Source organism: Cibotium barometz, chromosome 58, assembly GCF_041138505.1.
Source record: "Cibotium barometz isolate CiBa-2024 chromosome 58, ASM4113850v1, whole genome shotgun sequence".
NCBI classification, from domain to species: domain Eukaryota; kingdom Viridiplantae; phylum Streptophyta; class Polypodiopsida; order Cyatheales; family Cibotiaceae; genus Cibotium; species Cibotium barometz.
The window spans coordinates 39,235,942-39,308,030 of NC_141103.1; the positions used below are offsets into that span (position 1 = coordinate 39,235,942).

The 72,089-nt window shown below is 44.5% G+C and overlaps 1 protein-coding gene across 1 annotated transcript; it reads left to right on the forward strand.

The window, feature by feature from the left end:
* The first annotated feature begins 9,257 nt into the window (after positions 1-9,257).
* LOC147606265 (DExH-box ATP-dependent RNA helicase DExH3-like) lies at positions 9,258-59,390 on the forward strand. Its single transcript, XM_086792364.1, has 20 exons — positions 9,258-9,471; positions 9,594-9,936; positions 31,908-32,059; positions 32,208-32,295; positions 32,415-32,627; positions 32,726-32,821; positions 32,894-33,082; positions 33,182-33,341; positions 33,452-33,582; positions 45,979-46,149; positions 46,295-46,567; positions 46,722-46,916; positions 49,302-49,505; positions 49,616-49,685; positions 49,782-49,930; positions 51,101-51,400; positions 51,515-51,574; positions 51,697-51,849; positions 56,022-56,132; positions 57,916-59,390. Exons 1-20 carry the CDS (start codon positions 9,428-9,430, stop codon positions 58,312-58,314), a joined length of 3,501 nt encoding a protein of 1,166 aa, XP_086648490.1. The 5' UTR covers positions 9,258-9,427; the 3' UTR covers positions 58,315-59,390.
* Positions 59,391-72,089: the final 12,699 nt, after the last annotated feature.

The window sequence follows — 72,089 nt, forward strand, 5'->3', positions numbered from 1 at the left end:
AATGGTGCTACCTTTGAGTTTCACCAGGCGAATGCGTACATAACGCTTGTAGGCTCCACCACAACAGAGCTTGTGGCTGCTGTCCATGAACCCCATGGGTGCCCCTCCCCCCTTGCTTGCTGCTTGTGCACAACGAGAAAGATGGCTTCTATGTTGTTGCTTTTCTTGCTTCTAAAGGCCTTCTGCTCGAACGAAATAGAGGGAGGAAAGTGCCCCCGCCCCTCCCCCTCTTGGTGCAGTGAATAATGAGCAAGAGGAAGGGAGGTGCGTCCCCCTTTTCCAGCTACACGGTTGCCAACGAGCGAAAGGGACGGATGGAGATGGCAGCTTCCCACACACGTAGCAATTGTCACCTCGCATCACTGTTGTGCTGATGTCAACGCCAGACTTTGTGCATACGAGCAAGAGTATGGTGTTGCTACTGTCAACGCAAGAGAGCTGTGCTTAGTTTTCCTCTCCTCGCCTATGCACACGTCTGCTGGTTGGTGTTCACGCAGAGAGAGAGAGAGAGAGAGAGAGAGAGAGAGAGAGAGAGAGAGAGAGAGAGAGAGAGAGAGAGAGAGAAAGAGGCAGCTCTCGTCTTCTTCTCCCCACACCCACACACAAACTGCTCTGCGGATGAAGATGGTGGCTTCCCTGCTCTACGCTGTTGAGAGATATACAAGGGAGAGCAAGAGAGCAAAAACTTGCTCTGCCTGCAAATGATTTTCTCTGCTTAGCTATGGCTGCCTCCCTCCACACAGTCAATTGTACCCTGTAGAGAGATAAGGAATAAGATTTTTATTGAATGGTTGAAAACCATTGAGGGGCTCCAGTCCGCGGTTAGGCACGGACCCTGATCAAATGGAACTAACGCTCTGATACCAATGTTAGATCACCGTAGCACCACTACGAGCGCTACCACTGGAGTGGCTCACCACCCAGCCACAAAGGAAGAATGAGGATTGCCCCTCATCCCCTAGGCTATATAGTGTGTGGCTTGTCGTCCACACTAGCTTGGCAGCCCATGACTCCTCATGGGTGTCCTCTCCCACTGAACCCCGGATGGCCACGTCCTCGCGCCATCCGGTCTACCGGCCGTCGGTCATAGGCGTTACAACCTACGTGACATTCCCCAAACCCAAAGTACCTCAACCCTTCTTCCATGGACTCTTCACTACTAGTTTCAATGATGGTCAGGTTCCTTAAGACACTCAAGTGAGTGCTTACTGAGTGACCTAAACCCACACTTTTTGGATGGGAAGATCCTCGATGATTAGATGCACTATCGTCAGGTGTAAGATCGTCTTCGGTGAGATTTCCAGATCTTAAGTGCATGTATGTATGATTTGATAAGCTACTTTGATGACCCAATTTATTTTTGATCAGATTTTGTCGATCTGTTTCAGCGGCGGTGAGATTGTAGATAATAGTTTACGGCATGAAGTGTGTGAAAACAGTTCATGTCGTGAACGTTTTTCTGCACTTTCACGTGTTCAAAAATTTTTGCTCTTGGGGTCAGAATCCCTCATCCTTGTTGTAGGCATCACTCCTTTCCAAACCTTCATAGCCTTAACTAGACTATACCACACTCGTGCGTTGGATTGGACTAAACCGTAGTTTGTAGGAAAAAGTTCACGTCGTGAACAAAAAAGGGTTCACGCCCACAAAGGTCTTCTAAAATGGCTCATGTCGTGAACAAATTGGTTCACGCCGTGAACCAATGAAGAGTTCTGAAAAAGTTCACGACGTGAATGAATCTCTTCACTTTCATGATTATTAATCTTGTTAGACCTCGTGGCGTCAGAGGTGTCAGGATAAGGTAACCTATTTTTGGTAAGGCAATCCTATGATTTGTGGCGTTAATCGCGGCGCTAATGTCGGGAGTGGTTCGCGGCGGCGTGAAGTTGCAGAAAATGGTTCATGACATCAACATTTTTCTACAGTTTCACATGGAAACTTCCCACATCGACTATTATGATTTTGGGTGCAAAATACTTATCCAACTGTTCCCAAAATGGTTGTGCCACGTCTAAGAAGTGGAATACAAGTTCAAGGCATAATCAATGGCTCCTTATTTTTTGGAATTTTTGAGAAAGAAGAAAACCAGAACACCAACCTACTCATTCACGTTGATGCTTCCAATGATGCAAATATTAAAATTAACTAGAAAAAACACTGAAGCTCTATTCTAAGACCACTCCACCACACATATACACAACAAACACAACCAATTTCACACGATTTTTTACTTCCACACAAATCTTATTCATTCATTTTCTACATAATGCACTACCAGAATGCAAGGGCAATCATGAATCTAATGCAATGGGAGCTGAAACTCCAAGAGGAAGGAAGAAACAAAGGTGTTTTCCCCAGCAACAATGCCAAAAATGTTATGGGATACCACACCTCCCAGAGGGAACTCAATGCATTCACCTAAAGGATGAGCAATAGATCACAACCGTCGTAGGGAAATTTACCAATGCTCCGTAGGAGCACGCGAAGCTTTGTCCAATGTGCTTTTCAATCAGTTGGTGATCACTCTACCACTTCTTAAGTGCATTAAAAAAGTGTGCCCGAACGAGTGTAAAACTCAAAAGGGCTTAGTCTAGTCAATTATTGGTCTTTTTCTCAAATTTACTAAAAATAGCAGTTAGACCAATGATGTCGGAGTTGAACTAAAATGGGCAAGTATCAAGTCCAAAGTGTAACTAGAGAATCGATAAAATCGGTTCCACTGGAAGATACCCAGTTGACTCACTGGAGTCAAACAAAGACTGTCTTACCCTTTGAAGAAGGGTTTTCAACCAGCTCTCGTATTCTCTTCTTGGCAGCAAAATGCTAACTCTGCTAAAGTATGGTTATAGGGCCAAGTAAGGACTACTACCACCCAAGTGCTTGCTCCAAACCAATACTTTATCCAGGAACAACAGTCAAGTGAATAAGGACTGAAAATGAGTCCAAAATAAACTAAAATTTCAACTGAGTCCACATGTAAAGTCCGTTTTTAGAGGACACTAAACTAAGGTCCTAAAGAGTCCAATCCACGCATGGCTTGGTATGCTTGTAGTGCAACCTATTGTCAATAAGCTTGGCACTTTGAACTCTTGTTTGGGGTTCTCACTTACTATTTATAGTAGCTCTCTTCTACCTAGTTGGCCCATAGAGCCCAAAACTGTAAATTTCTATATTTGGCATATTGGGACCAAACTTGGTAGGGTCCTAGTCCTTAAGGTTAGTAACACCAAGCAAAAGTCAAAATTAAATTTGGATGTTTGGTGTGACTATGAGAGCCAAACATGGAGGCTCTTAAAGCTTTCTGAAATTGCACCTTTTCAAACATGGTCAACTTGACCGGGCTGTAACTTTTGACTCCAAACTCTGATTGGGGTATTCAAGAAGTCAAAAGTTATCTAAAGAAAACAAGGAATACAAATCTGGAAAATTATACAGTTCTAGATTCTCTATCAAAAGTTATTGCAGCTCAGTGAACTGTAACTTTTTACAGTTTTCCTTTGTTTTCTTTGTGGGCTCCCTTGTACTCACAATAGAGGGTACTTCAAAAGAGGATAAGGGAGAGTAAACACACCCTTGGGTGGTCCCAACTATGGTCCAATCCTCTGAAAATCCTTGTCAAGGTTTGTTTAATCCCCTAACTAGAAAATCAAACTCAAGCTTCTCCCTAAGGAGATTTTTTGCGACACTCAAATGCAAAATTAGCTTGGAAGAGTTTTTGAGCCTATCACAACTAAAAGCACTTCTCCTAGGCTAGATGTGCTAGGCTAATAGCCCCTATAAAGTTCTTTCCACCTACCAACCCTTGGTGGAGTGAGTTAAGTAGCTTGGCTGGTAGATCCCAGCCAAAATCCCTCTTGAGAGGGTTTTTACACTCTTTAACTCTTAACCAACACCTCGCAAGAATTTGCACTTTTTGAGTTTCTGGTAAATGAATCAATAATAATCTAATCACTCCATGGCTTAGTATGGTCGTAGTACATTATGAGGTCTATGAGACTAGTACCCAAGGTTGAGATTTGAGAATCTCTATGGCTAAATATAGCTAGCTAAGATTTAAGAATCTCTATGGCTAATTATAGCCAGCCTCCTGAAAAACCAACTCGAACAGGGTACCTAAAATAGCAAATTCCTAAATTTGACCAATCCGGATGAGACTTGGTAGAAAGTTATTCCAAGTTATCCTTAGCCTAAGACAAAAGTCATAATTGATTTTCGATACCTAGTGTGAGTACAAAATCCAAACGTGGAGGCTCCTGGGCCCCTCTTGGACAGCTCCTTCTTAGACAAGGTAAACTTCGAGCAGCCCCATAACTTTTGACTCCGAACTCCAATTGGGGTGTTCAAGTAGTCAAAAGTTATCTACAAAAAACAAGGAATCTAAATTTGCACAAGTGTGCAATTTTGGATTCTCTATCAAAAGTTATTGCAGTTCGGGGAACTACAACTTTTTGACCCTATTCTTAATTGCTTTCCTTGACCCAAATGACTCCTTCGTTACTTGAGTTGATTGTTTTTCCCTAAAGTAAGCTTAGACATGATAAGTTGGGATGAAATCATGCATGGATTACGTCCCAAATGTCGAATGAATTGTTCCCTTAAAACTCCTTATCCATCAGCTTCTACCAAAACACCATCACAATCATAAACATAAACATGAGCATACTCGACTCAAGCACTGAACCACATCCATAAAAGAGCATTCCATAACCCCTTTCCTTAGCACATAAAGCCACCATATCATCCAAGACATCATCTAGGATCTCATCATCCTCATAATCACATGTAATATCCACTATATCTGGCACTACTTTAACATCTTTCAACTTATATTGGGTTTCCCTCCCCATAGAAGTAGACTCCACTTGAGACAATCCATGCATCATTGCCAACTCAAGAAGTAGACTCCACCTGAGATGATCCATGCATCATTGACAACTCAAGAACCTTCACAACTCACATCTTCCCCCCCTTGATCCTTTTTCTCCTTCATCTCTCTTGGGACCAACTGGCTTTACCTTGTCTCTTGACCAAGTTCCATAGCCCCAGACCCCTTGAAGAACAAAGTACCCAAGTCCATGGCAAGATCAAACATAGCCTCCTCACCACATCACCCACACATCTAATGTATACACAACACACTCGTCCATAATAGAAGTTTCACATTCTTGAAAATTCTCACTTCCAAAAGGCACAATGAACTCAACAACCTCACACAAGCACTTGGATTCAAGATAGATAAATCGTCATCATCAAGGAAATTATCTCCCACAAGATCCAACTCAAGAAAGAAGGTAGCACCTTCACATGCTCTCTTATAAATATCCTCTTCCTCTTCATAGATGTTCAAAAACTCTACATCTTGTTGGTCTTTGAGCACCTGCAAAAACTCTCTTTCCTTAAAGTCAGGAAACCAATGACGAACCCCCCTTTCTTCTCACACCTTCCTTCTACTTTTTCTTAGCACCCCAAGCAATCACATCCTCGTAATAACTCAACTGCTCCTTCTTAGCTATCCTCTTGCCTTTAATCCTCTTATAAAACAAAGCACCCCAATGCACTTCCTTTCTAATAGTACAAGTAATCACATCCTCTTAATAACTCAATTGCTCCCTATTAGCTATCCTCATGATTTTAATCCTCTTATAAAACAAAACATTTTCAAAGTACTGAAAGAACTGCTTAGAGCACAAGGCATACCTTCAAGAAAGAGCTCTTTCATGTGCACAAGGCATACCTTTACATAGTGATGAGCACATCAACTCATACTTTCACACGGTGGCCTTCATCTCACAGCTTCACACCTTACGTCCAACCTAAAAGGCCTCACATATCAATGCCTTCTCTCTTTGCTCCAATTCACACCATGTCACCATCTTATAATATTGGGTTGTGGTGAAGTTTCTTGTGGGTGAGCTCAATATTAAAGCCGTACTTATATCCTTGGAATATAAAAATTTAGCTTGGATTAGCACAAAAAAACCTAAACTTAGGTTCACTCTTGCTGAGTTTTAATAGCGTACGAGGAAACCAATGTTTTCATGTTTTTTTATAGGTGATGGTGGCTGGTGTCATTTGTTCAGTTAAATGCTCTAACTTATATGTTAGCTATAATGTTGTACTTGCATGTGCATGTTTAGAAAATGTAACAATTTCCTTCTTTTTGGAGGTTGTTTGGTGGGTTTCGCTCGGCTTTTCCCCTTGCTCGAAAAAATTTCTCTTGGAGAATGGTTTTCCCCTGTATTTAAAGTCTGGGCTACAATTGGGCAATGATTCAACTTGATCGCAAATGCATTAGCACTTGATCCAATGTCAAAATCACTTACGAAAGAAGAACACTAAACTTATAGAAGAAAAGAATAAAAATACAAGATACATATAAACAAATATAATTATGATATTTTTAATCTTTTCTTGTTTTTCTACCCTCTAGAAATCTAGTAAGATCGGCAATCAATTTTTTTTAAATTAATGATTTGGATATCTAATGGATGATGTGGGGATTACAACAGTAGTAGGTGATCTGAATATTTAACTATCTAGACTCACTTCTACAATATGAAAATTCAACGATATGAATTTGCTAATGATCCAAGGATTGGATTGACGATCTAAGAAATGGCATCTAAAGTGTAACGATCTAGAGGTAGGATTGTTAATTTGAAAAGAAAGGCAATCTACCGATCCTTGAATGATCTAAATCTTGGGACGATCTTAGAGTAGGATCGATGATCCGATTTCTTGAGCTCAGATCGGGATAAGATGCTGGTCATGTTGTTGGCAATCCAAATTTGGGATTGAAGGCCCAATTGTGTATTCGTGATGGTAGATGGTGCCTATTTCTATGTAATTTCTAGATATTGTAGGGGTATTTACTTAACTTTATACCCCTTACAAGATAGTATTTTATTGATACCTTGACAGACCCCTTTCTTAAAGCTTGAGCGTGGCAATGAAGACAATTTACCATAGACAATCCGTTATTAACCTCTTTTAAGCTCTGGACAATCCGGTTGTGGATTCAATGACTTTGACATGATAGGGGTGCTTAACAACACAATATTGTGATAGGGGTGCTTAGGAACACTCTTTTAAGCTCTGGACAATCCAGTTGTGGATTCAATGACTTTGACATGATAGGGGTGCTTAACAACACAATATTGTGATAGGGGTGCTTAGGAACACTCTAATGTTGTGATTTTGCACATCCTTCTTGTTTAGGTCCTGTTCAGGCCTTCCTCTACTCTCAATCTCCTAAGTAAAAGGCAATGGTTAAGCTAGAAATCTTGAATCACTCTCTTCTCTACTCATGCTCAATCACTCAAGCTAGCAAGCATACACATAGTGTTAGTGGCTAGTTTTATTGTCTTGGATCATGGAAGTCCCAATTGGAAAGGCAAAAAGAGGCCAAGAGGTGTGTCAATCCCTCTTGTTTGAGATCTTCCTCTACTCTCAATCTCCTAAGTAAAAGTCAGTGTTGGGTGAAGTTAGAAAGCTCGAATCACTCTCTTCTCTACTCATATCCTCTCCCTACTCTAACATTGTAGAGCATTGAGAAGGTTATTGTCCACTCCAATTGGTGAGATTCTCCATTGGTCACTCTTAATAAATGATATGCATGAACATGTTGTGACCCCATTGGTCACTCTTGATAAATGATCTACATGAACATGTTGTGAGCCCTTATGAAAATCAAACTCCATAAGAATCAACCACCACCATGTAATTCTTTTGGTTGCAAAGGTTTTGTTTACCAAATACAATAAAGCTTGATGATCTACAAAGAATACAAACTTGTTAGTAAAAAAAGAAATAATGACAAACATGACTAACCCTTCTCTTTTCATGGTGGTATGGTTTATCTCAACACCAGTCAATTTTCTACTAGTAAAGCACCATTGTTGTCTAAAGAATCTTTTTAGAAATGTGGAATATATAAGGGTCATGTAAGGTCAGCATACGCACACACATGTGCACACACACACACACACACACATAGAGATATATAACCACATATTTATGTGGCTAAAGAGTTGTCACACTTTCTCTCCAGAACAAAATTTCAAGACCAAGGAACATGACCTTCCTTCGAAAAAAACACGTCTTCTAGGTGATATGGATTTGAGAAGCTAGAACTTTGATTTTCTTGGTGATATAGATCGAAGAAACTAGAACTTTGGTTCTCTTGATGCTATGGATCTAAGAAACTAGAACTTTGGTTTTCTTGATGTTATAGAACTAAGAAACTAGAACTTTGGTTTAGCAACATGTGAAATTGGCTTTAGTACTCTAGCACTGTGTAACATGTGAAATTGCAGTTTGGTTTTAGTACTTCAGTACTATGTAGCATGTGAAATTGCACTTTGGTTTTAGTACTTCGGCACTGTGTAACATGTGAAATTGCGACTTGTTGAAGTTGATGCATCAGCTAAGGTGGAATGGACTTGATGATACGGATCTAAGAAACCATAACTTTGGGTTTAGTACTTCAACACTATGTAACATGTGAAAAGGATTGCGGCTTATTGAAGTTATAAGGTGGAACGGGTGGTGCCACCTCTTGGTCAAGCACAAAAGGCTACTATAGTTTGATGGAAGATAGCCAAGGAATCAGAAGTACTACTATCGCGGCAGACATAGTTGTCCGTTTATTTTCGTCTCATTTTGCAGGTTCTGTGAATGGCCGTTTTATAGAGACATGCTTGGCTTCCTTTATAATGTGAGGGTTATCTTAGTTATTCTTTTGTTTTCATCTTATTTTGCAGGTTCTATGAATGGCCGTTTTACAGAGACATGCTTGGCTTCCTTTATAATGTGAGGGCTATCTTATGCCACTGAGACGGCCTAGGACTCTCTAAGCTTTTTCGTCTCCTTAGTACTTCACGAACAGGATGTGTAGTCTATCACCACTACAGCATGAACATGCACTAAAAGAGACGAAGCCCAAAATCATGTGCAAGGAGAGATTTATAAAATTTCCTCCATGACTCAACTTTGCCTCCGCAACAAGAGTAAAAAATTTCTTTACTTATGCCACATGAACTGCTTGAGCTTGCACAACATTTCTTCATGAGCCCCTTTGCTACCTTCCCCACATAAAAAAGAAAAATACTTGGAAAAATAGATAAGAGGATCTGTCTTTCTCTCTCTCTCTCTCTCTTATGGGTAATAAGATTACAATTTATTAGAAAAAATAAACAATATCAAGGATTTTTAAAAAATTGATCAAGTTTTAGGCTAGGCCATTCCGCTTGTCCGCTACACACTATAGTACGCCACGTCCGCCCTGTAAGTCGACTGAGAAGAGGGGTTTTGACAAACACAAAAATCACAGCTCTTTGGTTAGCGTTTCTGTCCTGGTGCTGGAGCAGGGGGTGGCGGTGTCGTTGCTGCCCAGCGCGGTGACACGTGCGGCGGGACATAGCGTGCTATGGTGGTGATGGCAGCTGACACGTGCGGGAGGGCGCTAGTCGAGTGAGTGGCCACACTGCTTTTGTCATGTGGCCAAAATCGTGTGTTGTGTGAGAGAGAGAGATGTGTTGCAGAAGTTAGCTTATGTGTTCTCTATCCATGACTTATTCGGCTTCCATGTTCAGAGCCTTCTGTGGTCACTCTAAGGGGACCCTATCACAGTTCAACTATGGTCTGCGTCTCTGCAGCACCTTCCGGTCCCTGAGCCCCTTGGAGATTGCAGGTCCATCCAACGCACAGCTTCCTGCATCCTCCAAATCCACAATATTTGCAGCCCGCCCCACCTGTCCCCCCGTGGTGCCGACTTTACGGTTTACAGGGTTTCCTTCTCCCAAGGAAGCACTGTACACTAGCAGGAGGAGGCTTCTTTTGCGCCATGGAGTGCGGTTCCGGCACTCAGCCTCCTATGCTCAAGAGGAGGAAGAAGAATTGGGTGACGAGAGTTCTGATGAGGAGGGCAAAGGAAAAGTAAGTTCCCCACATTTTGCTTCCTTGCTTGCAGTGTTTGAGCTTTTTTTTGAAGAAACAGAACTGCTTAATTGAACGGCATTGTACTCATTTGCACGCTTTATTGTCTTTAAAAAGATTAAATTTTGCATCACTGCATGGCAATGTACTCTTACATTATGGAGAAAAGATCATCATTGGATGGCGTTTTACTCTTGGCTCATAACACATGAGCATGCTGTAGCCTTTCTTGAGTTTTATTGGGTAACATTATCATGTTAAGGTGGCTCAATGCTACCATCTAATTCTTACGAAGTGGCTCTATGGACTCATGGGGACAATTTCTTTTCTGTGAGGCTGATCGACTCGAGGATATAGCCTACTTGTAGGCAGGGTGTTCATGAGCTGCAAAGTAACCCTTGCAACTCTCTCTCTCTCTCTCGTTTCAAGCATGAGGTATGTGCTGGGTAAATCTTGAAGCGCTTAGCGTAACGGTTTTTCCCGATGCATTACCAAACGCAAGAAATGAGAGTTCTACGCTTGAAAAGAGGATGAATTATATACTCTTCCTAGGGCCTACTGCAAGGATGCTTGGAGAGAACTCTGTGAGCACTACCCAGATACTTGGTACTATATGCACACTCTCTCTATCACATCCCTGACCAACCACCTCTACACCCCCCCGCCCCTTGTGCACGCGCGGCACCTCCACTTTCTTCATAGCGGGCATGGTACTCATGGCCATTCGTAGACTATGTAATGGGTGAGCACCGGATCACGAGGGACTCATTGCCGAGTACATCTCCCATGTCGATGACACACTTGCGCCCTTATTAGCCTACAATGTCAATAGAGCCATGTGTGAGGAATTCCCACCTTTTGGTCAACTAACACCATCATCCCCATCCTCAAGGCTAGAGATCCACTTGACCCCAATAACTACAAGACGATCATGATTGGCCACACATTGGCCAAGCTATATGGATTGGTGCTAGAGACAGAGATCTGTTCCTTTGTAAAGAGAGAGGGATGTAGGGCCCTAGGATAGGTAGGCTTCTAGAGGAGCTACTATACCCTTGACCATATCTTCATCCTTTGAAGTATGATCGAGGAGGGCAGAGCACGCCATTAAAGGATCTATTGCTGCTCTGGGACTTCTGCAAAGCTTTTGATATTGTTCCTCGGCTTTGACTACTCCAGCACCTATAGGACATTGGGGCTCCATCCGACATGATTTGGAGCATTATTGCTCTTTATGGGTTAGTCAGAGGACGGGTGAGAGCCCCAAGAGGGATGTCAGAGGAGATTTGTAGTTCTATTGGGGTGAAATATGGTTGCCCTTTATCACCCACTCTCTTTGGCCTTTACATTGATTAGATCTCGAGCTTCATTGACAAATTAGGCAGGTTAAGTGCTCCACTTGCAGGAATATCAAATTCAGCAGAGGGGCTTTAGAGACACCTGGATGCTCTATAGGTTTTTTGTACATAGCAAGATCTCATTGTTAACCTTGGTAAAACTAAGGCCATGGTTCAACACCTCTCGCCCCTACACATTCAGATTGAGCTTCACGTATAGAGGAGACCCGGTGGAGATTGTCCCATCACATGTACCTCGAAGCTACTCTTAGTGGCCCCCGCTTTATCACGACCACATCGGTACATACTAGAGTGACACGAGGATAGGCAGCTTTGGTCCCAACAATGCTTCTAGGCTCATTTCCAATAGCCCAGGATGAAGGGTTAGCTCTTCGATACCCTTGTCACACTAGCCTTGATGTATGGAGCACCTTTCTGGGGACTAGATCTATCAGAGAAGGATTGGTAGCATGTGGAGAGGCCCACATGATGTTCTCTCGCATGATTCGCAGCAAACCATTGGTCCCACATGCAATCATTTAGACAGAGTCCATGTAGTCTCGATGGTGGTGGACACTTTTTCAAACAATTACATATCTCCACCGCATCAGCATGGTGAGCCCCCACAGATACCCGAGGCTTGCCGTGGAGTCCTCACGACAACTCGCACTAGAGGGTGGCATTGGAGCATGGTACGTCCAAGTTTCCACTTGGTTCTTAGGACACATGCTCCAGATGGACGATCTCCCACCTCTTCAGTGTAGCTTGGACTCCCTTTTTCTCCAGCTTTCCCATGAGGATATCAAGTGGACTATCCGGTTTGGCCCCACATACACAGCACATGGATTGCACCTTCAGAGCTCCCATTGAAGATGCACTCCTATAGAGAGCATTTCCTCAGGCTAAGAGAGGATGGCTTCATCTGGCAGCCAGGCTACATGGGTATTCACATGTCACATGACATGCGAATCATGATTGGCTACCTATGGGTATCCTCCCACCGCCTACGGATGGAGAGAGGGTGGGTAGAGCACATATTCAAAGATGGAGAGCTCATACGGAGACCTCGAGAGGAGATCTACAAATTACTACCATGAGGTTATAAATTGCACTTTCTTATAAGGTGAATTTGGGCATGCTCCTGGATTCATCTAGGTATATGAGATCTGCAGATTATTCCACATTGGGTTGGTGTAACATGCGGAAGCTTCGGGGGAGATCGGTAACTTCAATGCTCAGAAATCAGCACACTTATCGTGACGAAAATAACGCACAAAACTGAATGTAGATGTGCAGGAAAAAAAAATATAATAATAATAATAATAATAATAATAATAATAATAATAAATAAATAAATAAATAAATAAATAAATATATATATATATATATATATATATAGATAGAGATAGAGATAGAGATAGAGATAGAGATAGAGATAGAGAGTTGTATTAACGTCTACTAGAGGCCGAACTCGACATATGAGACAAATCAATGTACAACTGTCAATGTCTTCTGGATGTCCAGAAAAAAAAAAAGTTCAAAATGAACATGAAATAAACTATGAAAGTACTGAGCTAGTGGGGGGGGTGTGATGGATGGAGCACTACTGCTAGAGGCTCAGTATGCAACTTGTATGCGTAGGGTGTACAAGAATGCAATGCAGATATGTCTAGCTCCAACCAGTACTATAATGGGGGTGTAATATGTGATACATAGGCGATGGCGAGGCAAAAATACCTCGGAGCATGATCTCCGGGTGAGTGTAAGTGAGCTAGCCGCTCCTGGATATGGTGCTGATGTTGAGCCCGTATCTCTGTGATCTCCCTTTGAAGTAGTCTGGGAGTCTGGTAGCCTGGTGCTCTCGGTCTCTGTCTGGCTTGGAGGTCCGCAGCGCGCTGAAGTGTAACCCCCTCCTGTGTCAGGGTAGGAACTGGGATAGATCTCTGGAAGAAATCAGTGAGCTGGAGCTGTCGCCCACCTCTCCCTGTGGTATGAGTCCGTATCAGTGTCTCTCTGTGGCGCTGTGTCTCTAGCAAGAACTGGCCAAATTTATGCTGGTCTGCAGACTCCATGATCTGGCGGAGTGAGGGATGTCCACTGAAGATGGTGGTGTATCTCTCTCTAATGACACTATATGCTCTGCATGTGCATACATAATGTTCCTCACTCTCAACCTCCTCCTGGCATAGTCTGCATATCCTCTCTGCTCTGGGGATCCGTGCTGCCCTACCTGCCTCAATCTCAAGCTGGTGTGATGAGTCATGACACTCTGAGTTGGCCAATCGCCACTCCAGCACTGTGAGGCATGTACACATCCATGTATCCAGGTCTTTGTATGAATCCATCCGCTGAGATACGCATAAACTGATCTCTGTAGTATAGCATCTTCGGCGGTAGAGGCTGATTGGGTGTAAACCAAGTCTCTTGAGTGTATCGTTGCCATAAATCCTGCCGAAGGACTCTGTTCCTCTCACCGTGAGAGAGCTGGATGTGTGGTGCATGTATATCATACTGGAAAGGTGGTAGGTGATCTACGTCGAGACCATGCTGAGTGAGCCATTGCATCATCTGTGAATACCATGATCTCCTATCTCCACTCTCTGTGAGCTGCCTGGACGCCTCAAAAGCTCTATGTGAGAGTCGATCGGATGGCATATCTATGATCCTCTGTATGAAGCAGATCGTCTGGAAGAGGGCCTCTACTAGCATAGGAGGTGCAGCAAACTTTGTCCGGACAATGTCATGTGGGACGGAGGGTTTGCCGCGGATCGACCCTGAGAGCATGAGAATCTGAGGCCTCTCTATCTAAGACCATGTGGAGGTGGTGAGCCCAGGTTGCCTATACTGTTGCAGCATACATCAAAGCAGGGGTGACTAGTGTGTCAAACAACCACCCCTTCGTGCAGGGCTCTTGAAGTGTGCCTGGTGACAGTGTCTCTCTAGCATGGCCAGAGTTGCATACCCTCGTGTGAGTCTATCCCTGGCTGCCTGTGCCATAGTAAATCTTCCTGGTGGAGTCGTAAATGTAATCCCAGGTACACATATGAGTCTACCACCTCTACCTGTCCTCCTGCTAGTGTGAAGATGGCCTGTCGTCGAACCGGCCCTGAGGTGTGGAAAATCATGGCCTTGGTTTTCCCAAGGTTCACTGTAAGCCCCCTCTACGTGCAGAAGTCGTCGAGTGCATGGTGCTGTAGTCCCATCTGCGACTCAGACACCAGAAAAATATCATCTGCATATAGCATAATGTGGACTGTGGTACCTGAGATGTCTACCCCCATCCCCACACTGTGACCAATGAAGTCAGCCACCTCATCGATGTATAGCCCAAGTAGTGTAGGAGAGAGTGGGCATCCTTGCTTCACACCTATGGTGCTAGCATTAACATCAGATAGCCCCCCGGGGCATCGTATCGCCCGAGGACCTGCTCGTATAAAGCATAGATGCCCCAAACCATCTCTGATGGGATCCCCAATGACTGTAGGCGTTGGAAGAGTCTCTCTCGTGGCACTGTGTCAAATGCTTTGCGGAAATCCACAAAGCAGCAGTATAATCTCTTCTCCTGCGCCCTAGCCTGGTCAATCAGACATCCCAGAGTGAATATATGGTCAATAGTGGAGAAAGCTCGTCGGAATGCAGCCTACCCTGGTGCTCGCAGTCCCTCCTTCTCTGCATATGAGCTCAACTCAGCCTCGAGCACTGCGCCATAAAGTTTGGCCAATGTATGACCAATCATGATAGTCTTGTAGTTGCTGGGGTCTAGCATGTCTCCGCTTTGTGGAGAGGCACGATGGTGTGCATAGTCCACTCAGCTAGTAGGCCCTCCACTGAGAGAGAGAGAGAGAGAGAGAGAGAGAGAGAGAGAGAGAGAGAGAGAGAGAGAGAGAGAGAGAGAGAGAGAGAGAGAGAGAGAGAGAGAGAGAGATGAAATGATATATTAACGTCTTCAGAAGGCCAAAATGACCTATGAGACCAAAAAGGTTACAACAATTGGTGGATCTGATACAATGTCTGTGTAAGAAAAGCTAAAAACAACTAAACAACTATGAGGAAAAGTACGGTACTAGGAGCTCCTAATGGATAACATCTGGGAGGAAAACTCCAGCAACAAAGGTAAGCATCATACACATCACTATCCAAAGATGTCTCTCATCGGTCGATGGCGGATATCCTCAATGTCCTCCATGGTGAGTACTCTGACTTGACGTCTCCCATGCCGTGCTAGTATGGTCCTGATCCTCTGTTGTAGTCTCCGCTGATGTAGAGAGAGAGAGAGAGAGAGAGAGAGAGAGAGAGAGAGAGAGAGAGAGAGAGAGAGAGAGAGAGAGAGAGAGAGAGAGAGAGAGAGAGATGAAATGATATATTAACGTCTTCAAAAGGCCAAAGTGACCTATGAGACCAAAGTTACAACCATGTGACATCTGATACACTGTCTGGAAAAGAAAAGAAAGAACTGAAGGTAAGTATCTAGCCCTACAATACATCAGTAGGGAGCATCCGGAAGCAGCAACTAGGGAGAGTGAGAAGCTAATGCTACTAGTCAAAAATGGGGTACATGAGTACCTTGATACATGAATACATGAATACATGAATATCCAAAGATGTCTCTCATCGGTCGATGGCGGATATCCTCAATGTCCTCCATGGTGAGTACTCTGACTTGACGTCTCCCATGCCGTGCTAGTATGGTCCTGATCCTCTGTTGTAGTCTCCGCTGATGTAGAGAGAGAGAGAGAGAGAGAGAGAGAGAGAGAGAGAGAGAGAGAGAGAGAGAGAGAGAGAGAGAGAGAGAGAGAGAGAGAGAGAGAGAGAGAGAGAGAGAGAGAGAGAGAGAGAGAGAGAGATGAAATGATATATTAACGTCTTCAAAAGGCCAAAGTGACCTATGAGACCAAAGTTACAACCATGTGACATCTGATACACTGTCTGGAAAAGAAAAGAAAGAACTGAAGGTAAGTATCTAGCCCTACAATACATCAGTAGGGAGCATCCGGAAGCAGCAACTAGGGAGAGTGAGAAGCTAATGCTACTAGTCAAAAATGGGGTACATGAGTACCTTGATACATGAATACATGAATACATGAATATGGGTGAGTACAAAAGTGACAGTGAGTACAACAGTATATGGCTGGAGTCGTAATCATCCTAGGAGCTCTAGCATGGGTCTCTGCCGGATGGCGTGGATATCTGCCATAGTGAGATGCCTGGTCGGACGAGCCCGATGCATCGCAATGATGCTCTGCATCCTCCGGTGTAGTCACCGTCTCCGATGTGAGGATCCGCGAACCCTCGGGCGTCTGGATCTGCCCAACTGGGGCTGTCGGCTGTGTGTCCTCCCAGGCAGTCCTCTAAAGAAGTCAGTAATCTGTCTCTGTGTGGACTCCCTGCCAGTCGGGCGTCTGCTCTTGATAATGGACTCTCTGAGCCTGCGGATTCCTATGAGATAAAAACCCAAGCATCGCTGATCACAATAGTCCATGACTCTAGCCAGTGGTCCAAATCCCTCTCTGAAAAGGCAATGGTAGCGCCCTCGAATCTCATAATATGTTGTGCAGCGAGACAGATGTAGTGCTCCTCCGTCTCTGGCTCTATCCAACAAATCTGACAAATCCTGTCCTTGGAGGTATGCCTCTAAATCTGTCTGTCTCTATCTCTAACTGATGTGAAGAGGTGCGGATCTGCCCAATGGCGCACCTCAATCCATGAGACAGATGGGTATCCATGTAGCTCGGTCTAAGTATAAAGCTAGCCTCAGTGGTGCGGAGAAGATGGTCTCTATAGAAAGCCATCTTCGTCCCCAACTCCTGTGAGGGCTCTAGCCATGTCCTCCTAGTGTCCAACTGAATGAGGTCCTGTCTGATGACTCTACTAATCTCAGAATGTGTCAAGGTGAGGAGGGTGCCTCCAGAGAGTACTAGAAGGGTGGAAGTCTGTCTAAACTAAACCCGTGGAGCTCAAACCAGGATGCTATCTGTGCATACCAACATGAAGTGTCTCCCTCCATGGCTAGCTGATGAGAGGACTCTAAAGCAAGTCGTGCATACCGGTGTCAGGGAAGCTCCCAAGTGCTATGAATGAAGGACACTGATCTGGCAAGAGTCTCGACTACGATCGGTGGTGCTCCCATCTCGGCTTTGATAATCTCATGGGGTACCGAGGCCTTAGCCCAAATCATCCTGGAGATCATGGACACAAGTGGTCTCTCCATCGATCTCCATCCATTGTATGTGCGTCCTGATCGACTGTGACGATCTAGGCTAGGCCCCCAGATCTGTACTCCATTTAGCATAGCCGATGTGACCAGCGTGTCAAAAAGCCACAGCTTAGTGCGTGGCTCCTGAAACTGTACCTGTGAGCACATCCTCTCTAGACCTCCTAGTGCTGCATATCCTCTAGTCAATCTGGCCTGTGCTGCCCCCCTCATGGAAAATGTGGGCCCCAGTGAACACCACTCCAAGATATGTGTACGACTCAACATACCCCACTGTCTCCTGCCCACATGTGAAAATAGGCGTTGATCTCCAAACCCACTGAGTTGTAGTGTTAAACACCATAACCTTGGTCTTACCAAGGTTAACTGAGAGCCCACTGTCCTGTGCATAAGCATGTAAAGTATCCAAGTGCCTCTGCATACCCTCTTGTGAGTCTGTTATAAGCACAATATCATCAGCATATAAGAGCAGAGGTATCCAAGTGCCAGCCAACTGGGCTCCTCTGTCCCCTCGTGTCCCAATATAATCAGAGATCTCATCAATGTATAGTCCAAAGAGTCGGAGAGAGCGGGCAGCCCTGTTTCACCCCTATAGTGGAGTGTACTGGCTGGGAGAGACCCTCTGAAGTCCGCACCTGCCCAACTACTGTCTCGTAAAGTGCCATAATACCCCAAATGAGCTCACATGGAACCCCCAAGTCTTGCAACCTGCGCATCAGTCTAGCTCTGGGCATTGTGTCAAAGGCCTTGAAATCCACAAAGCCATAGTAGATCCTCCTCCCATGTGCTCTGCCCTCCTCAATGATAGCCCTGAGGGTAAAGATATGATCCAAAGTAGAGAATCTCCTCCTGAAACCGGCCTGTCCCTGAGCTCGAACCCCTTGTCTCTTTGCCCATTTGCCCAACTCCTGCTCGAGAATAGAGGCATATAGCTTGGCCAGCGAGTGACCAATCATAATGGTGCGGTAGTTAGTCGGCAGGCTCGGATCTCCAGACTTGAGTACCGGCACAATCGTGGAAGTACTCCAAGTCCCAGGAAACCCCTCACACATGGCTCTATTAAACATGAGAGCTAGCAAGTCTGCAATCATATCTCTAGCATGTATGAAATGGAGAGAGAGAGAGAGAGAGAGAGAGAGAGAGAGAGAGAGAGAGATTGATTTTATTAACGTCTTCCAAAAGATTGAACTCGGCCTATGAGACAAATCAGTGTACCTGTGTGGGGTATCCTCTGTCATCCCAACAAAATGAAAAAGTACTGAACTAAAAAGCTGAATCTGGGTGTGCAATAAGTACAATGAGTGGGGGAGGGGATGGAGCTCTACTACTAGGAGAATGCAAAGCTATATGCATGGAGTATACAATCATGATATGCAACCTAGCTAGCTCCATCCTGAACCATCCTTGGGGTATAAAATTGTCTACAGTTCCCTGAAGAACATGCCTGGGTCTTCTCTGAAGCGAGCCAGTCGCTCCGCACCCTCTGTGTGAAATTGAGCTTTGATCTCTGTCATCTCTCTCTGGTATAGGTGTGGTGTCACACTCTCCACCTCCTCTCTGCACAATCTGCATACCCTCTCCTCTGGGGAGATCCGTGCTGCTCTGCTAGTCTTGATCTCCAATCGATGTGATGAAACTCTAAGCTGACCAATAGCTACTCGAGAGCCGTGTGGTAAAAAGTCCTCCATGTATCTAGGCTTCTCTATAAATCCATCACTTCAGTGGAAGAGGCTGTGTAGGCGATATCCATGTCTCTAGGCTTCTCTATAAATCCATCACTTCATGAGTATCACTTCAGTGATACTCATGAAGTGATCTCTGTAGTACAGCATCTTCGGTGGAAGAGGCTGTGTAGGCGATATCCATGTCTCTCGTGTATAGAGCTGCCATAGGTCCTGTCTCAATACTCTGTTCCTCTCACTATGAGAGAGACGGGTATGTGGTGCATCCTTGTCATACTGGAATGGTGGTAGATGATCCATGTCTAGGCCATGCTGTGAGAACCAATGTGTGACCTGTGCATATCATGATCCTCTGTCTCCTGTCTCAGCCAGCTGTCTAGATGCCTCAAAAGCTCTGTATGACAATTTGTCCTGTGGCATCTCTCTGAATCTGTCTAGCAGGCATATAGTCTCGAATATGGCCTCTACCATCATAGGAGGCGCAGCAAACTCTGCTCGGATAATGTCATGAGGTACTGACGGTTTGCTGCGTATCATGCGTGCCATCATGAGGGCCTGTGGTCTCTCTATCTGTGGCGTAAAGACTGCTCGACTCCTACCATGTCAAGAGGACAGGGAAGTCAAGGACCCAGAGTGCAGCGACCAGCCCCTTCGTATCAGTCGTCTCGCCAAAATCAGGGAAATCCCAGGAGGACTCCAGCTCAACCATTTGCCTTTGTTCAGAGTAATCTCAAAACTCCCTCCTAGAACTGGGGTAACCAAAGAGAAAGAGTTCCGCCCCAATCTGCAGAGCAGCCAGAGCAATAGCAGAAGTAGTGGAAGAGGAAAGAGGTCTGATTTATACCGCGACTGAAAACCAAGGGCCAAATCGTCAATTCTCTGTCATCCATGCTCCAGCAAGTTAAGACTTAGTGGACTATCTTAAGTGTTTCCCCTATTTTAGAAGGGGGGAACCTTACAATTGGTATCAGAGCCAATCTTAGCTCATAGGATTTACCATTTAAGGATTGTTTTGCAATGAATGTTTTACCTAACATAATGCTAATTAATAAAAACATCTTACTAAAAAAACAAGTTGAATTGATGTTTGAATGATTGTAGGAAGAGGAAGATGCCTCCTCGAAGTTTCTAGTTTTCCAATGCATCTTCGAGACTGCTAGTCACTCCTCAAATTTCGAGTTCCGTGACACCATGGTGCAGATACTAGAGAAGATGTCCCTCCCTCATTTCTCTCGTATTGAAAGAGGATGGGGTAGAGATTTTTGGAGTCGTGGGCTGAGATATTTCTTCATCCGAGTAGATCGAATTGGGAACCTGGCCGACACCTCTGTGACTATAGATGGGATTCGCATACCTCAGGATCGCTGGGTGTATGACCAAGTGATGCAGGTCTTACCTGCTCTGACAGAGTAACTGTGTTGTAACCTACCCCAATCCAGAGTTTACCACCCTTACCATCAGTTTTTAGAGTCTTAGAAACTATAGCGGAACCCCCATATTTCACCTATGTGGACCGCTCTAACCCTTATGTCATAGTCAAGCTTAAGAATTTCCCTTGATTTCTCGCGAAGCACGAACAGAGAGGCGGAAGGGCTAGTGGGCGGCAGTAGTGAACAGAGAGGGCGGCTACGCACAGAGGCGCGAAGCGAACAGGGAACAGAAGCGGAAGAGAGAGAGAGAGAGAGAGAGAGAGAGAGAGAGAGAGAGAGAGAGAGAGAGAGATTTATTACTTGTGATTATAATGCAATACAACCCAAGTACATGCTTTAATAGGCATAGGGCCCTATCTTTTGTCCCTTAATAAGAGGTGGTTCACACCTAATGTGTTCACACCAAAAGACCTAAATGACCTTTCACACTACTGGACTCTGGAGTCTGACTATTCCAACAGAAACATGAGAGGAGCATCATCCCCCATTAGATGGTATATCACTCTCCAAAATATCAAGCATGGGGCTAATGAGTATGGCTGAGAGGTCTCCCTCAGCCACATCATGTGGAAAGGTAGCTCGATGGCGATGGAGCATATCCTAGGTTTGGAGCTGAGGGGATCGTGGCCGGCGTCGAGGGGGCCAAGGGCGTCGGGCATGCTAGAATGCGGAGGCCCGGTCTGAGATAACTCCTCTTGGGCGAGCTTTTCACTCAGCCATATCTCTTGTACTTGATTTCAGTTGTAACTCTCCTTTCTTGTACATAATAGAGATCAATAGTTTAGGATTCTTGTGTATGCTGCATGTGTGATTCGCCGCACTCTTTTCTCTCTCTCTCAAAATCCTAGCACATAGGCACAAATGTTATACATTAATGTAAATGTAAAGTGAAAATTAACAAGTCTGCCTAGTAGGTAGTGATGATCACCAAAGGTGCCGTATGTCATTATGGACATGTAGTTTAGCATATCAGCCATAGGTTGAGCATGAGTTCGAGGTAGAGCTTCATGCTTCTCTAGCTGAGCTTGAAAATGAGCATGTGGTTGGGTTGTTGCTGATTGGTCTGTATGTAGAGAGGATTAGAATATGGAGATGAGTGTTTGAAAAACAAAGGGCAAGAAGGCACTAGTAGGAGGTGGACACAGGCTGATAGAGGAGGCAGACGCATGCTAGGATGTAAAAATAAAATAAAATCTCAATGATTAAGTTGGTTTAAGGCAATTAGTAAGCATAGTATTAAACATGCATTGGACCACAGTGTGCTTGCAACACTTGTCTTTTATTTGGGGTGGCCAGATACTTGTAGCCCTTGTAGGGCTTCCCAAGTAAGTGCACATGAATGCACAGTGGGGATGATGGCCACCTGGTAAATAGCGCTGCCCATTGGCTTGCAATGCCTTGCATGTTGGCTTGCATCAAATTCACGTTTGCAAGGCTGACCACATTAAAGTGGTGGTCACAAAAGCTACACGCCCAATGTCAAGTATTTCTCTTATGCCTTTGACATAGCGCACATAGAGGGCATCGTTTGCGAGCGTCATTAGTCAACCTTCAGCTTTCAGATTTACTCTTCCTTTTATTGTGCACACTGCCTGTCACATGCACTCTGCACTGTAGTGCATGGTGACAAAATGGCTCATCATCAGTGCATCCTTATACAATAGTAGGACCCTTTAGGATATGATATTGTCGTATGCTGTTGCCCCATTGTAAGCCCGAGTCCGGGATATGTCAGGCACGAGCTATGTAGATTATTCCTCAGCCTTAGAGTGTTAGTCAGTCAGTCAGTCAGTCAGTCAAGTCCCTTAACCCACTTGAAGAGAATTATTCATGCATGTAGAAGTCAGTAGAAGCCTTAGGGTTTGCATTAGAAAGCATTATGCATTTGCATAGCATTCATCTCATTTGCATGTGAACCCTTGCATAAGCCTTGAATAAGGATTATACCACTTATCCATTGCTATCATCCAGTTGGCAGTATTTAATGCCAAGTCAACCAGCTTATTATTATTAAAATCAGCATTATCCTCATTATTACCATGAATAAAAGTGTAGCAACAGTCGGCCAGCTCTGTGGCCAGCCGACCAGCCACCTACCTCCATATAAATAGCATGCGATTGTTTCCATCATTCATTCATCATCGATTCAGTATTCAGCACATCAAGCATCATTGTTTTGCAGCATGCAAGCATCCAGCCTTCAGCAAAACACATCATCATCAGCATAAGGAAGAAGCGCTTCAGTCCATTTGCGTTTCTCAGCCCTATAGCAGATTTTAGTTTCATATACTTCATCGTTTTCTCCATCCTTCAGGGTGAAGGTAAACGCAGCATATTCAGTCATTCCCCTTGCATATTCACAGCCTAGAACAATCCCAATTCAGCCCCTTTCTCAGCCACAGTTTGTAGCCTTCCTAAGCGCCTTGGAAGAGTGCATTGGCTTCGAGATTGGACATCATTGGTGCTTCTACAGCAGTGCATAGTCAGCCCGACTCTTGGTCTTCCAAAGGTCTTGCGTTTGGCTTATCTACAGTCCAAAGTCAGTCATTCTCTTCAAAGTAACAAAGCAAATACTCCTAGCAATAGGAGGGTGTAATATGCGGAAGCTTCGGAGAAAGATCGGTGACTTCAAAACTCAGAATTCAGCACTCTTTTCGCGACGGAAATTAACGCACAAACTTGAAAGGAGAAGTGCAGAAAATAGAGAGAGATAGAGAGAGATGGAGAGGACACAGTATTGGGTCCCAGTTACCCTCTGTAGGGCCCCCACCATGGATGGTGTATTTGCTTTATTAGAATGATGAGAAAACTGAAAGAAAATACAGCAATCTTGGACCTTTTCTTGGCTGGGAATACCCTGCCCTTGACCTGAATCCTTCACCCCTTTGCGTTAGCAAGCCCTTGGTTGTCTTGGCCCCTTGGTTTGCTTGAGCACTTGGTGAAAAATGAGATGAATCATTGGGATTATGGCCTCCACTATTTATACTTCTCTTCAAGAGCAGTCGGCCAGCTGATAAATAGGCAGCCAGCACCAATGTCCCACGACTTGTGAAAATTCAGCAATAAATGCTGAATTAAATCCCAAAAAATGCTGCCTTTTTTCCCTAACAAGCTGAAAGTGATGCGCCTGCTTCTGATTGGCTGGACACAGCTTTTGTCCACAATCCCAGGGCTAGGCAGCCTGTATGGGCTGCCCCATACATGCCCTTCAGCCATATAAAGGCTGTAAACTCCTGGAATTTGCCTTATCTGTGCCCTAGGGTTGTCCTACAGCCCCTCCATGGCTGGTGGGTTCAGCCTGGGCCTTCCTGGCCCTCATGGGGGTGGTTCTACACCATTTCCATGCCCCCACTCAGACCCGGGGTAGCCCTATGGGCTGGCTCCTTGTCCTAACCACTATCTACTCAGTGATTTGGCATCCGGTACCATACTAGATACACAGAACCACTGTCATCATTCTAGAGGGAGACTCACAGCGCGGACTGGCAGTGTTTCATGTGCAGGACAGTACACATCTGACCTTGGACTCATGTGCAGGACAATGCACACCTGACCTCGGACGACTGAGATGGATCCCTGGCTAACTCGTCCCGGACTGGGCTCACATGGGACCAGTTCACCATCCCAGGTCTTGCACCTTCTATATAGAAATGTCTACGTGGCATCCAAGTGCGGGATGCACGTGACATCCCCTTCTGCTTAGCTTGACGAAAGCTGCATAGCCTCCAAATAATCCGTCAATAACGCCGGATAGTCTTCGAAGAACTCTTTGTCGAGCCATACCGCTTCATGGGTTTCCTCAGTCCTGAAACTTCGTGAGGAACTGTCGTAGTCTTCGGCCTGAGCCATGCTTGAAACGGTGCAGAAGGATCTGTTCTGGAACCATTACTTCTGCTTCATCCACAATGTCTGGTTCCACTTCGTCTTTGACCTCTGAAGGGGGTGGACCTGCATATGGCTTTAACCAACTGACATGAAATACATTGTGCATAGTCCAACTCGGAGGTAGCTTTAACTGCATAGACACCTCATTAATCTTTTTCCGGATGGGAAATGGTCCGAAGCTTCTGAAAGACAACTTTGGGCATCGCTTGTCCACCTGTTTCAGTCTTTGCTTCATAATCCGAAGATAAACCCAATCTCCTTCCGATAACTTCATATCCCTTCGGTCTTTATTGGCCTGTCGAGTGTAGGCCTCTTGCGCTTTAGCCAATCTGTCCTTTACTGACTCTAAAATCTCCTGGTAAGACTCCGTCACTCTGTTCGCCTCCGGTACTGAAGACGAAGTCCTGGTTAACGACGACTAGAAAGGTCTTCCAAACGTTGCCTCATATGGAGTCCTGCCAATAGCTGAAGAAAAAGAGTCATTCAAAACAGCTTGAACTAAAGACAAAAACGATTCCCACTTACCTTGCTGATCGTGGACATAACATTTCAGCACATCAAAGGCCAACTGGTTGTATATCTCTGTCTGGCCATCCGTCTGTGGGTGGAAAGCACTGGAAAAATTCAACTTAGTACCAAAATTATCAAACAATGCCCTCCAAAAATGAGTGGTAAACTTGGCATCTCGGTCTGACACTATGGTCCTAGGAATCCCGCCAATTGGGTACCAATGCCGAATGAACAACTGGGCAACATCCTCGGCGGTTACATTGGCCCTGCAAGAAATAAGCATAACAAATTTGCTAAACCTATCAACAATAGTTAAGCACTGCGTATTACGCTTACTCGAACTGGGAGGCAGATTTGTGACAAAGTCCATTGAAATGTCCCGGAAAGGACCCTCAGGAATTGGCAAGGGCTGTAACAACCCTATCTTCTTTCCACGAGGAGCTTTCACCTTTTGACAAATGTCACAGCGTTGTACATATGTAAACACATCACGCCTCATCTTTGGCCAATAGTATTGCCGTTCTAATTTCTCTAGAGTCGAATTCATGCCCCTATGACCACCTGTAATGGCGTCAAGGGCATCATGGAGAAGAGCTGCCCTGAATGACTTCATGACACATAGTCGGCCTTTGTAGAAAAGCCAACCATCGCGTATCAGAAAATGGCATGGTCCTGTGGCATCCAATGCATGTTCCCACTGAGTACCGAATTCCTTGGAATCCGCGTACGTGTGCTTCATGTCCTCGAGTCCTGTACCAACAAGGTTAAGTCTAGTGGTCTGAATCGTAGACACTTGTCCCTTCCTGCTCAAAGTATCGGCCACTGGATTGGCCTTTCCTGGAAGGTACTCAATCATACCACCGAACTGCTAGAATATCTGACTCCAGCGGTGTTGTCGATCACTCCACTGTGCACTTGGCATCGTCTGAATCCAGCGCAATGCCTGATGGTCAGTGCGAACCTCGAAGTCACGGCCATATAGGAAATGTTTCCAATGTTTCAAGGCCTGTATTACTGCTAGGAGTTCACGATCTTAGACTGAGTACTTCTTCTCAGCGGGCAGTAACTTACGAGACATGTAAGCTACTGGATGACCATTCTGTTGCAATACGTCTCCAATTGCGATGTTACTCGCATCGGTGATCACTTGAAATGGTTCGTCCCACGAGGCAAGTGCTAAACAAGGTGCTTCTGATAAAGCCACCTTGAGGTTCTGGAATGCCTCCAACACTCGTGGAGTCATTCGAATCTTTTGCCTTCTTGTTTTCACTCCCTTCAGCAGATCGGTGAGATCTGCCAAGAGGTCAAAAAACTTGTCGATGTGGGTGGAATATGCCTGGCATATACCCACAAATGATCTAATGTCATAGGCTGTCTGAACTTCCTAGTTGACAATCTCGGCCACTTTAGCCGGATCAAGTCGAATGCCTTCAGCACTAATTATATATCCCAAGTAATGCACTTGGAACAGATAAAATTCTGACTTCTTTTCATTGACGTAGAGCTCGTTTCTTTCTAGCAACTTAAGGACTTTCTCCACATCAATGTCATGCTGCTCAACTGTAGCTGAAAATATGAGTATGTCGTCCAGAAATATGAACACACACTTTCCAATCAAATCCCGGAAAATACGCATCATCATGCGGTTAAATGTAGCTGGGGCGTTCGTCAAACCAAATGGCATGACTACAAATTCATAGTGGGCCCGTTTTGTACGGAAGGCTGTCTTGGGGTTGTCCCCCTCCACAATCCGCACCTGGTGGTACGCACTCTTTAAATCCAATTTTGAGAACACCTTTCAGCCTCTCGAGAATATAATCAATTCGAGGCATCGGGAATCTGCTCTTGATAGTCAGCTTGTTGAGTGCACGATAATCGACACACAAACGGGAAGACCCATCCTTTTTCTTGACAAATAAGATCGGTGCTGCAAATGGCGACACGTTGGGGCGGATGAAGCCAGCTTGCAACAATTCTTGGAGTTGGCGGTCCAACTCCGATTCCATTGCCTTGGAAAGGCGATACGGAAACTTGCTCGAGGGTTCCGAGCCTAGGAGGAGGTCGATCTTGTGATCCTCCGGTCCGGACGGGGGGAGCTGGGGAGGGAGGCTATCCCGAAGAAAAATTTTCTAGAACTTTTCATGGAGAACCGAGTACTTCTCGGAAGCACTTGCCACCGTCTGGCCTGTCTGGATGTAAATCATCGCACACTGTGTGCCTTTCCGGGCTGCTCGCTTAGCCTGCAAGTGGCTTATGAGCGGAAAGTTCGGAATACCTGGCTCACACTTAATGGTCACCGGGGTCTTTGACACATTCCGATTGATCTGGAACGTGTGCGTGTCCCACTTGACGTCAGGAAGAAACTTGTGAAACCACTGGATACCCAAGATTATGTTTGCTCCTACAAGAGGGGCAACCATAAAGTCACGCACAAACTCTATGCCTTGAATCACTAACTTAGCACCTAGAGCTTCATACTTGACGCTCGTTGTCATACTTGTGCTAAAACCCTCAACCTGTTTGTCCACCGGGGTCAGCTCGAAACGGGCACGCCTAGCGGCCTGTTCCGTGACCACATCCTCCGTGCTGCCGTTGTCAAACAAGACAACGACCCTCTAGCCACCTATGTAGCCAGAGGACTTGAGCAATTTGTTGCGCTCATACTCCTGGTCATGGGTGCCCTTTTGCTTATCTTCGAGCTCCGGGCTAATAATTGCTCCAACTGAAGCACCGGGGTTTGAAGAACTAGGGTTAGCCGCTGGGGTCTGTGTGGGAGCTGAGCTCACCACGGAAGCTGTGGAGGTGGCGGCGGCCTTTGGAGGCTTCTTCGGACAATCCCGAGAAGTATGTCCTTTTGTATGACAAAAGAAACATCTACCCTCTTTCTTGTATTGAGAAAGCTCCTCAGCACTCAACCTGCCACCTGTCTTGCCTGCCTCCGCTTTTTGGTCTGTAGTAAGCTTAGACGCATTGTTCGAGTTCTTGGAGCCAGAGGCTCCCGGGCTCTGTCCTGGGGAAGACCCCGTCTGGTTCTGGCTTTTGCCCCCCGAGGTGTTAGCCCTGGGAGAAGCCGGCTAGGAAGTCTTGGGCTTGCCACCATTGTGTTTCATTTTTGCACTCTGCGCAAGCGAGAGTGCGTCTTCAAAGGTGGCTGGCCTAAACATACGCACCTCCCATTGGATTTGCGTGTCCAGGCCATACAAAAACTGCCCTTTCTTGTCCGTATTAGATAAGCCTAATTGCAGACATAAGGTCGAAATTTTATTGGCAAACTGAAGGACTGGTTGCGCGTTCTGACGCGCTCCCTTGAACTCGTCTTCGAGTCGCTCAAGGTAGTGGGGCGGTAGAAACCGCTGCTTAAGGTCGCGGACGAACTCGTCCCACACATAAGCTGCCATACCTGCGCTGGTGTGGGCATGAGCCCACTGAGTCCACCAAGGAATGGCCTCACCTTCCAAGTACCAACTGGCTAAGATCACTCTGTCAGTATCTGTTTTCCTCACTGTGGCAAAGTAAGCTTCAAATTGATGTAACCATGAATAAAGAGTTGTGGGATCGAGTTTACCATTATACTTACTGAAATTCATTTTCTCGGGAAAATGATTCGAGGGCGCCGCCGGTGTCAATTTGGCATCCAAAGCTCTGAGGTAACGCTCATTTTCCACATGTTGCATGGCGTCGTCTTCTTGTTGTCGGATCTCCAATGCACGCATCTGCAACTCAAGCAAGGAGCTTGGCTGCGGTTGTGACCCCGCGAGAGGGTCCTTGTGACGAGGATTTGGTATCTGGGATACGGAAGGAGAGGGAGGAGGAGATGGAAAACGCAATGTTGGAGAGCGGGTATGCTCCTCCAGAGCCATGATCCGCGCCTTCTGCTCATCCAACTTGGCTGTCTGTTCTACGAGTGCTCGCATCATCTACTGGAACGTGTCTGTGACACTAGCAGGAAAATGCAATTCCTTTCGGGAACGCAATCTGACCATCCACTATCTGTGTGGGAGACTTCCGGAGGCTTCTGGAGGCTAAAAACCAACCGTCCTTCGAGGGACAAGAGTCACTCCGAAAGGGGTAGTCCACGGGCGTCTAAAAACCAACCACACGAGTGACAAATTTTTTCTGGTTTTCTTTGCTGAATCTTTGTCCTTGAAGTAGGCTCTGATACCACTGTAATATGCGGAAGCTTCGGAGAAAGATCGGTGACTTCAAAACTCAGAATTCAACACTCTTTTCGCGACGGAAATTAACGCACAAACTTGAAAGGAGAAGTGCAGAAAATAGAGAGAGAGAGAGAGAGAGAGAGAGAGAGAGAGAGAGAGGACACAGTATTGGGTCCCAATTACCCTCTGTAGGGCCCCCACCACGGATGGTGTATTTGCTTTATTAGAATGATGAGAAAACTGAAAGAAAATACAGCAATCTTGGACCTTTTCTTGGTTGGGAATACCCTGCCCTTGACCTGAATCCTTCACCCCTTTGCGTTAGCCAAGCCCTTGGCTGTCTTGGCCCCTTGATTTGCTTGAGCACTTGGTGAAAAATGAGATGAATCATTGGGATTATGGCCTCCACTATTTATACTTCTCTTCAGGAGTAGTCGGCCAGCTGATAAACAGGCAGCCAGCACCAATGTCCCACGACTGGTGAAAATTCAGCAATAAATGCTGAATTAAATCCCATAAAATGCTGCCTTTTTTCCCTAACAGGCTGAAAGTGATGCGCCTGCTTCTGATTGGCTGGACACAGCTTTTGTCCACAATCCCAGGGCTAGGCAGCCTGTATGGGCTGCCCCATACATGCCCTTCAGCCATATAAAGGCTGTAAACTCCTGGAATTTGCCTTATCTGTGCCCTAGGGTTGTCCTACAGCCCCTCCATGGCTGGTGGGTTCAGCTTGGGCCTTCCTGGCCCTCATGGGGGTGGTTCTACACCATTCCCATGCCCCCACTCAGACCCGGGGTAGTCCTATGGGCTGGCCCCTTGTCCTAACCACTATCTACTCAGTGATCTGGCATCCGGTACCATACCAGATACACAGAACCACTGTCATCATTCTAGAGGGAGACTCACAGCGCGGACTGGCAGTGTTTCATGTGCAGGACAGTACACATCTGACCTTGGACTCATGTGCAGGACAATGCACACCTGACCTCGGACGACTGAGATGGATCCCTGGCTGACTCGTCCCGGATTGGGCTCACATGGGACCAGTTCACCATCCCAGGTCCTGCACCTTCTGTACAGAAATGTCTACGTGGCATCCAAGTGCGGGATGCACGTGACAGAGGGGGCCCTTTAGTGGGTAATTTGGGACCCTTAAGGTGAGCCTCTAGCAGTAGTGCTCCATCCATCACCCCCCCCTCCCCCCCCCCCCCCCCCTACTAGCTTAGTGCTTTCATACTTTATTTCATGTTCATTTTGTCCTTTTTTTTGTGGACATCCAGAGGACATTGAGAGTTGTACATTGATTTTGTCTCATAGGTCGAGTTCGGCCTCTAGTAGACGTTAATACAGCTTTGTTTCTTTCTTTCATTCTCATATCTCTTAAGTGTGAAGTGATAAAGTGGATTGCTAAAGACTCACGAAACTCAGGATACAGAAGGCGGTGTGAGACTGTGTGACAAGATTCTAAATCTACACATAATTCCGTTGCATGTTACATTGGTATCAGATTCAGCTTGTCCACACAGAATGCATCCTAGCGTGAGAGCATCCTTGGATGGTCAAACTTCGCTCTGGCATGACCACCGACTTCAGAAAAATGTTTACAGAGGAGAGTACACATCAGTAGGAAGACGTCTCCCTCGAAGGAGACCATGCGATAAAGATTTGGTGGGGCAAGGAAGTACAATGCACCCCAAATAACCAAGGTGCAATGAAGAGAACCCAAATATTCACTTTTCCCTAACCCGAACTTGTGCACTCTTGGAATCTAGGTGCTCTACCCTGTCCAAGTAGTCAACGTACACGGGTTCCAAAAAAGTTTTTTTCCTTTTTTTGCAAGTTTCGAAGGCTTTAATGTCAACTGTAGAACACTTGCGCCTATGTGCCAGGGTTTTCCAAAGATAGAAAGAAGAGTCTGGAGGAATCACACATATAGCACACACGAGAGTCCAAACTACTGCCTTGATTATGTACAAGAAACAAGTAATAACAACTGAACTTCAAGTACAAGATGTGGCTTAGAATGAAGACGTCAAATCATAGCCATGTGACCAACTATACACTCTTGGCTAGCATTCCGCCTACATAGAAACGTTTTGTGAAGTCCAACACTCAGGAAAGCAGATGAATATGACGATTTGGCTACCCATGTATATATATTTATGCACCGATGCTCCTAGTCGGGAGTAGTATTGCTGTTAGCTAGCGGTACGCGACTGCCATGCTATCAAATGCCACGTCCTCAGTGCCACATCCTCAGTGCCATATGTCACCTGCGCTGTCCAACTATGCCCATTGATTGCTATTTGATGTCTGGCTCTCCTTGCATACTCGTAGGTGTGTCCCAATATCACCGTTTTTGTAAGTATCGCACATCAAGCTGCGAACATCAGTTGTCACAATGGTGCAGAGCTCATGAAGTATATGCATGTATTGAGTGGGTGGCTAATGCTGTAAAACAATCTTGTTTGTCCTAGTATAAGGAATTTTGGTGTTTTTGATTCCTTGACAGGAACTCTAGCCCATGTTTTCAGTCAGCATGGGTCTTTTTGGAATTGATCCCTTATCTTAGAGTGTATGTGTGTGTCTGTGTTCGTGCTTTGTTGGGAGGTTATAGCCTTGCATAGGTTTTGTAGCTCCTATGAAAAATCTCTCCCAAATTTTTGTCTAACTTATGCAGTCAACAGCCTCTTTTGGGTCTCAAGTGAGGTGTTTAGCTGCATGGTGTTTGATGGTTACGAGTGTACTCTTTTTTGCAGTTGTCTTCGGCAGCAAATGTGGATGAGTGGAGAACAAGGCTGAGCGCATTCATTCGGAATTCCAAGAAACAAGAGATAGTATCCATGGACAGGAAAGATAGGCGGGACTACCGGAGTCTGTCTGTTTTGGCTAAACAACTTGGCCTCCATAGGTAGCACAGAGAGGGCACCTGGACCCGAAGATGCTTTTAATTTTTGGTGCTTTAAAAGAAAACACAAGAAGCATGGGAACAACTTTGTCTGTTGAAAAAGATCTCTGCTGCTAGCTGTGAAATTAATTTTGAAGATTTATTTTTGCAGCCAAATGTATGGCAAAGTTGTAGTCTTCAGTAAGGTGCCATTGGCAAACTACAGAGCCGATTTGGATCAAAAACGGCCTGTGCGAAAGGTAGTTGCTTGTTAGTAGCATTTAAAGTTGGGGTCTGTCTTGCTTTTCACAGTGTTGTGTGGGATCTTTGTTTGGTATCTTTATAACCATCACTTGACCCTCATAGATGCCACTTTCAGGTCTCTATATCACCTGCGATCCACAGGGATGTGGACAGGCTTCTTGGACAACATCTTGATGAAAAGCGTACATCTGTAGACAATGTAACAAAGACCCCTCTATGTGCAGCTGGGGGTTCTGTCCCTAATTTCTCACCAGAGAGGTTTCCTGTATCTGAGCATGTTATGCAGATAAGAAGCAGGAATCTTCAAGAGAAGCAGCATGCTTGGCAGGTTGGTAGAATGCTCTTAATCTTCTATCAACACAAGGTAATTCAAAGTGAGAAGTCTCGTGGCAATAACTGTGGCTTTTGGTTGGATCACCTCAACAGGATTCTCCAGAGGGGCAGAAGATGATGGCATTGCGATCCTCTCTGCCAGCATACAAGCAACGGGAGGCTTTACTCTCAGCGATTTCAAATAATCAGGTATGATGTGTACTGAACATTGTGCTCTATGAAATCAATTTGCGAGTGCACTGACAGCTGTTTACCTTTTAGGTCCTTGTTGTCTCTGGAGAGACGGGGTGTGGTAAGACTACACAGCTGCCACAGTACATCTTGGAATCGGAAATTGAAGCTGGTCGGGGAGGATCCTGCAGTATCATCTGCACACAACCAAGACGGATATCTGCAATGTCAGTTGCAGAGAGAGTAGCTGCAGAGAGAGGAGAGCCATTGGGTGATTCTGTAAGTCAGGATTAGGGAATCTGCAAGTGTGTATTGCAGACATTAAGATTGCTTTTTATAATCTGACATGGATTGGCTTGTCACGGCGTCTTGTTTCAGGTTGGTTACAAAGTGAGGTTGGAGGGCACTAGAGGAAGGGACACCCGTTTACTCTTTTGCACAACAGGGATCTTGCTGAGGAGGTTGTTGGTGGACCCTTCGCTCACAGGAGTGAGCCATGTGATAGTGGATGAGATTCACGAAAGAGGCATGAATGAAGGTGCCTGAAAAGCTCCATCGCTACTTTGTGCTACACGTGGTGACTTGCCTTTCTACATTTGAGTTCCTAGCAATAACAAACAACTCAATTTTGCAGTTTTTTTTCTGCAGATTTTCTACTAATTGTCCTCAAAGATATACTACCTCGCCGTCCAGATCTCAGGCTTGTGTTAATGAGTGCAACTCTGAATGCCGAGTTGTTTTCCAAGTACTTCAATTTGGCTCCTACCTGTCATATACCGGTATGTAAATTTCAAAGCAGTTTTATCTAGGAAGTCTTGGTTTGAATGTTTTTTAATGGTTTGATGCATGTAATGCTATCTACCGACAAAGCTATTTTGAGAACAATTGGCATGGTCTTGGTAAGGTGAGGACAAAGCTCAGAGGATTGAAGCTTAACTTCAATCCCTGCAATTTAACTGGACTTGTGCCTTTACTCGCGATGTGTGTGTGTTTTTAAAACACAGGGCTATTCCCTTTGAAGAAACATACACATTGGGCCTTACGGTTTCTGACCTGTACCTAATGTGCATAACGTGGATCTCACAACCAGTTGTAACCTGCTCAAACGCTGTCAAACATATCTATCAATGAGCTGAGCGGAGGCGGGCTAGACTCCTCGGGGGTGTTGGAATGGTTGTTCGCCAAGGTGATATATTGCCCGGGCCAAGAGATGCCCTTGGGAGCGAGGAAGGTGCCCTTAAGTGGGTCGTTATACGAATCGTATGTGCGCGGAGACGCAAGGGACAGAACCGGTATCTTATTGCTCTTTTGGGGATGCATTTGAGGACTCTGTAAGGTCCCAGGGGTACCAGGACATAGTGACGAAGAGGTGATTAGGTAGCTCACCACCCAGCCATAGCTCCACTCAAGAGCTCCCCTAAGCCCGAGTCTAGACCAACTACTAGCCGTGGTCCGTGTCTCCTCTCCCCAAGTTTCGGTGTCCCATACTATTAGAGCATAACCTTTGCTTCAACTATATTTGTGTTTGGAGTGGAAATAGGGTATACCGTAAATGATGAGCTCACCGTTGAGCTTGACCATTTTTCTTTTCTGACAAGGATGGGTTTGGGGAAAGTTTTATTTGGGTTTTGTGATTGGATCTGTGGTTCCTAGCTATTATCATTATCATGTGCAAGACATGTGCAGGCTAATTCCTGGTAGAATCTGTCACGGCATGCCCCATTGGGCTTACAATGGTATCAGAGCATGATTTTCTTTTGAAGAAACTTTCATGGGGTGACAGAGCCATGTTGAGAAAAGAGGAAAACCGAGGGAAACCAAGGGCCTAAGGAAGGGAACAACTATGAGGTTGATCCAGGACTTCAGGGTGGGAACTAGGGCCGTCCGGCGTCGATCTATTACTCATGAGACCGCGGTCATGTCAACAGTAGAGTACCAATACTTTCAACAGTTCAGACGATTTCTCAGAGATGAAGAATTCCTTCCTTGCTTGGAGAGCCAAGAAGGAACAGGACCATAGAAGGGCTCAAATGTTTGAAGATTTCATCAAGGATCGAGCCACCGAAGCTGAAGAAGTTCAAGTTGGTAAAGCATATCTTTGTACAAAAAGAGTAACCATTGCAAAAGGATCTAGAGCTATCCGGGCTATTTTTAGTGGAGGAAATAGAGAGGCTACTCCTAGGTCTGCTTTCTTAGATACAACTTCGAGACAGGCAAGGGAAAGGAAGGCAAAAGAGTCTACATCAATCGGCAAGATGGACTTCAAGCCAGGAGATAAGAGCGTCAAGTTTGATCCTTTTCATGGAAAGTGGGATACACAAAAAGCATCATCTTTTGTTAAGCAGTTCGTTGCCGCTTTTGGAGGAGATGACTACTCCGAAAAGTCAATGTTTCGCATGGTTAGCATGCATTTGAAGGATGTTGCCTTGAATTGGTGGCTAAAAGCAGTACAAGAAGGGACCGAGCCGAAGACATGGACCGACTTCAAGACTATGTTTAACGAGAAGTTTTTATCCGCAAATTTTGAAGCAAATGTGCAGAAAGAGTGGGATGAGGTAAAACAGAAAGTTGGTGAGAATGTGGCATCTTACCTTTAACAACTTTTCAACAATTTCTTTGAAGTTTACTTCATGTACTCCTATTACACCACTCATGGAAATGTGTAAGTTTGTGAATGGGCTACAAACCAAGCTTATTCAAGGAGTTCATATGGCCGGACCAAAAACTTTGGAGGAAGCTCAAGACAAAGCTTTGCAAGGTGAGGCCTTGTACATGCCTTGGATGGACGTTAAGACAAAGTACGACGATTGGGATCCACCCAACGGAAGAAGTTTAGAGACCGATCCCCATCAAGAGACGAGTATCAAGAGAAGAAGTTGGAACTTGGATATTGGACTTGGTACTAGCCCGGTGAGAGATTCTTGTGGGTCAACCCCATGGTGTGCTCGGCATCAAAGATCTCGTGCCTTGACATCGACTTCGACCTGAATTTCTACATCGACATATTTGTTTGCTTTGTATTCATTGTTGTATTGATCGTGGCCAGTGTGCCGGTGGATTGTTCCTGAGTAAATTCCTGCAAGGGGGCGGGGCTTGTTCCTTGCTTATCCCTTCTCTCTACCTCTCTATATCTTCTCTCTTTATTTATATCACTTGGATACGTGGTAGAATCTGTCACGGCACGCCCCGTTGGGCTTACACCTTTTCCCCTTATGCTTTTTAGGGTTTGCATTTTTTAGGGTTACTGCGTTTTCAGCCTTCCATGAGCATCTGTGCGTACTTCCCCCTTGCGTTTTTTTCTATAGCCCCACCATCTCTGCGCTTTTCTTCTCATGCACGAATTTGTGTTTTCTGATTAGTTGTTCGCCTTCACAAGAGCTGCAGGCTTGTCACCTCCCATATTGCATGCGTTTTTAACCCTCATATCCACACTCATGTGCTGGGTTTTTCACCCCTTGTAGTCGCCTGTTCATGATCTTGCCACGACCATGATCTGTAGGACTGCCATCTCATGCAGCTCATCCAAGATGCAGCCCCTATAGTCACCCTTATAGCTGCGTTTCAAACCTGCTTGTCAGCTCTGCATATGGTGCATTTTTCATATGCTGTGACCACTCCATAATCAACGTTTTGTCTCATGAGGATTACCACATGCAATAACAGCCCATACTGTGAGTGTTTTTTCATGAAAAATCCTATGCTCTAACCAACATACATTCAACATTTTCTCCGTCAAGAGGACCCTCTCCTATGTTCCACAAGATGACCTGAACCTGCAGCTTTATCAGTCCATTCATCAAAGGTCTTGTACAAGAGTTTTGAAGCATGGAGGCATACTTCATCAACATCATCTACAGCATGAGCGCGGTAACTTTCTGAGGGTTCTCTAATAAGAAGTATAATGGATCATAAGCTTTTTGATTGGTTTGCTTCCTTCAAGGAGGCACACATGCAGCACAAATAGGTGCTTCAACTTATGATGCTGAGACCACCACAAGGTTTACCTCCTCTGCTTCTTTTATGAAGCCATGAGATCTTCTGGATTCAGCATTGATGCTAGTCTCAAGGCATATGTGTTCGGCATCGACACTCACTTCTTTGACGAACACATCTAATTCTGGGTACTCAGCCCTGGCCCATGAGCCTAAAAGGATGACCCAAGCATCCATTGCTTGGAAACGTAGCCGAAAAGGGATTCACCGACATATGTTCGAGGGGGGATTCTTCCTCAACTTCTAGATCTTATCTATGTATGAGTCAAGGGTTCTTTGCCTGGCTTGTCTCCCAAAATCTGAGAATTTTGGATGGTTTTTGGAGTTGTTGTAATGCCTTTATGCTATAAAAGGTAAAGGTTTATTCTTATCCCAGTTAGGAGTCGGGAGGGGTGACTAAGCAATAATCTCAGCTTCAGTCATTAGATTGAGGGATAGCATGGTACGGGAGGTGCGCATGGCTAGGTCGCCTCTCTGCAATGATGTCATATGCACTCTGCACTGTAGTGCATGTTTATGTAGTCTCACTCATTTCTTTGGAACATGGATTCTTCCATTATATTGGATTTTTGAGACTGTCTCGTCTCGCCCACTTGATGGGACATGATTATATCTTGAATATATGGCTTGAAGCTTAAAGTTGCAGACAACTTTTAAGAAGTTGGGGAGGATGTCACCAGCCTGGACATTTCCCAGTATGAAAGGAGTCTGGTGGACTCCAGGATGTCTAAATATTTGGAAAGTAAAAGCTTTGGGAATGGGGGATTATCCTAGAATACAAAGGACCACACTCCTAAAATTTAGGAGAGTTGCTATTTTTGGCCCGACTCCGATGGAAATTCTGTACGCGTCATTACATCTGGAATTGAGCAGATACCGAGAGTTGGCAAAGTGCCTATGATAGAATGTCTACCGGTTGGGATATTTTTAGAGATAAAGTTTATGGAAGGACCCATCTCTTAGATTGGGACATGTGGCAAGAAAGTGGACCAAAGTGAGACAAGTGGCCTGACACTTGTTAGAAAGTGGATCAAAGTGAGACAAGTGGCCTCACACTTGTCACTTCAGCTATTGTGTGGCTCTCCACTTGTCATTGTAGCCTTCTCTTGCCATTTTAGCTCATGGGAGACCCAAATCTATAAATTGGAGCCCTCTCTCTTCATTAATGGAGGCTCTCTTGCTGCACATTAGCCTCTACCACCGTTACAGGCTGCCCTTATGATGGCTACTCTCTTTCTCTCTCTCTTGAAGGCCGCCCATGAATAATACCGGCTGTTGGGGACTGTTTTGGAGGCTTCCATCGCGAAGAAATACTGAATGCAAGGGTATTTAATCATTTATTATGATTTCTAGCCATTGCACTTGTTGTACCAGCCTTTGTACTTGCTGTACCAACCATTGTACTGGTTGTACCAGTCCTTGTACTTATTGTACTTGCTGTACTAACCATCGTACCGACTGTACCAGCCACTATACATGCTGTACCAGCTTTTGTACTTGCTGTACCAGCCAATGTACATGCTGTACTAGTCACTGTATATGCTGTACCAGTATCTGTACTTGCTGTACCAACCATTGTACTTGTTGTATCAGCCATTGTACCTGTTGTACCGGATGAATGGAGAGTTGTACTTGCTGTACCAGCTCTATTGCAAGAAGACCCGTGGTTTTTTGGGAAGAATCAGTACCCACACGGAGGTATATGGATTATATTGTTGGCTCGACATTTCTACAGCCTATGTTTCGGCTTGGTAGCTTCGTGTTGGGTTGTGTTATGGCATTTGTATATGGATAATCCGGCATCTCTCGTGGGGAGAGTAAGGCCCTCAAAGCTTGTACATGATATTATTCTCCTTGGGTAATAAAATACTCCAAGGCATTCCGGCCTCTATGCGGTGTCACACGTGCAAGCTCCATTTTCAGCATTTGTGGATGTTTTGTCCAGCTTTATGTTTTATGCAAAGTGATGATGGATATGTGTTAAGGCTGTGGCCATGTTTAAATGTTTTAATATGCGTTGATGGTATCAACAAGTGTGTCAAAGGCCCTAGTCCCCCGGGCACCCGATGCGAGTTATAGTGCATAGGCTCGAGATTGGACATCATTGGTGCTTCTACAGTCGTGTACAGTTCAGCCCAACTCTCGGTCTTCAGAGGTCTTGCGTTTGGCTTATCGTCAGTCACACCGTTAGTCTCTTCAAAGATAATAAAGCATGGTGTGAGTATTATCATTCATAATACTCACACCATGTGCAATGTATCATGTGCAATGTATTTATCGGCACATTTTGATTTGTCCATACGAGAGACTGTTTGATGAGTCATGAGTCATGACTTTGTTAGCAATCATCTCCTGTCTGAACCATATTACTCAGTAGGGAGTGAGGGCCTTTGTTGTGGGTGTGCCTGCCCGGTTAGGAGTATTCTCCATTTTTCCTCATTGTCCATGTTTTTTTCCTTGTTTTGTCTAGTCGTGGGGGTCTGCTTTGTGTTTGCTGACTTATCTTGTCACTAGTCGACTGATGTGCTATGTACACTTTGCTGTCTCATCTTACACCTTGGTATTTAGCTTTCTATTCTTCTTTGATCAATAGTAGGAGGCTCCGCACCATTACATGGGAGGAGCTTGTGCCGATGGTTTTGGACGAGAAAGAGCGGCTTACGAACCCTCTACATGGCGGAGGTTTTGAGGCCTTGACTGGCCAGCGGTCGAAAGGCCGCAACAACAACAACAACAACAAGGGAAAAGGGAAGTCTTCACCGGCGAAGTCTTCTGAGAAGAAGCCTGACTCAGAGCGCGATGCTTTGAAGGCCGAGTGGACCTATTAACCATTGTGGCTCGAAGGGTCACTATTGGAGGAAGTGCTCTTAGCGGAGCACGGAGAAAGGTGTTGATTCCCTAGCTGCAGCTGCAAGGACTCTAGCTTTTGTGCACTTGGAGATTATGGATGTTGGAGCTTCATCTTCTTCGAGTAGGGAGGCTGTTGATGATTGATCTCACCGCTAAGGATACTCGGGAGTGGATTCTTGTCAGTGGTGCTTCTAGGCACATGACTCCTTCCCGAGAGTTATTATAGGATCTTCAACGGCAAATAGGTCACATCTTTATTGGTGACAATTCACTATCCTGATTCACAGTGAGGGTAGGTTGGAGATTATTCCTGATGGCAAAATGGGGAAGCATTCCTCTCGGGTTCTTTATGTCCTATCCCTTGGTTTTCAATTTTTGTCATCGTATGAGATTTGCAAGACTGGCATGCGGGTGGAGTTGGATGAGCATTTTGTTGCTCTTCAGGACAAAGCAATTGGCTAGGTTGTTTGGGAAGGCGGAGTGGAGAATGGGATCTACAAACTCTTAGCACTCTCTTTTCTGATAGGTACTCAGCTCGATGATTTGTGGCATTTCCGTTTTAGCCACTTGAATGTGGATGCGTTGCAGCGGGCTTTTCGAGACTACATGATGTATGACTTGCCAGATGTTGGGAGCAGGCAGGGACACTGTAGTTCCTGCATTCATGGTAAGCAGCACATGGAGTCTTTTCCAAAGCAGGCTACTAGGTGGGCTTCGAAATCCTTGGAGTTGGTACACACTGACTTGTGTGGACCTATGCAGACCCCATCCTTGAGAGGTTCCTTGTATTTCATGCTGCTTGTGGATGATTGTAGTAGGTTCACATGGGTTTATTTTCTTTCTGAGAAGAACCAAGCCTTTGCTTGGTTCAAGGAGTGGCATGTTATGGTAGAAAAGGAGTCTGGATTGCTAGTGCAGACTATTCGGGCTGACAAAGGAGGGGAGTTTTCTTCTAATGCTTTTGTGCGATTTTGTGCGGAACATGGCATCAAGTAGGAGCTGCCCAATACAGGGTCGCCTTCAGAGAATTGAGTAGTTGAGCGTAAGAACCGGATTGTGGTGTAGATGGTGAGGACGATGCTGGAGCATCGTGATCTTCCTCGTCCACTTTGGGGAGAGGCTGTGGCTACGGTTGTCCATAATCCTCAACCGAACTCCGACGACTTCAGTACCAAAGATTACTCCATATGAGGCTTATTTTGGCAGGAAACTAGATGTCTTCCATGCCTATGTTCACATTCCAAAGAAGCAGAGGGGGAAGCTTGACTCAAAGTTGCAGAAGCTTGTATTTGTGGGATATAACTCTCTTTCCAAAGGCTACAGGTTATAATACCCAGAGTGGAACGAGGTTGTTGTCAGCAGAGATGTTGTCTTTGATGAGCATGTTCCAGCTTCCACTGTTGAGGAGCCACCACTTCTTGGAGAACTAGATGAGTATGAGGACGATTCCCAGTCTATTGTTCCAGTTAGCTAGCCTCAGTCAGTTGTAGAGGTTGAGCCCGAGGTTGGAGATGAGCGCCAGCAGCAACAGGAGGCTCCTTGTTCTGTTCCAGTACCAAAGTGGTTGTTGGACACCATTCGGGAGTGAGGAATTAAAGAGTATCCCTCTGAGTGGACCACAGAGGATGGACCTCAAAGATCGCACCGAGTTCGTAATAAAAGTCAATCAGAGGAGCTGTTTTACAGGTGAACTATGCATTGATGTCTCGTATCATTCGGGACAAAGAGCCTACTTCAGTTAAGGAAGCTCTTTTCCAGGAGACTTGGAAGAAAGCCATGCAAGTGGAACTTGAAGCCACAGAGAAGAATAACATTTGGGAGTTGGTTCTGAGGCCGTCAAAACGGTTAATCATTGGTATCAAGTGGGTCTACAAGACCAAGTATACGTCTGATGGGTCGGTGGACAAGCGCAAGGCCAGACTTGTGGCTAAGGGCTATGTTCAGCGGCCTGGCATCGACTATGAGGATACTTTTGCTCCGACAGCTAGGATGATCGCGATTCAGACAGTTCTCGCCCTTGCCTCTTCTCGACGGTGGCCAGTGGATGTAAAATTTGCGTTTGTGAATGGTGACTTGTAGGAGGAGGTGTAAGATGTACATTAGGCTTCGTGAAACCGATCCCGTCAAGTGGGAATAGACTCCCTTGGACACCCACGCGCGTAATAGCACAACTTAATATTACAATTTGAAATAAACAACTTAACAACAACTGAAATTTGAAATGAAATGAAATGAAATAGATGGACACCAGCACTGGGGCCGGAACGGGCCGACCCCCCCCTCAATATATGATATATTATTGGGGGAGTATTTAACAAATACAATGCTCCATGGGTTCAATGAACCAGATGATGTCCATGTACAAAATGAATACAGTACCAAACAAGAGGCTCGAAGTAGATGTTCGAAGGAGAGGGACCACTTGAGTGGTCCAGTCTCTACGGTCCTGTGCCTTCACTGGACTCCGCGAAGAGCGCCCCACTGGTGTTCCAAGACCACGCACAAACAGGCGCTCTTGTACTAATGCCTGGCTCTCCCGATCTCAGCACCTTTGGACCGTGGTTCTCCAAAAGCTTGGACTACCCGGCACTGAACGGGTGTTAGCCGTAGAGAGAATCCTTTATTAGATTTACAACAAAGTTCTTTACTTTAAATCTGAATTCACTTACTTGTAGCTCGCAGATGGAAGACCAATACCCGGAAGTGTGTGTGTGCAGCTACTAGTGGTAGACACCAAGACACAGCAGCCTGTCGAGGAGGATGAGGGGTAGCTACTTGTGGAAAAGGTGTAGCCTATCTGAAGAAGGAAGATGTGGCCTATGTAAAGGAGAACAACCACCTGCTGTGTAGGACACAGCCGCCTTTTGTGGAGGAGGAGGAGGAGGAGGAGGAGTAGTAGCTTATCTGAAGAGGAGCCGCCTGGTTGCAGAGCACAGCTTGCTGGAGAGAACACACAACCGCGTGCAAGAGGTGATGTGCAGCCTGTTGGAGATGGAGCGCACAGCCGCCACCAAGTGGTGATGCGTAGCCTTGCTGGAGATGGAGCGCACAGCTGCTATGCTGAGTAGGCAGCAGCTTGCTGGAGGAGCCGGCAGGAGTGAGCAGCTGGCTGGAGAACAGGCGCAGCCACCTGTAGAGGGCACAGCCGCTTGAGGAGATGGATAAGCAGCCGCCTGGATGTAGGAGAAGCAGCCGTCAGCCTGTGGTGTAGCCGCCTGATGGATAGGAGACGCCTGGCTGCAGCCTGTGCCGCCTGTAGTGCAGAGAGCAGCCACCCGCTAGAGGTGAGCACACAGCCGCCTGCAGGAGGTAGCGCAGCCTGCTAGTGATGACACACACAGCCGCATGGAGAAAGCAGCGCAGCCTGCTGGAGGAGGGGCATGCGCAGCCTGAGAGGAGCAGAAGCGCAGCTTGCTGGAGAACAGGCGCATGCTGGGGTGGTCGTGGTGCTTCCTTTTGTAGAGGTTGGAGAGAAGTAAACAACCACAGCTGGCCGGCTCCCCAAGATTGCATGGGGGCGGCCAGTTTTCATGGTGTGGTGTGGGTAGGTGGCCATGCACCCACCCCCACACACACAAAGGGTTAAGTGTGGTCCACCTTGGCCCATATGTGGGTGCCCACTTTTAAGTGAATGTGAACTTCCAACCTTATAAACTAAAAGGTTAGAATTAAAACTATTACACCAACAAGTGCAATACACTTACCACCTGTATGACCTGGATAGAACACAGTCCAGGTCATACACGGGTGGCACCAGTCTGGCTCCCGTCCATACGACACCATCCTGCTAACACACGGGTGGTACCAGTTTGGCTTCCGTCCATGTTAAGCAAAAATACTGGCCTCTTCACATGAGACACCGGCCTGGCCTCAAGTGAACGGGACACAAATCTGGAGATGGACCAAATGGTCGGCCAATTGGTGACACTTCGGATTTACCCTTGGCTAAGGAGCTATTTCTTGGAGCAGCAAGAGACAGCCAACTATTGCCTTGTCTTCTACTGAGGTAGAGTATTGGGTTGCTTGTGGTGTGGCTGCGGAGGTTACTTGGCGAGATTGGATTTCCACAAAAGGAACCCACGGTCATCCAGACTTCCAGCCGATAACCAGAGCTGTATAGCTATTGCTCAGAATCCAGTCCTCCATGCCCGGACCAAACATATAGAGATACGATATCACTTTGTTTGTGAGAAGATTTTGGCTGGTGACATCTTGCTTCACTATTGTTCGACGGATGACAATGCGGCAGACCTCTTCACGAAGCCTCTACCTCAACAAATGCTCCGACAGCACTCCAGCTCACTGGGGTTGGTTCCACATCCAGGAGTCGAGAGAGGGTGTTAGCAGTCGTCATCTCCTGTCTGTACCATATTATTCAGTAGGGAGTGAGGGCCTCTGTTGTGGGTGTGCCCGCCTAGTTAGGAGTATTCTCCATTTTTCTTCATTGTCCATGTTTTTTCCTTGTTTTGTTTGGTCGTGGGGGACTCCTCTGTGTTGGCCGACTGCCATTTTATGTTGGCCGACTGGTATTTTCCAGTTGTGGAGATGTCTTGCTGTTGTCGGCCTGTCTTGCTGTGGCCGACAACAGCAAGACGGTGGTATAAATACCACCCTTGCCCCCCACGCCATTCTTGTACCGGATCTTCTGTATATAGTAGAGTTTATACAACTTCTTTCTCTCTCTCCTATAGTTCTGTGTTTTCTTTTTCAAAAAAGTTTGTCTTATTTCCGCTACCCATTCTGACAGACTCATCCTTGAGAGTTAAGGATTGAGGCTTGGACCTCATCCAGATTCCTCATCCTGATCATCCTTCACATGAGAAGGAGATGAAGCAATCTCATCATCATCTTCTTCAACTTGCTCTTGAGTAGCAATTTCCACTTGTGCATTTGTGGTTGCCTTGTTCTCCTCAGGCTCTTGAAGTTCTTGCATAGAAATTAACCTTTCATCATCTTTCTCTTTGTTGAGCATCTCCAAAGTAGCCCATCTTCTCATTCCCTCTAGCCTTGGTTTTTGAAACGAGTTGAAGGTTTATGTGTACATAAACCAACTTTTGTGTGTTCGAGGGCTTCCTTCTTTTGGTATGTATGAGAGAGAAAGTGCTCCAATTTCTCTCACATGGAGAGTACTCAATTGAGAAAGCACACGAATTGCCAATGCCTGCAGTTTAAGTACCTGCGCCAAATGCCTTCCACCACTTCACTACATGATGCATTCTTTTCTCCTCTTCTGCAAGTGCATGAGAGAAGGAACCCCCCTGCTATATGCATACATCCAAATCATCTGTCAAGATTACATATTCTTCCACATTGTACCTCCTATAGCGCTCTGTGAGTTGTCATCCACCCATTTTTCACCTCTCCATTTGCCTCTTGCCCTTTTCCTCTCCAAATAGGATGCAACACGAAACCTGCAGCATGGACAAGGGTTGGTTAGTCCCTATCTAGAAGGAAAGAAAGATGTATGAACCCCTATGAAAGACCTAAAGAGTCTATGAGATCAAAAAAGTGTTATGATAAATCCATGAAATGACTAGCTCATGGAAAGAATACAAACTAGCTAAATGATCACATGACTAGAGTTTGGATTGATGGTGAAGAAGGATTATATTTGATAAACTATTAGTTGTGAGATGGTCATAGGGTATTAGAAACAGGAAAAAAGGGTTACTATGAAGCAAAGTGCTCCTTTTTAAAATAAGGTGGGAAAGAGTAACAGAGAAAGATTTGTACTAAAAGTTTTGGGTGTTTTTCTCCCCCACACAATCTTGGCTATGCTTAGTTCAGATTATTCTGTTATGTTTGAAAATATTTATCATCACATTGCTTTTCAACTGCCTAGATTGATCTGCCATGCTCTGTTTGTCAGCTTCTGGCAGTGCTCAGCTTCAGTCCTGCCAGTTGTCCTGCCATCTGTCCAGGCAATGACCCAATCTAGTTCTTCTGCAAGTGTGAATGCTCCCCACAGCTGCTTTGCCCTTCACTATGGTGGGAGTGGACTCAACCTAGTGTCCATGACACATATGAATGACAATGAAATGATGTGAATGCTGCCCACAGCTTTTGTGCCCTGCAGTAAGTGGGAATTGGCCGAACCTTTGAGATTTGCCACAGTTTGTTTGTATTCACTATTTTCATATTCGTCTTGATTGCCAAAGAACATTGGCACAGATGTAATACCAAGGCCATGCTTAGCTTGCATATCTAGTAGGGTGCACAGAAGAATGAAAAAGAGCTTTCTAGAATGTTCCCAAACTTGAGTTTTTATGTCCATCTGCTCTTTACCTAATACGGATGTTTTCTATGTGCTGTGTTTTCTTGTGTTGCATGTAGGGTTTTACTCATCCAGTAAAAGCCCACTTTTTGGAGGATATTCTTGAAATAACGGGCCACAGGTTGACTGAGTTCAATCAGATTGATGACTATGGGCAAGGCAAATCCTGGAAAATGCAAAAGCAGATGCATAACAGAAAACGGAAAACCTCTGTAAATAGTTTGGTTGAGGTTAGCGCTGTTGTACCACCAGAACCCCCCCCCCCCCCCCCCCGCCCCCCTCTCCCCCCCGCCCCTTCCTTCTCTGCATTCCTTCTGGCTATTTGTGGAGACGTGAAATTAAGGTTACATTCTCATTCCATGGGCTATCTGGCAGGATGCACTTGTGGGTGCAGAATTTCAGCAATGCAGTTATTCAACCCGATTTTCTCTATCACAATGGGATCCAGAAGGCCTAGGTTTCAACCTCATCCAGGCTCTGCTTTGCCATATTTGTAGAAGGGAAAGGCCTGGTGCAGTACTTGTGTTCATGACAGGGTGGGAAGATATCACTGCGTTAAAGGACAAACTCCATACACACCCTGTATTAGGTGATGAAAGCAAGGTTTTGGTCCTGCCATGCCATGGTGGTATGGCCAGTGCAGAACAGGTATGCTCTTTTTCCCCTGAAAGATGTTACCCTGTTTTAGGAAAGCCCTGCACCACTAATTGCAAGTGTAAAAGTGCATGGTTTCTTGTAGTGTTGTCTGAGTGCTTTTTATCCATCTAGGGCACTAACCATATTGTCTTTCTCAAAACTGCAGAGATTGATTTTTGACCATCCTCCTCCAAATGTCCGCAAGATAGTGCTGGCAACAAATATGGCTGAAACAAGCATTACGATCAATGATGTTGTCTTTGTTGTGGATTGTGGAAAGGCGAAGGAAACCTCTTATGATGCTTTGAATAACACACCTTGTCTGCTCCCTGCCTGGATATCAAAGGCTTCTGCTCGACAAGTGAGTACTGTTTGACCATGAAGCTACCTCAGTGCCGTATGTTGAGTTGGTTTACTGGACACAGTCACAGGAAAAGCCAGAAATTCATCTCTTGGCCGAAGCATTGGTTTCAGGTGGTCTTGGGGCCCAAAACATGTTTCAGCTGCTTCCCATTTCCGAAAGGGCATCGTTTCAGCTGCTTCAACTCTTTTTCCTCTGCCATTTCGGCTGTTTCCCTGACAACAGCTGGCATTTCCCATCTACACCCTTTACTTCAGACTTGATACGGGTCAAATGACTTGCATTCTTCTACCTTTCTTTGTTCTCCCCTCCCTTCTTTCTCTCTTCCATTTTCTCTCAAAACTCTCTCCCTCCTCTCTCTGTTCTCCACCTTCTTTCTCCTTAGCTTGTACCTTCCTCTTGTACCTTCCTTGCTGAACAGATGGATTTCACCCCTTACTTCAGGCTTGGTAAGGGTCAAATGACTTGCATTTTTTGAGTTCTCTGTCTGCTCCCTGCGTGGATATCAAAGGCTTCTGCTCGACAGGTGAGTACCGTTTGACCAAGAAGCTGCCTCAGTTGACAGTGCCGTATGTTGAGTTGGTTTACTGGACACTGTCACAGGAAAAGCCAGAAATTCATCTCTTGGCCGAAGCATTGGTTTCAGGTGGTCTTGGGGTGGCCCAAAACATGTTTCAGCTACTTCCCATTTCCGAGAGGGTTCGTTTCAGCTGCTTCAACTCTTTTTTCTCTGCCATTTCGGCTGTTTCCCTGACAACAGCTGGCATTTCCCATCTACACCCTTTACTTCAGACTTGATACGGGTCAAATGACTTGCATTCTACTACCTTTCTTTGTTCTCCCCTCCCTTCTTTCTCTCTTCCATTTTCTCTCAAAACTCTCTCTCCCTCCTCTCTCTGTTCTCTACCTTTTTTCTCCTTAGCTTGTACCTTCCTTGCTGAACAGATGGATTTCACCCCTTACTTCAGGCTTGGTAAGGGTCAAATGACTTGCGTTTTTTGAGTTCTCTGTCTGCTCCCTGCGTGGATATCAAAGGCTTCTGCTCGACAAGTGAGTACTGTTTGACCAAGAAGCTGCCTCAGTTGACAGTGCCGTATGTTGAGTTGGTTTACTGGACACAGTCACAGGAAGAGGCAGAAACTCATCTCTAGGCCGAAGCATTGGTTTCAGGTGGTCGTGGGGCCCAAAACATGTTTCAGCTGCTTCCCATTTCCGAAAGAGCTTCGTTTCAGCTGCTTCAACTCTTTTTTCTCTGCCATTTCGGCTGTTTTCCTGACAACAGCTGGCATTTCCCATCTACACCCTTTACTTCAGGCTTGATACGGGTCAAATGACTTGCATTTTTCGACCTTTCTTTGTTCTCCCCTCCCTTCTTTCTCTCTTCCATTTTCTCTCAACTCTCTCTCTCTCTCCCTCCTCTCTCTGTTCTTCACCTTACTTCTCCTTAGCTTGTACCTTCCTTGCTGAACAGATGGATTTCACCCCTTACTTCAGGCTTGGTAAGGGTCAAATGACTTGCATTTTTTGAGTTCTCTATCTGCTACCTGCGTGGATATCAAAGGCTTCTGCTCGACAAGTGAGTACTGTTTGACCAAGAAGCTCCCTCAGTGCGGTATGTTGAGTTGGTTTACTGGACACACAGGAAAAGGCAGAAATTCATTTCTAGGCCGAAGCATTGGTTTCAGGTGGTCTTGGGGCCCAAAACATGTTTCAGCTGCTTCCCATTTCCAAAAGGGCTTCGTTTCAGCTGCTTCAACTTTTTTCTCTGCCATTTCGGCTGTTTCCTTGACAACAGCTGGCATTGCCCATCTACACCCTTTACTTCAGGCTTGATACAGGTCAAATGACTTGCATGTTTTGACCTTTCTTTGTTCTCCCCTCCCTCCTTTCTCTCTTCCATTTTCTCTCAACTCTCTCTCTCCCTCCTCTCTATGTTCTCCACCTTTCTTCTCCTTAGCTTGTACCTTCCTTGCTGAACAGATGGATTTCACCCCTTGCTTCAGGCTTGGTAAGGGTCAAATGAGTTGCATTTTTTGAGTTCTCCTTTTTTTGTTTCCCTTGTCTCTCTTCCATTTTTCTTTTCTCTCTTCCATTTTCTCTCAACACCCTCTCTTCCTCCTCTGTCTGTTCTTCACCTTTCTTCTGCCTAACTTGTTCCTCACTTGCTATCTCGGCATTTCCGGTTTTAGCTCCTTCAGAATTCCATTTCATTATTTTTGAGAACTATGTTACTGGATAAGTTGTAAATTTCTAGCAAGCTTATATTTTCTTTGGATGTAACATTAACCCTTGATTAAAATTCTCTCATCAGAGTCAATCAATAGGTTTCAACAGCTGATATTCCTATGCTCATAGTATCTAACACCTGATGGTTTTTACCTGTAGAGGCGAGGAAGGGCTGGACGAGTTCAACCTGGAATGGCCTATCATATTTATCCAAAAGCTGTGTATGATGCTTTTGCTGATTATCAATTGCCGGAGCTCCATAGAGTCCCTTTGCATTCTCTTTGTCTGCAAATAAAAAGCCTAAGATTAGGGAGCATTGAAGCCTTTCTATCGAAAGCCATGCAACCTCCTGAACCTTTATCAGTGAGTATTCACAACTTTGATCTCTCTCAACTGCTGTGGCTTTGACAGAATTTGTGCTTTTCTTATTTTCTTCTTCTTTTTTTCGAGATACTCAATTCAAATTACTGCAGGTGAAAAACTCTGTTCACTTGCTTAAGACGATTGGGGCTTTAGATGATAATGAAGAGCTCACTCATCTGGGTATCATCTTGCTTTTATCTGCTGTGTGGGGTTTTTTTTTTCCTTCCGGAAAGAAACCTGTTTGTAGGCTAATCTGATGGTTTTTTTCTTTTCAAGGGCGTCATCTTTCAATGCTTCCTGTGGAGCCAACTATTGGAAAGATGTTGGTCATGGGTTCTATTTTCCAGTGCTTGGAACCAGCTCTAACAATTGCTGCGGGTCTCAGTCTCAGAGATCCTTTTGTATCTCCTTTCGATAAGAGGGACGTAAGTTTCGGCACATTAGGCCTGGCTCAATAATTTGTCAAAATAAACTCTTGAAGCTACCCCTTTTTACTGTCATGGTGACTCTGAGCTTGCTTTGCCTGGTTGATGCTGTATCCATATTGTCAACAAAGGGAGGGAGGGCAATGCCACTGGGTCAAAATATAAACAAATTAACTGTTAGGCAACTGTATACGTCATGCATAAAAATCTTGTGCACTAAGCTACAACTTATAGCACATGCTCTTGTATAATTTTCTTGTATAGGTTACTAGCGATGAACTTGCTAATGTCACCAGTCTGTCCTTGTGGAGTGAGACGTCTTAGAAGTAATAGCATCTGTATAATATGTGTGGTGTTCAAACTTCTAAGTTCCAATATTACCAGACTTGGCCAATAATCTCTTCATGTTCTTGGGTGAGAAATGATGTAAGTCCTTCAGTGAAAGGAGCTTTTAACATCCATGGCCCATTTTCTGGAACATATTTTTGGTGTGCTTTTGGGGGCTTCAGAGGATCCTATCCAGCTAGTGTAGGAAGTTTGTATCATCCCATGTCCCGAGTTCTGGTTATGTACCTCTGAATGCCAGGATCGCTTCTAATGCCAGGATTGAAGGGTAGGCTTTATGTCTAAGCAGTTGCATTTCAATGTTTGATAATGGGTCTTATCTTGATGTTGAGGTTTGATCTCAGAGTTCCTCTATATTCTGTAATGTCCCTGGCGGTATCTGCGAATATATTGTCGGCATTGCTCCTTGTGAAGAACTACACATTGCTTTTGAGTGTTGAGTAATGTGGTGCTAGTAATTATTTTGGTCTTGTTCTGCTACTATGCAGAAGTTGGGAGTTCCAAGTACTTCTGAGCACTTAGCTTACTGTCCTTGGGAAAAATTCTTGTAGTTTTAATCGCAATCCACCTTCAAAATCATTCCCTTATAATAAGGGCCTACAATTTATGCTTTTATAAGACATGTGTGCGTATCTAAATCCAATGTAACTTTTTTTAATTATTGGGGACTCAACTTTCTAACTGTATTGTTGAAGCAGAAAAGAACTGCCTCGCTTTATGTCCGTGACACTCTGTATCACTTAACTTCTATGTTTCTGAAAAATGTTGGAGGAAGGTTTGTGCTGCTTTCTTTTAATGATCTTCTCTATGATTTTGGTGGCACAGATGGCGGATCGAAAGCGATTTGAATTCGGGGTCAGTGACTGCAGTGATCATGTAGCATATGTGCGTGCTTATGATGGTTGGCAGAATGCAAAAAGGGTGGGCACTGCAATGGACTACTGCTGGGACAACTTTCTCTCTTCACAAACCTTAGAGGCGATGCATTCCCTTCGTAGGCAGTTCAAGGATCTTATCAGGGAGTCTGGATTCCTAGATGGGGAGGATTATGAATGTAATAATACTTCTCAGCTTCTGGGTGGAGTTATATGTTCTGGCCTTTTTCCAAGGGTTGCAGCAGTTCTGGTAGGCAGTTTTGGAAACTCCTCCATTGCTCCCAACTTCAATTGTGTATTCATGTGAAGCTGGGTCTCCGTCATTAATGCACAATGTGTAACTTTCATGTGTATGCTTTGGCAGCCAAAGAACAACATTACACATTTCAAGACAGTTGAAGATGGTGAAGTGTTATTGAATCAAGTAAGCTCAGATCATTCTATTTTTCGTTATGATGGACAAGAGATCCTTGCATGTGGTGGTCCTTTGATATCTTTTGGTGTACTTGAGATGCTCTAGCTGTAACGGCACTTCTTGCTATGCAGAATTCTGTACTTTCCAAGATGAGGAGTATTCCTCATCCTTGGCTGGTGTTCAATGAGAAAGTGAAGACAGGCACTGTGATAATCCGAGATTCGACAGGCATTTCTGACACGATGCTCCTTTTGTTTGGGGGAAAACTCGATCCTGGACATAAGGTCAGTGTGCTGAATGATTTGCTCTATGCAAGGTTTGATTGTGCACCAAAACTTTTGAGTACATGTAATGGATAGCACTCTCATGTAAGCAACATTTTTTTCCTGTAAAGGGTGCATTGCTTTCCTTTCTTCTTATTGGTGTCACCCTATGACGAGTCCACTTTGCCTTTGTCCCTAGAGAACCAGGCTTGGTCTCCTCTGCTTGCATTACCCCGGGAATTGTTCTTCCTTGTGTGCTCCTCATGGAGAAGTAATCCAACGAGCTCCTCAAAGGATATATAGGATTGCCTCCTCTCATAGAGAGATTCAGAGAAGTATGGAAACTTTGATAGGACTCAAGCAAGGAGTTAAGAATGGTGGTGACCAACTTTCTGTTATCAACTATCTCATCTATAATCAGCAGCTGTTCTTTTAGATGTGTTACTTTGGTAAGACGATTTGTGATGGAATCACCCTTGCTCATGGTCAAGTTGTCCAGTTCCCGCATTAGGTACATGACTCGTGCTTTATTACAGGACAAGAATGTGATCTCGAGGACCACTAGGCAGCCCTTGCAGAGCTACAGGATCAGATGTGAGGTACAATTGATCGCTTGACTGAAAGAGCAATCATGGCCATTGCTTGAGCATCATGGGCATCCCACCGTCTTTGATCTTCAGCGGATCCAAGAGACGGTGCTAAAATGCATCACACAACTTGTGCCACAGTTTGAGCCCCTCTTGATGCTGCAGAGGAGGGGCTAGGAGTTGGTGCTGCAGGCGAGGCTCTTGCCTCCCCCCCCCCCCCCCCCCCCCCCCCCCCCAAGCCCCTTAGCAATTAGCAGACTCTTTACCCTGAAGCTCCATAATGAGTAGTTGGGACCATGAAGCCAATCTTTAGTTGGCATGAATGCACCAAACCCGGAAAGTTGAGTGGAAGCAACTCTTTGTGACATCCTCACAGTAGTATGGGATTTCCCAAAGCTGGAGAGAGAACTGGGAACATGAAGCCTCTTGATGTGAGCTCTTGGAAAAATAAGAGAAAGAGAAGAGTTACGGGAGTGTGCACACAAGGCACTGGGATATGATGGGATTGAAGGTGCGATCACCGAAGTATACCAAAAACAGGGTGTATACTTGAATGAATTAACACAAGACTGCGGGAGTGTTGCACAAGAACATGCAAAGGTAGAAGAGTGCCTATGGATGCTTCCACTGTACAAACTTGCCCTTACAAACAAAAATTCCCAAATATGCAGCACAGAGGCTTTGAATTTAACAAAAGAAGTGTGAAAAAGAAAGCCCCAAAATGCGTGTATCTCTGTAAACAAGATGCTGGTGTGAGTTGATCCTCTTCTTCCCTCTTTCCCTCAAACGCACAAGGCATAGCAAGGCTAAGTTGGAACTGAGGTGTGAGCTGAGTATAGGGCTGGAGCTGGAGGTGGAGGTCGAGCTGTGGACGAGGTAGTGATTTTAGACAGTGAGCGGGTAGTGAGCTGAGTTGGCCTCAGAGCTAGCACACCCACTAGCTGAGCGGTGCACGAAGGTGGAGCGGAGCTGCGTGGATGGCCACCAAGCGCAGGCACTAGCCAGGGTGGCACAGATAGGCGGTCTGCCTGTCTGCCCGTGGCGGTGCTTGATGCAGTAGCGCCGCCCTTCTAGCTGGCAGCAGCCGTTGGCTGGACACTAGTGCCACTTGTCTAGTTGGTGGCAGCGGCGGGCTCTAAAGTAGTGGCGACGCTGGCAACAACGGGCTCTGAAGCGGTGGCGGGTTTTGAGGCGGCAACGTTGGCAATGGATCAACGGGCTGGAGGTGGCGAGAGTATGGGCCTCAAGGGGTGACTCAGATGTCATACATAATACTATCGGAGTGAAATAGGGCTGCCCCCTGTCTCCTACACTCTTCGAGCTATACATTGATGAGATATCTGACTACATAGATAGATAGGGAGGACCAGGAGCACAGTTGGCAAGAGTCTTGATACCTATCTTATTGTATGCAGATGACATTGTCCTTATCTCTGATTCACCAGAGGGGCTGCAGAGGCACCTGGATGCATTACGGGCTTTTTGCGAGAATCGGGACCTCACGGTGAACCTTTGGAAGCTCAAGGTTATGACACATCCCTACGATGGGTAGATAGATCCGCACCTCAGTTTACATATAGTGGGTAGTCTCTAGAGTATGTGGCCTCTTATGTTTATCTTGAGATCACTTCTGCTGGGCCTCAATTCTCTATGAGGAAGGCAGGTGAAACTAGATTGATGCGAGGGTATGCAGCCCTAGGCTCACTTGAGAGGCATTTCTCATAGATACAATTTCAAGAGTTGAGGACGAAGCTCTGGCTCTTTGACACATTAGTCATACTGCATTATTGTATGGAGCTCCCATTTGGGGTCCCAGTTTATACCACAGGAGGAGACGGAGAAGGGAGACAGCTGTGACAGATATAGGAGAGGTATATGATGGGTGGAAGCCGATGGAGAGGTCACTAGTGATGATGATCTCGCACATGATCAGGAGTAAAGCCTTCAGTGCCACATGAGATTGTGCGAGCGGAGATGGGGGTTGTCCTTATCATGATAGAGGCTTTTTTCTAGACAGTGGCATACTGGCACAGATTATGGAAGCTCCCACTAGATAGGTACCCCCGGCTTTCCCTAGAGTCCTTGAAATAGATGATGGCACTTGATGGAGAGTCGAGACACGCAATGTTGGTATGCACAAGGGTTTGGTATGCATGGCATGTAGATGGGGGCACTCCCACTGTTTCAGTATAACATAGAGCCCCCTTCCTTTGCTCTCAGCTGCACATAAGTGAATAGGGTGATTAGGAAACGTATTGTGAGATTGGATACTCAGAGGACCTGCATCCACCCCTCCACCCCCTAGGGACGAAGATGACTTTCTATAGTGATCATCTTCTTCACATGACGGCGGACGGTTTCATCATACGCCCACATTACATGGATACACATTAGGAAGAGTCCAAGGCACCTCTGATCTGGGTACTCTATGATCGAGGATAAGGGTGCAAAGCCCGCTTTGAATAGATAGTGAAATCTCTCTGTGATCTTATAGTAGACTAGACACTGGTAAACATAGTGCTTCTCCAACTCAACCCGCGTTTGACAGAGTCTACATGTCTTGTTCTCTCTGGGTATCTGCTCTGCTTTGCCGGTCTCTATTCTCAGTCTATGGGATGATACCCTAAGCTCGCCAATGGCTATCCTCATAGCATGGGACACGAAGGCATCGAGATAACTTTGGTGTCTGTATGAAACCATTTGCTGTGAATCTCAGGAAATGATCTCTGTTGCATCTTGGTAGGCAATGGGCCTACCGGGGTGGTCCATTAGTGTGTATAGCCCCAATAGATCGTATCAGATCACCTAGTTCATGTCCTCATGTGTAAGCCTAATGTATGGGGATACTGAAACGGAGCCTGTCCATACTCATCCCATGTAGTGAAAACCACTGTAAAACCTCTGCATACCATGACTGTCGTCCTGATGCTGCTTTTCGCTTTGTCTCGGTAATCTATCTGGGGGGATGTGCCTAGCCCGCTGAATAAATGTCACAGTCTGAAAGAGTGCGTCCACTAGCATGGGCGAAGACACAAACTCTGCCAAAACTATCTCATGTGGCGTCGAGGTTTTACTATGAATCATCCATGAGAACATAAGTATCTGTGGGCGCTCTAAACCTTGCCACCCGCTCACTGATAGTCCCGGTGCCCAGATGGGGGATGCATACATCAAGGCTGGTGTGACCATGGTATCAAAAAGCCATCCCTTTGTACGGGTTCCTGAAAATGCGCCTAGTGACATTGCCTCTCAAGTAAAGCTAAAGCTGCATACCCTCTGGCTACCCTGTCCTGAACTGCCTGTCTCATGGAGAACCTCCCCGCCAGGCTAGTAAAGGTGGCACCCAAATATACATATGAAGTCACTACATCCACACGTCTGTCCTGTATATGATATGGGTGGTCTCTCGCCCCTGCTTCGTGGTATTGAAAATTATAACCTTTGAGAGAGAGAGAGAGAGAGAGAGAGAGAGAGAGAGAGAGAGAGTTGCTCTTTTTGGGGCTTTTTTTTTGAGGGGGGGGGGAGTGGCGTTTTCTTGCACATCTGTGTGTGTTGACTGTTGCATGACTCTAACTACCATACATCTTCTTTTTCCTTTTCTGTCAGCCTGGGCATCTGCTCATGCGAGATGGTGGGCTTGAATTTTACATGTCTCCGGACCTCGCAGAAACAATTTTGCAGATAAGGGATGAGTTTGATGGTTTACTATGCAGAAAGGTTTGTTTGCTTAGCCTTCTATCACTTTTATGCATTTGTATCAGTTCTGCCTATAATTATATAACAGGTATTGGTTGACCGCTGTGCCCTGGCTTTCTGTGCAAAATGTCCTTCTCGCTTGCATGTAGTTCAGGCCATTGTCTACCGATTATGGCACCTCCTCCTCTGTTTTTTTAACAGAAACTTTCAGACTAGTGGCCGCACATCTAATAATTCTTTTTATTTGCACATTGGGTTGCCTCCACTCATTTCTAGTGTGTGCACAGGTTGCTTGGTGATCACCTTTTAGTTCACTAGATTTTAAGCTGTTCCTTTCCCTTGCTTGTTAGACGTCTTTTTATGTGGGTGCTCTGGCACGTCTGAGAAGAGGGCAGGGTGTATGCACATCGTGTGGAGCTTGTGGACTGCTGGAAATAAGATGTGGGCAAACTGGTTTAAGAAATAGGAGCTGTTTAATGAATTATCTTGTAGTAAATTATGGCTGGTCTTAGGGCATGTTTGAATGAAAAGCAGAATGAAAATGGTCAGCTCTTGGCATATGCCAAAAGACATGAAGGTCAGTATCTAGGAAATCCAGAAGGGAAAAGGGTGGGACCCAATGTTGTAGTCAACAACTCTACTCCCATCACGTCCATGCAAACGACTAGTGGAGGGGGGAGGGTTTAGGTGGGCTTTTGATTCCATAAAATATATGCAAACCATGTGGTGCTATAATCTCAAGCAATTGTTTCCCATATCTTATAGTTGTGATTTTCCTGTCAACTGAGCTTCTGCTTGTTTTCATCTCATAAGGCATACTTGCTGGAAGAATTAATGCATCCTTGTGAAATTCTAGCATCTGTGTTTGTTGTGTATGGAAAGTTCCCTACCAGTAGTACTTCTCTGCCGGAGAAGTCTTGTATATTCCTGATATGAGCATCCTCGTTGCCTTCTAGATAGATTTCTTGAGTGGCGGGCAAGTAGGATAATTCACGGGATTTCTTGTATATGTGAAGTGATGTCTGGTTGCCACTGCATGTGAGGTGTTATAGTTCATCACCTTGGTCTTGTCAAGGTTCACTGTGAGGCCTGCTGCTCACAAAATTATTTGTTCTGCATCAAGATGTCTCTGGAGCCCTCAGTCGAATCCGAGACGAGCATTATGCCATCGGCATGAGAATAGGGACCAAAGTGTTTGCCAGTGGAGAGCCCGTGTCTCATAGCTCATGTCTGCTGGGAGCTAAAGAAATCTGTGTTAAGAGGCCTGGGTGGGGTCTTTCTGTCCTCTCCTCTGTGTGAATGGGTGCGTCAGGGCCTCTCAATGTCAGCAAATCTCTAGTAAGTACATCATTTGGAAGAGGACGTCAAGAACTAGGGGCAGTGCTCCTAACTCTGCAAGGACAATCTCATGGGTCTCTTACCTGCACCCTCTCTATCCTTAGAATCCCCCTCTCCCAAACCTCATCCCTAGAAAGCAGTGCTGTTCATCATGGCGGGTTTGTCAAAAAGCCAGCTCGTTGTGCTCGGTTCTTGGAAGTGGACTTGGAAATTTTGCCTCTTCAATCGGACCAAGGCTTCATATCCTCTAGCCATCTTGCCTCTGTGGTGGGCTAGGGTGAAAATAGGCACTGTGAAGGTGACTCCCAAGTATACAAAAAAGAGAGATATATTAACGTCTTCAAAAGACCCAGAGGGTCTACGAGACCAAAAAGATAGACGCTGTATCCTTGATGAGAGAGAGAGAGAGAGAGAGAGAGAGAGAGAGAGAGAGAGAGAGATTAACGTGGTTATCTGCATGCTGCAGATGGAGAACCCAAAACTAGACATTTATGAAGATGGTAGGTATCTCATCAAAGCTGTCACTACATTGATTAATGGAGATCAAAATTTAGGAGCTTTTGTGTTCATGAGAGCCCAAACAGCATTAGACAAGCAGGTCGAGGCTAAGAGGGCCCATAGTGATAAGAGTGTCAATAGTGCTATAAGTGTGCTTCACAATTGGCTTCAGCAGAATGGCCAGGGTTTACCAAGCTACACAGTCAAAGGTCCCAAAAAGAACATGTTTCAAGCTCGGGTGAAGTGCAAGGGCCAGTATTTCATTGGGAAACCAGCCACATCTAAACGGCAGGCAGAAAGGAATGCAGCTGCGGAAGCATTGGAGTGTCTGAACAAGGATGTACACACAATGAAGGCAACAAGATAGTCCTGTTTCAGTGTGTTACTGTACTGAAATAGAATGGTGGTAGGCAAGGTTTAAAGTGGCTTTTCAAGTCATTTGAATCAAGAAAGCATGCGACACAGACTCTCTTTCTCGAACAGCAGCAAAAAGTGCAGCTTTTAAAAGCTTCCTTTAAAAACTTAAAGTTAGCCACAGCTACGTAGAAGGGATGCAGCTGCAGAGGCATTGGATTGGCTGAACAGGAAAGCCACTGTACAACTAAAAGCAATGAGGTAGGGATGTGTTTCAATTTCTAAAAGAAGGCACTGTGGACAGTTATGTCTGCAAATAAATGACCTTGGTGTGCCTTTGATTGTCACACGAGCTGAGAAAGTAGGTGATTGCACATGCAGATTTTGCCAGTGGGGGAAAAGTGGAGCAGGCTCTACCTTTTAGAAGATACGGTTTAGATTCAGGTGTATACCCTCCTGTTGTGGAGGAATTATTGGAGTATTCTTACTCGATTCACATTTGATAGTATGCTTAAATTCTACAGCTCAAGGAGAGATGCACACTTGTTTTATAGCCAAAAGAAAGTACGTAATGGTGATAGGTGGATGCTGCGGGTGTTGCTTCATGAGTTCTAATTTGATGGTGTGCAGAAGGCAAGGCAGACTCGCCCTGAATGGGAATGGTCAACATCTTTTTTTTTTTGGCATGGGCAGTGATATATGTATTATGGAAGAACTGGCACCTGAATGGATCCTCCTATGACACTGTTGTGAAAACCTACTTGGCTCTGTCTAGAGCATTTGTCCTCGCATCCTACTGAAGCTTTAAGAAGGGTGTAATAATACTTTGCCCTTGAGAGATAGGGTGATTGTGGCAGTTGTATCACATGGAAAATGCCCCTACTAGATAGGATGATTGTGTGGAAAATGGAATGTTGTAACTTCGCTAGTTACTGATGTGCCCCTTGACATACAGTGGGCGCCCAGTTTTCGTGCATCATCTAAAGATACAACAAGCCGCCCCTGATTGCAACCCATTGTCAAAGGCACCTGTCTAAGCGATCTGTAATATTGGCATAGAACCTGTTTTAAAAATTACTTAATAATTTACCCATTACTCCACATCCCCCCCCCCCCCCCCCCCCCCCCCCCTTCCCTTTTTATTTTTCCCCCTCAAGCTAAACGAAACATTCTTCTTTCTTGCAAGTGGTTTCACAAAGTTGTGTGCGCGCACGTGTATACATACATGTATTCAAAACCGATTAATAATCAAGTTTATGTAAGTGTCAATATTAGATTTTATTCAATATGTAAATATGTATTACCTAATTTAATGAATTCTATAATAAAACTTGGTATCACATTGTATGTAATTATTGTATAATAAAACCATATCTCTGTTTGGATTTCACAATGTATGTAATATTTTAAGTACATCTTCCATGCTCAGTAAGCGCACAAACAGCAAGCATTTCAAATTCCAGGTTGCTCAAGGCAGGCGTATGGTGAACCTTTCACTTGTTTATGATTCTGTTTGGAGGCCAGAAATGTGAAGCTTTTATTTGTTTACGCTTCTTTGTGAATGACAGAAATTTCGAATATGATGGTTCTATCTACCCATGTGGCTGCATCAAAAAACAGAGCTAAACTTGTGTGTTTGATGATTGTAGTATTTAGTAATCCTTAGATGCCATACGGTATCAAAGCTTCAATGTAACATTTGGGTGGTTGACTGCACCTGTAACAATGCCCAAGTGCAGGTAAAAAGTAGAGAACTAGGGCCTCTCAAACAGTAGAGTTTTGAAAGGCCTTTGAGATTAGTGCACCTGATTCCGTGTGGATATTTGCCCTTTGCACTCTCTCATTGACAAAGAAGACTGGAGGTTCAATAAAAGGATTGAGTTGTGGTTTAAATGAAGTGTTTTGAGGCCTTTGCATAGCATGACCTCTCTCTCATTGACAAAGAAGACTGGAGGTTCAATAAAAAGTTTGAGTTGTGGTTTAAGTGAAGGGTTTTGAGACCTTTGCATAGTATGACCTTCTCTCATTAGGCACATGCATGGTTTTTAAAACTTCAATTGGGTTTTCTTTGGTATAGGAATAATAAGTTAAGGTTTTTATTTTCTCAACTAGATAATTGTGTAGAAAGTGGCAATGAGTCTGAACTTGGTTAGTTGTTTATGTTTTGTGTTATGATGTTTGTAAGGTTTGAGTATCCAAGGGTTACATCACTGAGCCAGCAGTCCTCAAACTTAATGAATTAAGGACTCCTCCATAGGGAAGTTTCCATTTTTCCTTGATGTTTTCGCTTTTGGCATTAGTTATACGTTAATTCTTTATAATTCAAGTTTCGTAAGGCTAAGATTAAGATTGTGTAATAATCTAGCCTTAAACCCACTCTTAAGTTACATCATAAGATAGTTCATGCCTTGTATGTCAATGAAATTCTTACATTGATTTATTTTATATTATGATGATAGATAAGCAAAAAGAATTTGTTCAAGGCATCCTTATATCAAATAGTTCACAAAAATTACTTTGCAAAAAAGTTGCCCTCATATGTAACAATCTCCAACTTAAGCTCAAGTTAATCCATGGTTCTTGATTCCTTGCACTAAATTCTATCCAAGGAGTTGCATAGGCTAGCTCAACCTTGTTTCCAATGATCCAAAATAGCAAGTTATACAAGACAAGGTTTATGTACCATTAATTATGATAGTTTATAAGTAAAGCAACGTTAATACGACACTTTACTAAGTTATTTAGCACCCCATAAGTCAAATTTCCATGTGTTCATGTTTCTATGTGGATTTGAAGTAGAGGAGAACAACATGCCATGGAGACTTACATTTAGCAATCGTTTCTAATTGAGCCGTAAAAGTGTCTTTAGCCACAAAGACACAAAAAAAGGCCCAAGAATAATTTACAAACTTTGAGAAATGGGAAGGCAAACAGACTTCAAAATACATGAAATTACTTGAGTGTTGGTGGCTATACATTTAATTCTTTATAATTCTAGTTTCATAAAGCAAAGGTTAAGATTGTGTAATAGTTTGACTATAAACCTACTCTTAAGTTATGTCATAAGATAGTTTATTTCTTATATGTCAAAGAAATTCTTACATTAATTTCTTTTATATTATGATGATAGATAATCAAAAAGAATTTGTTCAAGGCATACTAATATCAAATAGTTCATAAAAATTACTAAGCAAAAAAGTGGCCCTCATAGCCTCTCCCCCAAAGTCTTAAGTCTCAAAAATATCATTACTTATGGAGCTGAGAAGATCTTTGTCTTGAGTGGCTTGGGCAATGGAGATGGTGGTTGCAGGAGGTTGAGGTTGTGCTTGGATTGGAGCCGAGCCAACGGTGTGTGGGCAAGGAAACGTATGGGTTGTGGGATGTCTCTCGTTTATGCTTCTTTGGGAGAGGTTGAGTTACTGGATGTCTCCCCTTTATGTTTCTTTAGGGGAGGTTGGGTTGGGGGTGTCGGTGAGTCACTGCTAGCTGGGAATGGGTTCACCGAGGCGCATAGGGGTGGAAGCTCTATGACAAAGGATCTTTGTGAGCATATGGATGCAATGTACCTTGGATGCAGGGTTCTTGAAGCAATTGCTTTGGAGATCAACCATGAAGCCCAATTTGCTGGTTGGCCAAAAAGCAGCTTAGTCGGGATGGTGAGGGACACCTTGCTACGTTCACGAGCCTTTTGGGAAGTGAGGAAGGTGAGCACATAAACCGATGGCACCCAGTATGGGACTATGGTGTCGTCAAATTTAGTCCCATTGGAATTGAGACCATTGTTGCCAAATCTCGACGATGGCTTCCTTCCCAATATTGAAATTAGATGCGATGGGCAAGAGGTGTAGGGCTCTTTGACAAAATAATTGGTGAGTGAGATCCAACGAAGTGACCCGTCCGGCTTCTCAACCTCTCCTAAATTGCATGCATTATGGTAGGACTCAATGTAAGAGATAGAGAGAGAGAGATACGGGCCCCAAGGTGATTGCTTGGAGAAGGTCATGGGGCCAACCTTATCGAGGTAAGGGGATACTTCAGGTACATAGAACATGTCATTGACATGTAGCAACCCTAAAGATATTTCGGAGGGGGGTTTTGACTTGGGCATAAATGCGGGCAGAGCGGGGCAGAGCATGTTGGGATCGAGGGAGGAAGAGTCATCCCAAATGGTGAGGGACGTTTTGGGGCCAATAGATCTAAGAGATCAAGAGGCCGCTTTCGAGGCTCCACATTGGTGATGATGTGGAGGTGGAAGTTTCCTTTATCAATAGATTAAATTCTTAGCTATCCATGATCATTGTGTAAGTAAGTGCAATGTCCTAGTGCAAGTAATTGCTCGATCGTTGTTCTTGTGCAAAAGATTAAATTCTTAGCTGTACGTAGGTGCAAGTCATTATGTATAAGTAAGTGCATGGTCCTTGTGCAAAAGATTAAATTCTTAGTTGTAAGTAGTGCACGGTCGTTCTCTTGGGTTTGTGTGAAGATCACCGGGCGGTAGAGGATGTTAGCGAGCGACCACTAAAGCTCGAAGACGGCGCACAGGGCAGTGGAGGTGGTTGGCAAGCGGGCACTTGGAGCTAAATATGCCCATCCAGAGAGTTATTAAGTGAAGCATGAACGAGCTCCTCCTACTTCATCCCAACCTTTACCACATCTCTTTCGGCACCAAGTGATGCATTAGATGGCTCCCACCACCCTCCCCAAATTTGCACCAACTCCCACTTCATCCCAACCTTTACCACATCTGCTCTAGTTTTGGGATTCACACACTCAAGGATGCCTTAGATTGGTCTCTCATGGACCCATGATTCTACATCTCCCCCTTACATACACCGACAGTCATATGGGTGGGTCGAGCTTATCGGCCATGTAGCTGAAACTTTCAAACACCACATCCTTTTGGCAATAAGAAGACCTCAAGAGTCAAGATGCATATATCTAGAAAGAGCGCTAGAAACTTTACCATTGCCAACAATTGCTTCAAGTCACCCATGAGAAGAATGCCAAGCTTGAAGCCAAGCTCAAGAAAGCCATACACAAAATCCATCGGCTTCAGCATGAACTCATAATGGTAGTCCAAGCCACCCATGAGGAGCTAGCCCACACTCACAATAGGACATGGATGCCCTTCGACTTTAATACCAAGCCCTACAGACTGCCCAGGCACATGAAACTCAAAGAGACCCACTCCTAGATGAGCTCAAGGAAGTTAAAGCCAAAGAGACCCAAGCGATCCATGCAACTAATCAATTTGCAAAGGAGTGTGATGCTACCCTTGCGGCAAATAGACATGAGGAGTACACTCATGCACTAAGCAAAGCATCCACTCCACCAAGATCTCCTCCACCAAAAAGAATCCCTCACACACATGTTGAAGTTCATAAGGTGGAAATCATTGCCTTAGATAATACCCCATTGAAACGGCGTGACCAAAGGAACCTAGACATACTTCTCTCATAGGATATCGACCTCGACACTTTGCCAACCATGAGCCGCTCTCTCATGGAAACCCTTACCCTCATCAAACTGAACAACCAAACCATGTCCCTTTATTTTTTAAAATTCAATATCTTTTTATTGGACGCTATTTCAACCCCACCTTCCGCACCATCTTAACCCACATAAACACCATGTGGCAACCCACCCTCGCTACCTTCCACACAATCTTATTCCACATCAATACCTTGTAGTAACCAACCCTCACTACCCTTTTCTTCTTTGACCAAGCCATCTCATTCTTGGACACCACACTCTTATACTCAATTGAATCCCATCCACTTGTGTCCAACTTGGCCACTTGGTGCCACCTATTCATAAACTCTACACTGTTGAATCCCATCCACTTTGTGTCCAACTTGGTGTCACCTGCTCGTAAACTCTACATTGTTTAACCAAGGAAGATCATTTCCTTGATCTCATGACACCCGACCTTAACTTCCCCATCCATGTAGACTCACTTCACTCGGCCATGATATCTATGAAGATCCTTGTTTGCTGATATCATGATCTTTATGACATTTGGAGAAGAATTCTATTTCTTAACACAAAATTAGAGCAAACTATAGACTTGAAACAAATTGAAAGTATTAATTTTACATAAATAAATTAAAATAACCAAGAGAATGTGAAAATAGAAAGAGATCACCGTCGACATAAGATTGGGCTAAATCTCCCCTGGATGAGTGTGGCCCCTTGTACCATTCACCCATATTTATATGTATTAAAGCTTCTTTTTCAAAAAGATAACTCCAAAAATAAAACACAAGTGTTTTTTGAGTTTTTGAGCGTAAAAGCTCTTACAAAAATATAGCAAGCAATAATTATCAAGGCTTAGGCCTACCAAAAGTATAAACACTAATTGGTATGTACAAAGGTTTAAGGCCTTATTTTTTCAAAAATATTGATGCTAAATTATATAACCATATGTCTTCCAAAATATCTCATTGTGCTCTAAAAAATGTTCCACCTGTGATTAATAAATAATCCATCACTCAATTATTGTCTACATCCAAAATAATGTTAGTCAATGTACAAATTCGATTAAACACATTAAAATAACTATATCATACCAGCGTACACATCTGATTAAACACATTAATTCTAAAAAATGATATAAATATAAGGCACACCTAAAATAAAATATCCTCGATAAAATAATGGGCATCCCCATAGAGGTTATGACTAACATTCCTTCTTGCTCGCATTGCAATTGATCTCAATTGTTTGGATGGTATGAGTGAATTCTTTAGCATAGAAAAAGAACTTTTGGCAATCCTTTGAATTTCTCCTTTTTCTTGTGTTACAAAAGGGAACTTTGATCCTTTGGAAAGTTTCTCTTATACCGCATAAAAAGAGAACCTTTATATGCTTTAGTTGTATAGCTTATGGCCTTTTTGTATGCTTTAGAGAGTAGAGGCTTAAGAGAGCCTCTTGACACATATCTAAGGCTTTGCTTAAAGCCTTATAAAGCTTTTGAAGGCTTTTAGGTCGTCTTATAAACTACCTAAGCTATAACCAATAGCTTTAGCTATTATAAGCTACAAAGCATAGGTGATAGGTGTTTAGCACATTAACTAAAACAAAAAGCGAATGGCTAGTGGCAGTACTAAGAAACCAACACAACCAAACAAAAAAGTAAGAAAAGAGAATTGTCGGCGTGGTGCGAGCAGCGCACAAAAAAGAGAAAGAGAAAAAAAAATCAGGCAGTGAACACGAGGGGAACGAAAAGTGCAGAAATTTTGTTGACGATAATTTGTGGGTAAAGACCTTCCAACCATTGAAATACCCAATTTCAAAATTCTGAAGCTTTCAAAATTCTAATGATAGGAGAGTGATCTTCAATCTTTATGGACACATCCATAAGCTTTGATCTTGGAGAGGATGAGGGAATTGCAAACTGATTTTGGGCTAAAAAGTGGTTTTGGAAGATGGCTTTGAGAAAGGTGGTCAAGATAAAGTTTTGTCCAATGGGTAAAACTCTTTTGCTATTGCCCAATGGTCTCCAAAAACATGTAAATCAACCTTTCCACTTCACAATTACTTTTTGACCGTGCCTCACCTCTTTTACGTCTTTTCATGTAATTATTTCTTTCTTTGTTGAACTTTTAATATATGCCAAAAATGAATTCCTTGACCTTCTTTGGTTCAAACAATTGCGTAAAATTATGTTTTTGATTTTTTTTTCAAAAATTCTTCTCCTTGAGTGGTCCCTAAAGCTCTAACACCAATGTTAGGATTCCTTATACTAATCACCCATATTTATATGTATTATAGTTTTCTTTTAAAAGGATAACTCCAAAAATAAAGCACAAGTGCTTTTTGAGTTTTTGAGCGTAAAAGCTCTTACAAAAATATGGCAAGTAAAAATTATTAAGTCTTGGGCCTACCGAAAGTATAAATACTAATTGGTATGTTTAAAGGTTTAAGGGCTTAGCCTTCCAAAAACATTAATGCCAAACTATGTAACCATAATAGGTGTTCTTACCATCCATGTGGCTTACCCACAGGACATCTCTGTGGGGATGAGGCACAAGAGGCCTTTGCCTTCCGCCAACTTCTCCATCATGCTTCTCAGTTGCTTCTCCATCACATTGTGGGTCGTGCAAGATTCCTCCACAAGTTTCCACCTTCGTGTTATTCTGAAAAAAAATATCAATTTATGTTGTCACATCTTCCCCCCCCTCCCCCCAGTAGATCCCCAAGCATGTCTTGGGGGTCTGTTGGCCATGGTATCCAAGGTTAGAACATCTTTAGCTGGTATTCATTGGCACGTCCAGGAACCTCTTGACCATTTACATCTTCCAAAAGACAGGTGTTGTTTTCGATTTTTTTCTTTATCCTAAAGGGGCCCTCCCAGCGTCGTTGAAGAAGCTTCTTATCTAGCCGCTTCTCTACATGACCATCAAATCTCATGACCAAGCTTCCTTCCTTGAGTTCTGGCTTCTTTTTCTTCTTTGTAAGAGTGTCATGCCTTGCCTTGCACTATTGTTGTGCTGCCTCCAAATAGCCATAAGCCGGATGATGTAAGGAGAACAACCTTGATGAGTTCTCAGAAGGAAACCAAGGGCACCAGTCTTCTAGAGATGAAGCCCCACAAGATAATTAAGCCCTTTATGCCCCCTCTTCGGATAATTTAGGCAACAAAGAAAATCCCAAACCCAAACCCACCCACCTCTCCAATCGACCCAATCCGAACCCCCACCCATAACCCTCCCGTTAAGCTATCCACACCATCTTCCATGGGATCGCCTATCTCACCTGGTGTTTAACCCAAAGTCTTGACCTTCTCTCAAAACTCAATCACCTTTTTAACCGCATCCACCAACCCTCCTCCATCCTCAAATAATTCCACGAGGGATCAGATCTTAATGAGGAACCACCACCAATTACTAAAGGAAGAAGCCAGTGAAGATGATTGGAAGGACCCAAGGTTTTCCTTGTCTATCCATAAAGGGCACCTCATATACTCGCCAAACCATGTGGGATCTCACAGTCCAAGAAGGTAACTTCCATAACCACCTAGGCAAACTCTTTCAACATGAGAATGACATTAGTTTGGCGAATCAACACATGGATCACCTATTTTCTCTAGTGGAAGATGGACAATCCGTGGCACACTAGCAGAGGCTCGCACTTTGTTAATCCTAGGTACTACCTTGAGAAGAATGTGGGGAGAGGATGAGGTTGAGCTTGGTGCAAAGAAAACACACACACACACACACACACACACACAAGAGAGAGAATAAGTACACAAGAGAGATGGATGGTTGAATTTTCTTCTTCTCTTCTCTTCCCTACAATCATAACATAAATCCATTATTTAGGACAAAATAAGTTCTTTGGTTATTTTAGAAAATAGACAATCAAAATAATTATTTTTAGCCTTATCCTTAAAGGCTCATATTAAGACAAGTGTTGACCTTAGCAAGTAGAGTGTAGTTTTTATCTAAAGGTCAATTTTGGAAAAAATTATTGCAAGCCTAAAGCTGCAACTTTAGGAAAAATTTCCTAGACCATAAAGACATATTTTAGACCTAGTTTTATTTATTTTTTGTTATCCTAAGGTTGGGTGTAGCAAAAATTAGCAGTTTTTAGACCAAGGTTAGTTATAAAAAAAAATCAAGGTGCCCATAGGCATAGTTTTGTCAAATAGATCACAAATAAATGGTGGTGGCATATTAATGCATTAATTTAGATCTTAATCAAGTCTAGATATAGATGGTCATATTGTTGGAAAAGGGACTCATTATAGAAAGATAAAATTATGTGCACAAAAATGTGTTAGTTGCACATTAGTACACATAAATGTGCTAATTTTTCACCCTAGTACACATTAAGTTGGTATTAAGAAAGAGGTTATGTGATACCTTCATATAATTTTAGAAATTCCTTTTTCTATGGGTTTTGTTCTTGAAAAGAATTGTGCTCATAAATGTGCATATTATAACCATAGTAATGTTTAGGGTTTACTTCATTCAATGGGATTTTTGAATGTTAAAGGATGAGTTATGTGAAGAAAGAATGTTCCTTTGAATATAGCAATGGGAAACTTTTGCTCACACATGCCATGAGATGGACAATCTTAAATTTACTCTAGATGGAAACTCCACTGAATGCAATTTCAAAAGTCTTACCTTTCGGAATTTATGATGGAATTCTCGGAAGATTGGCTTACTCAGAATTAAGCAGATATACATTGCCATAAGGGAACCATTTCTTTTTTGAATCTTCATCGAAATAAGCTCCAAAGTATTGGAGTCGTTGAATAAACACACATTTTTCAGCTTTCGGATCCAGCTTAGTTCTCAGCTCATCTGGCACATGCACATATGCAATGCATCCAAAAACTTTCAGATGAGATAAATCTGGTTTTCTGCCAGTAAACCTCTCCTCTGGAGTTACATCATGTATGGCTGCAGTTGGAGTCCTGTTCATGATGTATACTGCTGTAGAAACAGCCTCAGCCCAATAGCAATGCGGCATATTCTTCTCTTCCATCAATGCTCGCGCAATCTCAGAAATGTGCCTGTTTTTCCGCTCAGCAACTCCATTTTGCTGCGGAGTATATCTGCATGTGAACTGTCTCCGAATACCATTCTTCTTCAAGAATTCAGAGAACTCATTGGAGAAGTACTCTCCCCCTCCATCTGACCTTAGGCACTTTACATATTTCCCTGTTTGCTTTTCAACCAAAACTCTGAAATTTTGAAAGTGAGTGAACACCTCACTCTTCTCCTTCATGAAATATACCCACACTTTTCTTGTGTGGTCATCAATGAAAGTGACATAGTACCTGCAGCCTCCCATAGACACGGTCTTCGTAGGACCCCATACATCTGAATGCACAAGATCTAGTGCATTGCTGCTCACATATCTGTTACGTGGAAACACATGCTTTGTTTGCTTCCCAAATTGGCATGCTTCACATATTTTTTGCATACCTTCCACCTTAAATTTTGGCAGCCCTGTCACGATTCCTTTTGTCTGCATAGACTTCAATCTCTGAACATTTACATGTCCAATTCTTTTATGCCATATCTCTGTGTCTGCAACAACTCCTGAACCATTTGCAAACATCGCAGCACTCATTTCAGGCATGTCTACATTCAACGTAAACATTCTGCCCACTCTGTTGCCTTTTGCAACCAACCTGCACTTGTCTTTAAAATCTTCAACATGACACCCTACTTGTTCATGTTCGTGAAGCAAGCTCCGGTGTGTGAAAAAAAAATTAATCAATTTTGTGAGATCCATTTCACGTTCGTGAAGCCCTTTGTTTAACATTTGTGAAACTGTTCCATGGGAAATTTTTTTTTACGTGTAACTCCATTTCATGTTGTGAACCACACCCAACCAGTTCACATTTATGAGGTACGTAATGTACCTCCTCCTCGTGATGATTTACAAGCTTTTACTGTGACATGAAGTACATCTGCAAGGTACTTCACTTTGCCATCCTGCATAGATAATGGCACATCTCCAACGTGGGCAATTGGATGAGCAGTGTCATCCCCTGTTTCCACAAAACCTGGTCTTTCCGGGTTCTTCATCTCCTTGAACCACTCCCCATGACTCGTCATGTGGTTCGAAGCGCGTGAATCCACATACCATACATTATCTTTTTGTGCTGCATCAACATTTTCAGACATGGCATTCACAACATGTTGCATAACAAACAACCTCTCATTATCCTCATTATTTCTGCTTGAGGATGCATAGTTGTTTTGCTGCACTTTCCCATTTTGCATATCAGCCTGCTTCTTATAACATTCTGACTGCACATGTCCTGGCTTACCACAATAGTAGCATTCACGTGCATCATTATATTGCCTTTGCCAATTTCCACGGCCTCTTTGACTCCCCCTGCCTCTAAATTTGCCTCTTCCACCTGCGTGTTGTTGTTGTTGTTGATTCTGGGACTGTTGTTGTTGTTGCTGCTGCTGGCCATAATTCTGATTACCTGTTCGGCCACCTCCTTGACCGCGTCCACGGCCTCCTCTACCTCGTCCTCTTCCTGAACTCGTATAGAAGGCCTGTTGCTCTGAACTGTTTTTGCTTTGTGAAGACTGTTGGTCTTCACCCAAGTTCTTCTCTTCGATAATCAGCATAGACACCAAATCTGTAAAGTTGGGAATATTTTCCCGAGTCTGAATAGACGTCTTAAACGCCTTGTATTGTGGCCCGAGACCACGTAGACAGACTTCCACCTTGTCATCATCATCTACTGAAACACCAATAGATGCAAGGGATTCCACAATACCCTTTATCTTCAGCGCATAGTCATTCACAGACATGCTCTTTTTCTCCACAATATGAAGTTCATTCTTCAACTGTATCTTACGAGCCTTGGTATTTGTTTCATAAAGCTTTACCAAGGTGTCCCACGCCTCCTTGGGGGACTTGGCATCCTGAATGTGCCCAATCATGGTGTCCTGTATACTAATGGAAAGCCAATACATTACTTTCCTGGCTCCTTGGTTCCAGTCTTTAAACTCTTTCACATCTGCAGCAGTCGGATTTATATCCGGTATCTCCGGTGCCTCTTCATGCTCACCTTCTATGTAGTCCCAATAACCTTTTCCCATCAGGAAATTTGTCAACCTGAACCTCCAAGCATGGAAGTTATTCTTATCCAGCTTCTCAGCCACAATCTGAGTTATCCCATCATTTGACATCTTGCCAAACACACAATCTGAGTTATCCCATCATTTGACATCTTGCCAAACACACAACTTTACCAGAAACTGCACTCTGGTTTTTCCTGCACAAATGCTGTATTTTCTGCACAGCGGTACTCTAGTACTCTCAAATGTCACAACCAGTGACTTCAATGCACATACATACACCCAATGGCAACTGTAGACCTCTTTGCAGCACCCACAGTGTCTGCACAGTCAATCTGTCTTCCTGCAGTTCTTAAAACAGAGTTCTGCAGAGAATCGATGACTTACCCGCAGTGCTCGAAATAGCCTGCTTTCCGAAAAACGGAGGTCCAGACGCGCCCGAAACGCAATTTCGGCCCGGAAAGTTCAGTCCAAAGGACTATATAGTTGCCCTATAGCTTTACTCCCGCGAAGAAAGCTCCTCAATCGGAGATCGTTTGCCGGTGCCTCCCGTAGAGCTCCCGACAAGGGTGTAGTCACCAACACAATAGGGAAGAGTAGTTGAAGCTCTTACCCTCGTACCGCTTCCTGTGGTTCTCTTGCTTGCAGCTCAGCCCTTAGCACGAACCAGGCTCTGATACCATGAAAAGATGCAGGGGGGAAGAGAGCTTGAGCTCTTGCAAGCACACACACACACTCACAAAACCCTAATAGAGAACACACAAGGTGAGAGGCTGAAAATCTTCTTCTTCTCTACTCAACACTCAACACACCATATACAAGAATAAGAGTACACACAATATGAAAGGTACTCAACGAAATACATACACGGGTTCTCTATAGTGTGAACCCGACTAAATGAGCTGGCGCTATAACTATGCCAGTCTCTAGAGTGGCTGTCACACAGCCTGTCATCCCACTGGCCGCATATCACCCAAGATCTCACCAACCATGCCAGTGGTGTAAGTGCGGGGCCTATCCCCCAGGCGGGTCATCAGTGTCCACCGCCTCACTAGAGCTCGATATCTCAACACGTTGTGCACAGCTCCATGGAGGAAATAAGTGGTGTGGCGGGGACAGTATGGTTGCCCTGTAGGGTAATGACTCTACCTCCATGCTCAAAACGTAGCGTACTATGTAGGTAATTCCGAGCTAGACTAGGGCCCAAGCCATACAACCACTCCCT

Excerpts from the sequence above, each read along its gene's own strand:
- LOC147606265 (XM_086792364.1), top strand. The coding sequence starts at position 9,428 with ATGGTGGTGATGGCAGCTGACACGTGCGGGAGGGCGCTAGTCGA. Across the intron at positions 9,937-31,907 it reads ATGAGGAGGGCAAAGGAAAA|TTGTCTTCGGCAGCAAATGT; the intron begins GTAAGTTCCCCA and ends TCTTTTTTGCAG. Across the intron at positions 32,296-32,414 it reads AAAAACGGCCTGTGCGAAAG|GTCTCTATATCACCTGCGAT; the intron begins GTAGTTGCTTGT and ends TGCCACTTTCAG.